Source organism: Brassica rapa, unplaced genomic scaffold (genome assembly GCF_000309985.2).
Source record: "Brassica rapa cultivar Chiifu-401-42 unplaced genomic scaffold, CAAS_Brap_v3.01 Scaffold0635, whole genome shotgun sequence".
In the NCBI taxonomy this organism is placed as follows: domain Eukaryota; kingdom Viridiplantae; phylum Streptophyta; class Magnoliopsida; order Brassicales; family Brassicaceae; genus Brassica; species Brassica rapa.
In genome coordinates, this window is record NW_022610575.1 from 1,350 (window position 1) to 73,438 (window position 72,089).

The 72,089-nt window shown below is 41.1% G+C and overlaps 4 protein-coding genes across 4 annotated transcripts in view; 2 read left to right on the forward strand and 2 right to left on the reverse strand.

The window, feature by feature from the left end:
• Window positions 1-2,727: 2,727 nt before the first annotated feature.
• Window positions 2,728-7,995, reverse strand: LOC117130677 (the record flags this gene model as incomplete). The annotated part of the gene is made up of 6 exons (XM_033283398.1): window positions 5,803-7,995; window positions 5,259-5,505; window positions 4,178-4,811; window positions 3,273-4,045; window positions 2,994-3,119; window positions 2,728-2,936 (listed from the first exon to the last, which is right to left on the reverse strand). Coding segments are annotated over exons 1-6 (3,519 nt in total), but the record flags the coding sequence as incomplete, so codon positions are not given.
• Window positions 7,996-20,113: 12,118 nt separating this feature from the next.
• On the forward strand, window positions 20,114-24,438 carry LOC117130676. The gene is made up of 2 exons (XM_033283397.1): window positions 20,114-23,899; window positions 24,391-24,438. Exons 1-2 carry the CDS (start codon window positions 23,101-23,103, stop codon window positions 24,396-24,398), a joined length of 807 nt encoding a protein of 268 aa, XP_033139288.1. The 5' UTR covers window positions 20,114-23,100; the 3' UTR covers window positions 24,399-24,438.
• Window positions 24,439-43,933: 19,495 nt separating this feature from the next.
• Window positions 43,934-49,575, reverse strand: LOC117130675 (the record flags this gene model as incomplete). The annotated part of the gene is made up of 6 exons (XM_033283396.1): window positions 48,155-49,575; window positions 46,982-48,094; window positions 46,438-46,684; window positions 45,353-45,990; window positions 44,452-45,220; window positions 43,934-44,298 (listed from the first exon to the last, which is right to left on the reverse strand). Coding segments are annotated over exons 1-6 (3,531 nt in total), but the record flags the coding sequence as incomplete, so codon positions are not given.
• A 19,348-nt stretch (window positions 49,576-68,923) lies between these two features.
• Window positions 68,924-72,089, forward strand: part of LOC117130674 — a gene marked incomplete at its 3' end in the record, with an annotated part of 4,639 nt that continues 1,473 nt past the window's right edge. Inside the window, exon 1 of the mRNA XM_033283395.1 lies at window positions 68,924-72,089. This exon is cut by the window's right edge and continues 1,473 nt beyond it. Coding sequence (XP_033139286.1) covers window positions 70,275-72,089 — 1,815 coding nt within the window.

Genomic DNA, 72,089 nt, shown 5'->3' on the forward strand with positions numbered 1-72,089 from the left:
CACTCAAACTCCAGCAAGAATCAGACCACACACACTAGGATCAGCCCTTGATAATTCACCAAGTCTGATCCCAATGTTTTAAGAGAAAGAAAATATGCAATGAACAGAATCTAAACAACTCATTCAGTCATCTTGAACAATATATATATAATGCAATACAAGACCAGGAGACTCTCCTAGACCTTTATCAATGCAACAAGACAATGACAGTAGCTAAACAAATCGCCTAGCATAATACAAACAGAAACAATTAATCTAGGACAGGAACTAGACAATACCATGCTAGACAACTCCTAGAAATAATTTAAGAAACAGAGCAACACACACAATTTAAGTATCATGGGACAGAAACTAGGTTCAACAACTCTAGCAACTTGAACCTGTCCCAAGGATACCAAACACACCACTCAACACAACCAGACATAACTACTCAAGCTCTTATTAAAGGTAGGAGGTTAACTTACTACAAACAAGGAACCTGAGCTGGTTCCTTGAACCTCCAAGGCACACTGTTCACTTGAACTTGACAGATTTGGAGTTTGGGATCTCTACCCCACGCCATTTCCTTGTGTGTGCTTTCCCTTTAGACCACTCATGCTTAAGACCCCTCCTTTCTTCCTGATTACCAGGCGCCACCTTCTGGCACACAGTGAGAGACTCCACTTTGGGAAGAACTTGAAAAACACTTGTACAGACTTGGTTTGGAGCATTGCTTGCCAAACAGCTCCAAAACCTTCTTTCTCCAAGAGATCTCTTCAGGCTGAACAGGAGGAAGGCTGATAGACCTTGGGAAGTCTCTGGACACGCCATGTTTGTAGTCTTCTTCCTCTTGAAGAGATTGAACAGCTGGCTGGACAGAAACTCTCCAATGATTTGAAATAACAATGAGGGTGAGCCTATGCTTGAATTGTGGAAGCTTTGAGTTTCAGATACTAAAGACCTCCTTTATCTTGAGTTCTGGTGAGTCTCTTCCCTCCTGGAAAAGCTTTAGACCAGAGGATACAAGGATGAACAGAAACAGAGATTTTTGAAGAGAAGTATGAACTGTAATAGATTTGCGGAAGCTCTATGGATTCTCAGGAGCTTGGAGCTCTGATACCATGTGAGAATAGACAGATTATGGTGTGTGAGGGTTTGTTTAGAACAGAGAGTGGTCGGATTGAAAGAGAACAGAGTGAAGAGAGTAAGTGAGAATTAAAGAGACTGCAATGGATAATAAGAGAGATTAAGTGAGATTTAAGAGAGTATGAGAGAGATTCTTGTAACCAGAGATCAGGGAGAGTATAAGAGACTTGAGAATGGTGAAGAAGAAAGGGGAAACTCCCCCATTCAGCTTAATTTCGTAATGGTTACAATGGGGTGGCTTTATAGCCAGATTACAAGTTGCAAGTGATTAAACAATTGTTAAAGTACAGATTTACTAAACTAATATTATTGTAGGGTTTCTGATGGAGCCAGGAGGATGCAGCCAAGGGGAATCTCGACCAGAGGGAGTTGAGAGTGACAGGAGAGAGAGATGGGCACAGTCTGGTTGGGTGAAAGTGACAGCAGGTTCATCTCCTTATGCACATGTGACTTTTATCTTAATTAACTCTCCAACTTGCCAGATCTCTCTCCAACGGTCTCATACTTAGTTTAAACTTCAAATATGCTTCAGAAAGCTCAGCTGGACGAGTTCCCCACTTGCCTTGACTTCCAAGACACTCTAGGTTAGGTTTGGTTACTTGCAAGCCAAAACTGTACGGACAGATTCAAATCTGCTTGTTCCGGATTTGCTTGCTCTTGAAGCTTGTCTCTTCATCAACTCCAGCTTCTTACTTCTTCATTCCAACACTTGGAACTACAACAAAGACTAAAGACTTATTCAAATTTGAAAAGAGTTTAAAACATGAAATAAAAACCATAGTTTAAAATAACATAAGGTGGCGCCATGATACATCATCTAAGGTTTATGTAAGTAACTTGTGGCCTCATTAAAAACCTGCCTTTGGAAAACCAATGGGACAAAACAAAGGTTAGGAAAAGAGCACACACAAGCACTTGTAATGAGATCCTAGGACCCTTCTCTGGATGGTTTGGATAGATCCTTGCATAAACGAATCAAAGACTCAAGTTTATCAAGGTTGTGGATCGAATGGTGACACAAGAGGCTGCGGAAAGGCTCCTTGATACTCCTAGGCTTAGATCGGATATGACACACCTTTCTAAAGCCCTTGGGCGTTGGATATTACACACCAACAGACTGGATACTACTCACCAGACACTCTCTTAACTCGTGAAAGCAAGGGAGAAGAAAACACAAAGGTTTAAATGAAAGAAAACTTGATAGATGCTAGGGTTGCCGAGTTACACATATATATAGTGAAAGGCTTGGAACAGGCTCCAAGCATTTCGAAATTAAAGGAACAGGCTCCTCCAATTAATGTAGAAGTAAAGACACAACTTAGATAGAGTTTTCGAAAATGAAAGACATAAATACTTAGAAGTAAAGATAGCATAAGGTTCTTCATGTGGTTTGGTCCGAGAGTATCAACTAGGTGATAAGATAGCAAGACTATGGCCTCGTTAAAAACCTATCATTGCAAAACCCAATGGGACAAAAACAATGATAGGAAAAGAGCACACATAGCTTGCTAGCCTAGATGATACTCAACTTGATGGTAAGATGGCTTGAATGGTGATAAGCGTATCTTGAAGTATCAAGCTTCCTCCAAGACATTCTTCTTGCTCCAAGGACTTCCTGATTAGTCCTCCAATAGCTTCTTTGAGTTTCCTAGCTCTGGCTCGAGTCATGGGACCTTTAGGAATGGATAAGACCTCATCTTCTTTAGCTGGTTCATCTCTAAACTCGCCATCTCTATCTCCATCAGCTGGCTGGTCCATGATCATATCATCCCCTCCCTCTTGAAAAGGATTTGACCTCAAATCAGGTTCATCTGCAATAAAAGGGATCAAGTCAGTAACATTGAAGCTATTACTCACATCATACTTACCTTGGAGATCAATCTTGTAGGCATTGTTGCTGATCTTCTTTGTGATCTCAAAAGGTCCATCAATTCTTGGCATAAGCTTTGACTTCCTCTCATTAGGAAACCTCTCTTTTCTCAAATGAACCCAAACTTTATCACCCTCCTTAAAGACCATCTCACGCCTTCCTTTGTTGGCATGCTTGACATACTGCTTAGTTTTCTCTTCAATGTTGAGCCTAGCTTGCTCGTGGAGTTGTTTCACCATCTCTGCCTTCTTTTTGCCATCCAAACTGACCCTTTCACACTCAGGTAAAGGAATTAAATCCAAAGGAGAGGTGGGATTGAACCCATAAACAATTTCAAAGGGTGAAAACTTAGAAGCAGAATGCACAGCATGATTATATGCAAATTCACAATGTGGCAGATAGTCTTCCCAAGATTTCAGATTCTTTTTAATGAATGCACGCAAGAGTGTTCCTAGAGTTCTATTAACTACTTCAGTCTGTCCATCAGTTTGCGGATGACAAGTAGTGGAGAACAACAACTTAGTGCCTAGCTTAGACCAAAGAGTTTTCCAAAAATAACTAAGAAACTTAGTATCTCTATCAGAAACTATGGTTCTAGGCATGCCATGTAAACGCACAATCTCCTTAAAGAACAGATTAGCTACATGCAATGCATCATCAGTTTTGTGACATGCTATGAAATGTGCCATTTTTGAGAACCTGTCAACAACAACAAAGATAGAATCCTTCCCAGTCCTAGTTCTAGGCAATCCAACAATGAAATCCATAGATATGTCATTCCAAGGATGATAAGGTATAGGGAGAGGAGTATACAAACCGTGAGACTGAACCTTAGACTTGGCTTGTTTGCAAGTTGCACATCTCTCACATAGTTTCTCCACATCTCTTTTCATCCGAGGCCAAAAGAAATGATCCTGCAAAGTTTTAAGAGTCTTTGCAATACCAAAGTGACCCATGAGACTTCCTCCATGAGATTCCCTAACAAACAAGTCTCTCAAAGAACAATTAGGCACACACAGTCTATTATCATAAAAGAGGAATCCATCATGTCTAAAATAATGTCCAACAGCAAATTTCTCACAAGAGTTATAAGCTTCTTTAAAATCTGGATCAGATTCATACATTTCTTTAATCTGCTCGAAACCTAATAGCTTAGCATCAAGAGTGTTCAAGAGAACATACCTTCGAGATAGTGCATCAGCAACTATGTTTTCTTTACCTTGTTTGTACTTGATGACATAAGGAAAGGTTTCTATGAATTCTACCCATCTTGCGTGTCTCTTGCTGAGCTTGTTCTGTCCTTTCAAGTACTTGAGAGACTCATGATCCGTGTGTATCACAAACTCCTTGGGCCACAAGTAATGCTGCCAAGTCTGCAAGGCTCTCACCAAGGCATACAATTCCTTATCATAAGTTGCATAGTTGAGAGTGGCGCCTCCAAGCTTCTCACTGAAATAAGCTATGGGTCTCTTCTCCTGCATAAGAACAGCACCAATTCCAATTCCTGAGGCATCACATTCAATTTCAAACGTTTTATTGAAATCAGGAAGTATAAGAAGAGGGGCATTAGTAAGCTTCTCTTTTAGGCATTGAAAGGCAAGTTCTTGTGCTTCTCCCCATTTGAATCCAACTTCTTTCTTGATCACCTCAGTCAATGGGGCTGCTATGGTGCTAAAGTCTTTCACAAACCGTCGGTAGAAGCCAGCAAGGCCGTGGAAGCTCCTTACTTCACTTATAGTTTTTGGAATTGGCCATTCTTGAATTGCTCTCACTTTCTCCGGATCAACTTTAACCCCATCTGCACCCACAATAAAGCCTAAAAAGACCAAGTGATCCGTTCCAAAAGTACACTTCTTAAGGTTAGCAAAAAGAGATTCCTTTCTAAGCACATCAAGAACAGCTCTAAGATGTTCTATATGATCATTAAAGCTCTTACTGTATACAAGGATGTCATCAAAGTATACCACAACAAATATGCCAATGAATGATCTAAGAACATGATTCATTAATCTCATGAATGTACTAGGTGCATTGGTTAATCCAAATGGCATGACTAACCACTCATATAGACCATGTTTAGTTTTGAATGCAGTTTTCCATTCATCTCCTTCTTTCATCCTAATCTGATGGTATCCACTTTTCAAATCAATCTTAGAAAATATGCAAGAACCATGCAATTCATCAAGCATATCATCTAATCTAGGAATAGGATGGCGATACTTTACAGTGATATTGTTGATGGCTCTGCAGTCAACACACATGCGCCAGCTTCCATCTTTCTTGGGCACAAGTAGCACTGGCACAGCACAAGGACTCATGCTCTCTCGGATATGCCCTTTCTCCATCAGTTCCTCCACTTGCCTTTGTAGTTCTTTGGTCTCCACCGGATTGGTTCTGTATGCTGGCCTATTGGGAAGTGTAGAACCGGGCACAAAATCAATTTGGTGCTCAATCCCTCGCACTGGTGGTAGTCCATTGGGACTATCTTCTGGAAAAACATCTTGATATTCCTGTAAGAGATTGACAAGTTCACTCGGATACTCCGGTGCAATGTTAGTAGTAGTCAAGAGGGATTCCTTATAGATAAACAAAAGGATAGGAAGATTAGAGCAGAGAGATCTTTTAACATCACCAGACTTGGCATAGAAGTTTAGTTGCTTTGTTGATTCAGCGGGAAGATCTATCTCTTTCTTCTTTTGTAGCTGAAGCTGATCAATCTGAACTTCCTTAGGAGTCATAGGCACAAGAACTGTCTTTCTCCCTTTAAACTCAAAGGTGTGCTTGTTGGCATACCCATCATGTATCACACGTCTATCTGATTGCCACGGCCTTCCAAGGAGAATGTGTCCAGCTTCCATAGGCAACACATCACAAAGAATCTCATCTTCATATTTACCAATGGCTAAGGGAACCATAACCTGAGTAGATACTCTCATCTCGCCCTCTTCATTGAGCCATTGGAGTCTATATGGTTTAGGATGCTTTTGGACCCTTAAACCCAACTTTTTAACCATAGTCTCACTCGCAACGTTGACACAACTGCCTCCATCCACAATAAGACTACAGACCTTTCCTTGCACTAGACATCTAGTATAGAAGAGATTCTCTCTTTGCTCCATTTCTTCGGTCTTGCTTTGAAGACTCAAGGTTCTTCTAGCAACTAGCAACCTTCCAGCGACCGGATTGGCAACATACTCCTCTTCTGAACTGTGATCTTCTTCGGCCTCTGTCTCCTCATCAGCAGATTCATACTCTCCATTAGCATGAAGGATCATCACACGTTTATTGGTACACTCATTAGCATAGTGACCACGTCCTTGGCACTTAAAACACTTCACATCTCTTGCACGCGAGCTTGTAGCTTCCACTTTCCCCTTATCTTTGTTGTAGATGCTACTAGACTTGGCTTCTTCTTTTGGCTGTGGCTTGCTCTCCTTTTGATAGCTCGGCTTATCTTCCTTAGAGGTCTGGTATCTATTGGAACCATAGCTGCCACGCGCATGACTTCTTCTCTTAACTTGTTGTTCCACCAAGATAGCTTTGTGTAGCATCTCCTCTATTTCCAAGTAGTGTTGCATCTCCACTCTATCTTGTATCTCACGGTTGAGTCCACCAAGAAATCGTGCCATGGTTGCTTCACTGTCCTCAGATACACAAGCTCTTAGCATAAGCAACTCCATCTCTTGAAAGTATTCCTCTACAGACTTTGATCCTTGTGTGAGTAGTCTCAGCTTTTGATGAAGATCACGGTGATAATGGCTTGGTACAAACCTCTTGCGCATCACAGCTTTCATCTCTGCCCATGTTTCAATGGGAAATTCACCATTGCGCCTCTTGTTTGTAACCAACTGATCCCACCAGCTCAATGCATAGTCATTGAACTCGGTAGCAGCTACTTGAATCTTCTTAGTCTCTGAGTAATGCTGACAGTTGAACACGAGTTCGATCTTCTTCTCCCACTCAAGATAGGCATCTGGATCAGCTTTACCATGGAAAGGAGGGATCTTAAGCTTTAATCCTGATAGCTCATTGCGTCTATGCCTCCGGCCCTCATGATCACGTCGAGATCTTCTACTGCTACGTCTTGAACCGGAGCTATGGCTACTTCTCTCATAGAAGTTATCAGTCTCTTCTGATCCAGCATGCTCACGCTGACCTTGTCTGTTTCTTCTTGGCTCATGTCTTGAACCAGATGCTTGTCCTTGCCCATCATGCGGTCTCTGATCATATTTCTCTTCCAGTAACTTCACCATCGCTTCCATCACTTGTTTGGTGATTGCTTCTTGCAGCAACCTATTCCTTCGCACAAAGGTTTCATCATCTTCCTCAGACCCCATTGCTTCCTGATACACGAAAAACTTGAACCAGTAAGTAGTTCAAAAGAATTCAGAACTCAAGATTCAAATAAGGAAACAAGGTTTTTCAAACAAAGCGGCAAATGAAGATACTTGATCAACACGCGACGATTTGAATTCTATCTTTCGAAATTGAAACACTAACAGATCAGATTCAACGGATGATGAAATGAGGTAATCAAATCCTGATCTATGATCTTAACAACAGATCGAGTCACACAATCACAAGAAACTTTCGGATCAAGTAAAACGATAACGTAATCGACAAGAATGTGAAAAGGTTTTTGTTCAAAACTTGATCGAAATTCTTAGATCTATCAATATGAGATACGAAACAATCAGATCTAGCAATCCTGATAATGAAACAAGCAGATCAAATGAGAATAAACACACAAGAACCGATTGATCAACAAAATATGAATCGACAAAGAGTAGATCTTAAGAAATCGCAAAAGAGAAATCGAAACTCCCCTTCCAGAGTGCTCTGATACCACTTAATGAGATCCTAGGACCCTTCTCTGGATGGTTTGGATAGATCCTTGCATAAACGAATCAAAGACTCAAGTTTATCAAGGTTGTGGATCGAATGGTGACACAAGAGGCTGCGGAAAGGCTCCTTGATACTCCTAGGCTTAGATCGGATATGACACACCTTTCTAAAGCCCTTGGGCGTTGGATATTACACACCAACAGACTGGATACTACTCACCAGACACTCTCTTAACTCGTGAAAGCAAGGGAGAAGAAAACACAAAGGTTTAAATGAAAGAAAACTTGATAGATGCTAGGGTTGCCGAGTTACACATATATATAGTGAAAGGCTTGGAACAGGCTCCAAGCATTTCGAAATTAAAGGAACAGGCTCCTCCAATTAATGTAGAAGTAAAGACACAACTTAGATAGAGTTTTCGAAAATGAAAGACATAAATACTTAGAAGTAAAGATAGCATAAGGTTCTTCATGTGGTTTGGTCCGAGAGTATCAACTAGGTGATAAGATAGCAAGACTATGGCCTCGTTAAAAACCTATCATTGCAAAACCCAATGGGACAAAAACAATGATAGGAAAAGAGCACACATAGCTTGCTAGCCTAGATGATACTCAACTTGATGGTAAGATGGCTTGAATGGTGATAAGCGTATCTTGAAGTATCAAGCTTCCTCCAAGACATTCTTCTTGCTCCAAGGACTTCCTGATTAGTCCTCCAATAGCTTCTTTGAGTTTCCTAGCTCTGGCTCGAGTCATGGGACCTTTAGGAATGGATAAGACCTCATCTTCTTTAGCTGGTTCATCTCTAAACTCGCCATCTCTATCTCCATCAGCTGGCTGGTCCATGATCATATCAACTTGCTTAGATGATGATCAGTTTGGAACAATTGCTTGAATGGTGGTGAGAGTGTCTTGATTGATCAAACGTCCATCAAGGCTGTCTTCTTGCTTCCATGAGATCATAAGTATACTTCCAACAGCTTCTTTGAGTCTTCTAGCTTTGGCACGAGTGATGGGACCTGGTGGAATGACTAAGGCATCCTCTTCTTCACTTGATTTGTCTTTGAGCTCTTCATCTCCATCCTTGTGCTGGTCCATGATCATATCACATAAGCTCTTCCCTTATCCTCTCCACGCGGTAACATCAGTAAAGCCTCAGTAAGACTTCTCCTTTACCTCTTAAGTTAACCGAGTGTAGTAACTTCCCTTAGGTAGTGATCTTGGTCGAGCTACTCTTGTACGGCCTGTACGGCCATGGTACGGCCTGTACGGCCTAGCCTCTCCCAAACTCATTCCTCCAACCCATTACTCTCCTAAGCCTCACTCTCTTATTAGCAATCCATCTCATCATCTAATGCCTTCTTCTCAACAGAGTAGTGGAGAATCACCAGGAAGCTGAATAAATCTCATATGAGTTAGGATGAAGAAGCTATCCCACTTTCAAATCAGGTGATCCCAGTTTTCCTGTTTGGGAATATGACAGCTTCTTTGTCATTCTAATCAAACCAGGATGAATCGCGATGTAAGAAGCTTCATTTTGAAACATAGAGTAGTGGAGAATCACCAGGAAGCTGAATAAATCTCATATGAGTTAGGATGAAGAAGCTATCCCACTTTCAAATCAGGTGATCCCGGTTTTCCTGTTTGGGAATATGACAGCTTCTTTGTCATTCTAATCAAACCAGGATGAATCGCGATGTAAGAAGCTTCATTTTGAAACATAAAGTAGTGGAGAATCACCAGGAAGCTGAATAAATCTCATAGGAGTTAGGATGAAGAAGCTATCCCACTTTCAAATCAGGTGATCCCAGTTTTCCTGTTTGGGAATATGACAGCTTCTTTGTCATTCTAATCAAACCAGGATGAATCGCGATGTAAGAAGCTTGATTTTGATACATAAAGTAGTGGAGAATCATCAGGAAGCTGAATAAATCTCATAGGAGTTAGGATGAAGAAGCTATCCCACTTTCAAATCAGGTGATCCCAGTTTTCCTGTTTGGGAATATGACAGCTTCTTTGTCATTCTAATCAAACCAGGATGAATCGCGATGTAAGAAGCTTGATTTTGAAACATAAAGTAATGGAGAATCACCAAGAAGCCGAATAAATCTCATAGGAGTTAGGATGAAGAAGCTATCCCACTTTCAAATCAGGTGATCCCAGTTTTCCTATTTGGGAATATGACAGCTTCTTTGTCATTCTAATCAAACCAGGATGAATCGCGATGTAAGAAGCTTAATTTTGAAACATAAAGTAGAGGAGAATCACCAGGAAGCCGAATAAATCTCATAGGAGTTAGGATGAAGAAGCTATCCCACTTTCAAATCAGGTGATCCCAGTTTTCCTGTTTGGGAATATGACAGCTTCTTTGTCATTCTAATCAAACCAGGATGAATCGCGATGTAAGAAGCTTCATTTTGAAACATAAAGTAGTGGAGAATCACCAGGAAGCTGAATAAATCTCATAGGAGTTAGGATGAAGAAGCTATCCCACTTTCAAATCAGGTGATCCCAGTTTTCCTGTTTGGGAATATGACAGCTTCTTTGTCATTCTAATCAAACCAGGATGAATCGCGATGTAAGAAGCTTGATTTTGATACATAAAGTAGTGGAGAATCATCAGGAAGCTGAATAAATCTCATAGGATTTAGGATGAAGAAGCTATCCCACTTTCAAATTACGTGATCCCAGTTTTCCTGTTTGGGAATATGACAGCTTCTTTGTCATTCTAATCAAACCAGGATGAATCGCGATGTAAGAAGCTTGATTTTGATACATAAAGTAGTGGAGAATCACCAGGAAGTCGAATAAATCTCATAGGCGTTAAGATGAAGAAGCTATCCCACTTTCAAATCAGGTGATCCCAGTTTTCCTGTTTGGGAATATGACAGCTTCTTTGTCATTCTAATCAAACCAGGATGACTCGCGATGTAAGAAGCTTGATTTTGAAACATAAAGTAGTAGAGAATCACCAGGAAGCTGAATAAATCTCATAGGAGTTAGGATGAAGAAGCTATCCCACTTTCAAATCAGGTGATCCCAGTTTTCTTGTTTGGGAATAAGACAGCTTCTTTGTCATTCTAATCAAACCAGGATGAATCGCGATGTAAGAAGCTTGATTTTGAAACATAAAGTAATGGAGAATCACCAAGAAGCTGAATAAATCTCATAGGAGTTAGGATGAAGAAGCTATCCCACTTTCAAATCAGGTGATCCCAGTTTTCCTGTTTGGGAATATGACAGCTTCTTTGTCATTCTAATCAAACCAGGATGAATCGCGATGTAAGAAGCTTGATTTTGATACATAAAGTAGTGGAGAATCATCAGGAAGCTGAATAAATCTCATAGGAGTTAGGATGAAGAAGCTATCCCACTTTCAAATCAGGTGATCCCAGTTTTCCTGTTTGGGAATATGACAGCTTCTTTGTCATTCTAATCAAACCAGGATGAATCGCGATGTAAGAAGCTTGATTTTGATACATAAAGTAGTGGAGAATCACCAGCAAGTCGAATAAATCTCATAGGAGTTAGGATGAAGAAGCTATCCCACTTTCAAATCAGGTGATCCCAGTTTTCCTGTTTGGGAATATGACAGCTTCTTTGTCATTCTAATCAAACCAAGATGAATCGCGATGTAAGAAGCTTGATTTTGATACATAAAGTAGTGGAGAATCACCAGGAAGTCGAATAAATCTCATAGGAGTTAAGATGAAGAACGTATCCCACTTTCAAATCAGGTGATCCCAGTTTTCCTGTTTGGGAATATGACAGCTTCTTTGTCATTCTAATCAAACCAGGATGAATCGCGATGTAAGAAGCTTGATTTTGATACATAAAGTAGTGGAGAATCACCAGGAAGCTGAATAAATCTCATAGGAGTTAGGATGAAGAAGCTATCCCACTTTCAAATCAGGTGATCCCAGTTTTCTTGTTTGGGAATAAGACAGCTTCTTTGTCATTCTAATCAAACCAGGATGAATCGCGATGTAAGAAGCTTGATTTTGAAACATAAAGTAATGGAGAATCACCAAGAAGCTGAATAAATCTCATAGGAGTTAGGATGAAGAAGCTATCCACTTTCAAATCAGGTGATCCCAGTTTTCCTGTTTGGGAATATGACAGCTTCTTTGTCATTCTAATCAAACCAGGATGAATCACGATGTAAGAAGCTTGATTTTGATACATAAAGTAGTGGAGAATCATCAGGAAGCTGAATAAATCTCATAGGAGTTAGGATGAAGAAGCTATCCCACTTTCAAATCAGGTGATCCCAGTTTTCCTGTTTGGGAATATGACAGCTTCTTTGTCATTCTAATCAAACCAGGATGAATCGCGATGTAAGAAGCTTGATTTTGATACATAAAGTAGTGGAGAATCACCAGGAAGCTGAATAAATCTCATAGGAGTTAGGATGAAGAAGCTATCCCACTTTCAAATCAGGTGATCCCAGTTTTCCTGTTTGGGAATATGACAGTTTCTTTGTCATTCTAATCAAACCAGGATGAATCGCGATGTAAGAAGCTTGATTTTGAAACATAAAGTAATGGAGAATCACCAAGAAGCTGAATAAATCTCATAAGAGTTAGGATGAAGAAGCTATCCCACTTTCAAATCAGGTGATCCCAGTTTTCCTGTTTGGGAATATGACAGCTTCTTTGTCATTCTAATCAAACCAGGATGAATCGCGATGTAAGAAGCTTGATTTTGATACATAAAGTAGTGGAGAATCACCAGGAAGTCGAATAAATCTCATAGGAGTTAGGATGAAGAAGCTATCCCACTTTCAAATCAGGTGATCCCAGTTTTCCTGTTTGGGAATATGACAGCTTCTTTGTCATTCTAATCAAACCAGGATGAATCGCGATGTAAGAAGCTTGATTTTGATACATAAAGTAGTGGAGAATCATCAGGAAGCTGAATAAATCTCATAGGATTAGGATGAAGAAGCTATCCCACTTTCAAATCACGTGATCCCAGTTTTCCTGTTTGGGAATATGACAGCTTCTTTGTCATTCTAATCAAACCAGGATGAATCGCGATGTAAGAAGCTTGATTTTGATACATAAAGTAGTGGAGAATCACCAGGAAGTCGAATAAATCTCATAGGAGTTAGATGAAGAAGCTATCCCACTTTCAAATCAGGTGATCCCAGTTTTCCTGTTTGGGAATATGACAGCTTCTTTGTCATTCTAATCAAACCAGGATGAATCGCGATGTAAGAAGCTTGATTTTGAAACATAAAGTAGTGGAGAATCACCAGGAAGCTGAATAAATCTCATAGGAGTTAGGATGAAGAAGCTATCCCACTTTCAAATCAGGTGATCCCAGTTTTCCTGTTTGGGAATATGACAGTTTCTTTGTCATTCTAATCAAACCAGGATGAATCGCGATGTAAGAAGCTTGATTTTGAAACATAAAGTATTGGAGAATCACCAAGAAGCTGAATAAATCTCATAAGAGTTAGGATGAAGAAGCTATCCCACTTTCAAATCAGGTGATCCCAGTTTTCCTGTTTGGGAATATGACAGCTTCTTTGTCATTCTAATCAAACCAGGATGAATCGCGATGTAAGAAGCTTGATTTTGATACATAAAGTAGTGGAGAATCATCAGGAAGCTGAATAAATCTCATAGGAGTTAGGATGAAGAAGCTATCCCACTTTCAAATCAGGTGATCCCAGTTTTCCTGTTTGGGAATATGACAGTTTCTTTGTCATTCTAATCAAACCAGGATGAATCGCGATGTAAGAAGCTTGATTTTGAAACATAAAGTAATGGAGAATCACCAAGAAGCTGAATAAATCTCATAAGAGTTAGGATGAAGAAGCTATCCCACTTTCAAATCAGGTGATCCCAGTTTTCCTGTTTGGGAATATGACAGCTTCTTTGTCATTCTAATCAAACCAGGATGAATCGCGATGTAAGAAGCTTGATTTTGATACATAAAGTAGTGGAGAATCACCAGCAAGTCGAATAAATCTCATAGGAGTTAGGATGAAGAAGCTATCCCACTTTCAAATCAGGTGATCCCAGTTTTCCTGTTTGGGAATATGACAGCTTCTTTGTCATTCTAATCAAACCAGGATGAATCGCGATGTAAGAAGCTTGATTTTGATACATAAAGTAGTGGAGAATCATCAGGAAGCTGAATAAATCTCATAGGATTTAGGATGAAGAAGCTATCCCACTTTCAAATTACGTGATCCCAGTTTTCCTGTTTGGGAATATGACAGCTTCTTTGTCATTCTAATCAAACCAGGATGAATCGCGATGTAAGAAGCTTGATTTTGATACATAAAGTAGTGGAGAATCACCAGGAAGTCGAATAAATCTCATAGGAGTTAAGATGAAGAAGCTATCCCACTTTCAAATCAGGTGATCCCAGTTTTCCTGTTTGGGAATATGACAGCTTCTTTGTCATTCTAATCAAACCAGGATGACTCGCGATGTAAGAAGCTTGATTTTGAAACATAAAGTAGTAGAGAATCACCAGGAAGCTGAATAAATCTCATAGGAGTTAGGATGAAGAAGCTATCCCACTTTCAAATCAGGTGATCCCAGTTTTCTTGTTTGGGAATATGACAGCTTCTTTGTCATTCTGATCAAACCAGGATGAATCGCGATGTAAGAAGCTTGATTTTGAAACATAAAGTAATGGAGAATCACCAAGAAGCTGAATAAATCTCATAGGAGTTAGGATGAAGAAGCTATCCCACTTTCAAATCAGGTGATCCCAGTTTTCCTGTTTGGGAATATGACAGCTTCTTTGTCATTCTAATCAAACCAGGATGAATCACGATGTATGAAGCTTGATTTTGATACATAAAGTAGTGGAGAATCATCAGGAAGCTGAATAAATCTCATAGGAGTTAGGATGAAGAAGCTATCCCACTTTCAAATCAGGTGATCCCAGTTTTCCTGTTTGGGAATATGACAGCTTCTTTGTCATTCTAATCAAACCAGGATGAATCGCGATGTAAGAAGCTTCATTTTGAAACATAAGTAGTGGAGAATCACCAGGAAGCTGAATAAATCTCATAGAGTTAGGATGAAGAAGCTATCCCACTTTCAAATCAGGTGATCCCAGTTTTCCTGTTTGGGAATATGACAGCTTCTTTGTCATTCTAATCAAACCAGGATGAATCGCGATGTAAGAAGCTTGATTTTGATACATAAAGTAGTGGAGAATCACCAGGAAGCTGAATAAATCTCATAGGAGTTAGGATGAAGAAGCTATCCCACTTTCAAATCAGGTGATCCCAGTTTTCCTGTTTGGGAATATGACAGCTTCTTTGTCATTCTAATCAAACCAGGATGAATCGCGATGTAAGAAGCTTGATTTTGATACATAAAGTAGTGGAGAATCACCAGGAAGTCGAATAAATCTCATAGGAATTAGGATGAAGAAGCTATCCCACTTTCAAATCAGGTGATCCCAGTTTTCCTGTTTGGGAATATGACAGCTTCTTTGTCATTCTAATCAAACCAGGATGAATCGCGATGTAAGAAGCTTGATTTTGATACATAAAGTAGTGGAGAATCACCAGGAAGCTGAATAAATCTCATAGGAGTTAGGATGAAGAAGCTATCCCACTTTCAAATCAGGTGATCCCAGTTTTCCTGTTTGGGAATATGACAGCTTCTTTGTCATTCTAATCAAACCAGGATGAATCGCGATGTAAGAAGCTTGATTTTGATACATAAAGTAGTGGAGAATCACCAGGAAGCTGAATAAATCTCATAGGAGTTAGGATGAAGAAGCTATCCCACTTTCAAATCAGGTGATCCCAGTTTTCCTGTTTGGGAATATGACAGCTTCTTTGTCATTCTAATCAAACCAGGATGAATCGCGATGTAAGAAGCTTCATTTTGAAACATAAAGTAGTGGAGAATCACCAGGAAGCTGAATAAATCTCATAGGAGTTAGGATGAAGAAGCTATCCCACTTTCAAATCAGGTGATCCCAGTTTTCCTGTTTGGGAATATGACAGCTTCTTTGTCATTCTAATCAAACCAGGATGAATCGCGATGTAAGAAGCTTGATTTTGATACATAAAGTAGTGGAGAATCACCAGCAAGTCGAATAAATCTCATAGGAGTTAGGATGAAGAAGCTATCCCACTTTCAAATCAGGTGATCCCAGTTTTCCTGTTTGGGAATATGACAGCTTCTTTGTCATTCTAATCAAACCAGGATGAATCACGATGTATGAAGCTTGATTTTGATACATAAAGTAGTGGAGAATCATCAGGAAGCTGAATAAATCTCATAGGAGTTAGGATGAAGAAGCTATCCCACTTTCAAATCAGGTGATCCCAGTTTTCCTGTTTGGGAATATGACAGCTTCTTTGTCATTCTAATCAAACCAGGATGAATCGCGATGTAAGAAGCTTCATTTTGAAACATAGAGTAGTGGAGAATCACCAGGAAGCTGAATAAATCTCATATGAGTTAGGATGAAGAAGCTATCCCACTTTCTGTTGAAATGAGTTGATCAATATGTGAGAAGATGGCTTAGGGAGTTGAGGATGTGAGAATGTGGAGGCAAAGGGAAGGAAGGTTAGGGATCGACCAGGCCGTACAAGAGGCCGTACCGGCCGTACCGTCAGTACTGTCCGGGTCGATCCATAACTCGACCAAGAGGGAAGTTACCCGGGTGAAATGGTTAAACGGCCAAAGGGGTTTTACCTTAGAAGATATGACCGTTTGGATGGATAGAGTGGCTGCGGCTTATCCTGACAGTCTGGCACAGGCTGTAAAGGCAAAAGGAGTCTCACCAAAAGATGCCATAAGCGTGTGATCCTCCCCATTGGTTTTCATTTGAATTAAAGCAACCTTATCCTTGACCTCACATGCTTAGTGCTTCTGAATACCCTAATGTCTCTCTCTATATATTGTAAACTCTATCTTGATTAATGATTAACACGAGTTCATCATATTCTCTCTCTAGTTCATCATGTTTCTCTTCTACATCTCATAAATCATCTCATCTCACTTTAATCTTTCTCTAAATCTCTCAATACCTGTTCAACTCTCTAAAATCATATGGTATCAGAGCCAGGTTGGCTTTGGTATTGAGATTTATAGTGTTCTTCAGCTTCAGTTCATACTCTTTCATACTTTCTTTTCGGTTCTAACAAAGCAAGATGGAGGGAAACTACAAGGTCATTACAGTTCCTGTTGCGTTGAAGGGTGGTAGTAACTACCTGTTGTGGTCAAGGCTGGTGAAGACAGCCATTGGGAGGCTAGGGCTGTGGAGTCACATCACGGATGATGTGAGATTTTATAAGGATTTACTCAAGGTGTGTGTGAGAAAGTGTTTAGGAGAGTTTATGTGAACAGATTTGAGACTTATGAGTATGGGGAGAGATTTAGAGTATGAAAGAGACTAGGTAACGAGATTAAAGAGACTGAGAGACTTAGAGAATAGATTAGAGACTTAGTATCAAGAACAGACTTTCATAGAACATGAAGGAGAAGGGTTTCCCCCCTTTACTCACTTAACCTGTTTACAACGACCATACTAAGCTTTTATATGAGCTTTACAACTTAGATCATAAACCTAGATCCTAAGGCTGTAAATACAAGATAGAATGGATGGTAAGGATGAGAGAAGACTGGTCTTGATGTTCTGGTTCTTAGCTGGCGACTTGATCCAATGTAAAGGGCTTAGATTGCTTCATTTGAATTGAATGGATAGGATGAGTCAAGGCTGTAAAGGTAAAGCACCTTTACCTTTCCAGCTCATACCAACAGCTCACCTTATCCATTTGAATCTTCCCTTGCCTCCAAGAGTCTCCAACGGTCACATGATTCAAACTAAGTCGCGCCCACACATTGCACAACTTGGGCAAGGCTGATCCGGATGATGGCCGAACTGGATAGGTTGTACGGACGCTGTACGGCCTTGAGGTCCGTACACTCGCCCTATGCCTTCATCTAACTTCCTTCTAAGGTTGACCCTTACAACGCCCTATCTTTGCACCATACTTCCATCTTCTCTCTAACTCCTCCAAAGCCTTCATATGATCAGTATAAGTCTTTCCTAGACTTAACCTCACAAGATAACTACTTCAGAACACTTCTGAAGCTTGATTGAACTCTTCTAGACATCTTCTAGAGCTTGCCCTATTATTGTACAAGCTCCATCTCCTCTTCAGTTCAACACTCCCCCTCAAGCTTGACTTTAGGAGATCCTAAGCCAAGCTTGGAACTCTGAAGAGTCTCCCTCATTAAAAACCTTACAAGGAAAACCCATTGGGACAAAACCTTGCAAGGGAAAAAGAGTAGAGCTCTCCAAAGCCTAGGGATTGGCCAGTGAGCTCTTGTGCCTTAGAACCAATGTGGTTGGACACAAGAAGCTCTGGATCACGGCCTAACAGGTGCAGCAACTCTTCACAGCTTTGCGCACACTTCACACTTCACACTTCAGCTTCACCTCTTCATGGAACCGGTTTGAAGTCTCCCCCTCTCAACTGACTTCATAGCCATCTTAGAGAAGCTAGGACACGACCAGATCATCTTTGAAACACTAGTGAGGCTGATCAACACTTCACACACGGCTTGCCCTCTTCATAGAACTGGTTTGGATCTCCCCCTCTCAACAGACTTCTCAGCCATCTTAGAGAAGCTAGGAACTGACCAGGAACATCTTTAGTGAGGCTCAAGCAATGGTACCTGATACATTATCCCAAAGGTGCATCAGTACCTATCAAAGACAAGAAAATGAATATCCTGCATCACATTTGATGCACACAATCTCACAATTCAATCATAATCATCTTAAGTATCTTTTCAAGCACAAGTAATGAATAAGATGAATGAAAAAGATTGAAAAGAGTTTTAAAAGTCTAAGGGAACTTCCCTTGTGTTTTTGTGAGTTTCCAAACTCGGCCAAAGCATCATCTTCATGGCATCATCAACTTCTTGGAAAGGCAGAATGGATTCATCAGCTTCTCCTCAATCACCCCTCATTGAAGCCGCATTGATGGAGAGCCTTCCTCCTCACTCGCCAAGGCTGCTCTGAACAGCCTCTTGCCTAGACACGCCACTGACTTGGTCCGGTTGATGATCCTTGTAGAAGCTTTTGCAAAAGACTTGTTACTGACCATGGATCATATGCATTAAGACTCCCCCTCAAGCTTAGAACCGAGACCAGAAGGAGCTAAGCTTGTGATGATCCTATGCATCTCCATGGTCTAATAACTATCATCTTTCATGATAGCTTTCTTCTTGTGAGTTTACTCTCTTCCTTAACCAGGAACTAGGGTGTTTGAATCACCATAGAGAGTCTCACAAGACACACCTCTCATTGCATAATGACCCATGCTACACTTCCTGTAGACTAAGGACTAGATATGTCCAATGGTATTATGCAATGGCCATCTCTCATTGCATACTCAATCACACTACACTTCCTGTAGATTATGGACTAACATGTCCTAGTGATGATATGCAATGGCACAAGACCTTTGTCTTTATATTCTTGGTTGTTGGTGAGTTACATGTATCCCATTCCTTGTGTACCTAACACCACCACAACTCAATGCAAGATCAGATCATCCCATTGAGATCAAACCAAGATTATCTATCCTGTTTGATCACCAATGCCACAATAATATATAATACTTGAAACAAGCTAGACAATCAACACAATAAAGCAAAGACAATCAATTCAGTTTTTTTTTTTAAATGCAACAATAACTGAATGCATTAGGTTACATACTCACTATATGAATGAAATAGATTTAACCCAAATGAAACACAAGTCTAGATGATACTTATGCAATCAAGGCGACAAGAGTGATTCAATTCATGCTTATGCTCACTAGTTTTATCAATGCCAATGATCCAAATAGCTTAGACATACTTCTAAATGCTTATAAGACATCACTGATGGATTTAACTATGGCATAGCAACAATCAGAACTGGACTGAGACAAGACAAGTAGATTTCAATCTCTTAACAATGACAATGCAAGTTCTATTTTTTTTTTTTTAAGTTCTCTAAATGCAATACAAGCTTATCAGCACATTTGCAATTTAGGCTCATTTTTAAATGCATTATTACATGAATGCACAATCTTAAAGCTTTAGCTATATGAATGCAACAGGTTCAATCCATGAGCAATATTAAGGCTATGCACAACAGTTTCAATCAAAACCAATGATGCAAACAACTTAGACAATTTCTAATTGATGCAAGACTTTCATTGATGGATTAAACATAGGCAATAGCATCAGATAACAATAGGATTGAACTTAGACACTATGAGATATGCTTATGTATGCAAAATGGCTTATCAATCATGATGCAAGCAGCAGAGACATTCTACTCAATTCTACAACACATTCAGGATGATTCAAGCTATGACAACATCCAAGACAATGCAATAACAGACCATGAGATTCTGGGACTCTAGACATTACTTACTATCAATAAGACAATGCAGCAGCAAAACAATTTCAGTGCAATTAGCCTAGACATTCTACTAGAAGCTATAAATTCTTAATGGCATTAGGGAAAGCACATAGTATAATCAGGAGATAAACCTATCAAGACATATTAAAATAGATGAGATTAGGTTTACTCCCTTGGTTAAAATGATGAGGAGTGGTTCTCAAAGTTACCACTTGAATCCTTACTTCTTCTTCTTCTCTTATTGCAATCACCCTTCTGAAGTCACCACCATGATGGAATGCTTGTGGATGCTTCAGCTACTTCTTCAATCACCTCACAATAGAAGCCGCCTTGATAGAGTAGCCTTCTTCTTCACACAGCCAAGAGTGCTCTGTCTTAGTTTGAGCACCCTCTTGAATAGGCACGCCACTGCCTAGACCCGGTTGGCTTCTTCTTCTGGTACTTGCAATGTTAAGAAGAAGAGCACCAGTGAGTTTTACAACCATCTGTGCTTCTCCCTTTCTTGTAACACCTCTCCATTGTACACACAATGGGCATCATTCTTTCTCTTTCAACTCGGATTTGATGATGACTTAGGAACACCTTTTGTGAACCTGAAACATCACTCAAACTCTAGCCAAGATAAGACACAATTGCATTGGGATCAATCCTTGACTTCATCAAGTTTGATCACCAATGTCTCAAGCTTTATAACATTAGATAGAATCAAGACAATGTCAAGTTCTTATCTATGCAAGCAACCATTCTCTAAATACTAAGCAAGACCTTATCAGATTCAAGTCAAAGTATTTAGGCAATTTTAAACACTCCTTAATATGCAGTTTAGATTTTAATCTAAATGCAATAATACAAGGCAGCACCAAGGCAGTATGCATTAATCCTAATCAGTTTTTAACTCATGAAAGCAAGCATGATTAGATAATATAATCTATCATCCTAACAAGACAAGTTTATTCAGAGCTGTCATTAAGCATTTAACCATTTTCAATAGTATTGATGTCAAATCTTGATTAATATATAATCAAGTTTGATTCCTACTATCACAAGCAATGCAACAGATAGACACAAGGCATTATCAAGTTCTATTCTTTGCAAGCTAACTCTCTAAGTACAAGCAAGATCCTAACAGATTCAAGACAAGTTACTTAGGCACTCTTAAGAGCTTCTTTACTCAGCACTTAGACATGAATCTAATGCTTCAATGTAAGACAGCCAGCGGATTCATTTCATGAAACACAAGCAGGTTTAGACGTCTACTAACTTCCTGACAAGCATCATTAGATCCGGGATTACACAACACATCAATCATCACACCACCTCAACATTTCTATACTCAAGCTTTTAATAAAGAGGGAAAGAGATCCAGCTTACAGCCAAGGAACTTTTGCTAGTTCCTTGAATCTCCATGGTTCATGACCAGATGTTGAGCTCCTGGTGTCATATCACACCCCTTCTTCTTCCATGAACCATCCTCTTGAACCCACCATGGCTGAGACACCTCCTTTCCTCCCTTTCAAGTCGCCAAAACCAGTACCAAGTAGAAAGCTGTCACCTTTCTTCTTGAACCACCACTAAGACTCATGAATCTAGCTCTTGAAGAGTGTTGTCAAACCGCTTCAAGGCTTTGTTCTTCAGGGTCTCCTTTCTTCAGGTCGAGCTTGATAAGTCAGAATAGAGCACATACAGCTTCTAAGGCACCTCGGATGTGTTTATCTTCCTCCTGAAGATGAACAAACGTTGGCTGGACCAAAGAGCTTCTTCTTTGCTTCAAACAGCCATGGAAGTGGGCTTGAGCTTTGCGGAAGTTAGATACCAGGTTCTGATGAACCTGGCTCTGATACCATGAGATTTTATAAGGATTTACTCAAGGTGTGTGTGAGAAAGTGTTTAGGAGAGTTTATGTGAACAGATTTGAGACTTATGAGTATGGGGAGAGATTTAGAGTATGAAAGAGACTAGGTAACGAGATTAAAGAGACTGAGAGACTTAGAGAATAGATTAGAGACTTAGTATCAAGAACAGACTTTCATAGAACATGAAGGAGAAGGGTTTCCCCCCTTTACTCACTTAACCTGTTTACAAACGACCATACTAAGCTTTTATATGAGCTTTACAACTTAGATCATAAACCTAGATCCTAAGGCTGTAAATACAAGATAGAATGGATGGTAAGGATGAGAGAAGACTGGTCTTGATGTTCTGGTTCTTAGCTGGCGACTTGATCCAATGTAAAGGGCTTAGATTGCTTCATTTGAATTGAATGGATAGGATGAGTCAAGGCTGTAAAGGTAAAGCACCTTTACCTTTCCAGCTCATACCAACAGCTCACCTTATCCATTTGAATTTTCCCTTGCCTCCAAGAGTCTCCAACGGTCACATGATTCAAACTAAGTCGCGCCCACACATTGCACAACTTGGGCAAGGCTGATCCGGATGATGGCCGAACTGGATAGGTTGTACGGACGCTGTACGGCCTTGAGGTCCGTACACTCGCCCTATGCCTTCATCTAACTTCCTTCTAAGGTTGACCCTTACAACGCCCTATCTTTGCACCATACTTCCATCTTCTCTCTAACTCCTCCAAAGCCTTCATATGATCAGTATAAGTCTTTCCTAGACTTAACCTCACAAGATAACTACTTCAGAACACTTCTGAAGCTTGATTGAACTCTTCTAGACATCTTCTAGAGCTTGCCCTATTATTGTACAAGCTCCATCTCCTCTTCAGTTCAACATGATGCAACCAAGCCAGTGGCTAAAGACGGAGAAGGAGATGAGGGTGTGGGAGATCAAGTTGCTGCTGCCGAGAAGGCCGAGAAGAAGTGGATTCAAGAAGACTTGATGGTGCTTTCCGTGCTACAAGGGTCCCTTGAAGAGCATCTCTTGGAGACCTACAGCTACTGCGAGACTCCAAAACACCTGTGGGAGGTACTCCAGAAGACATTTGGGAACATTACCAATCTGAACCGGGTGTATGAGATTAAGAAGGCCATCAACACACTGGTACAGGATGGGGAAGAGTTCACCAAGCATTTGGGCAAGTATAGATCCTTGTGGTCTGAGCTTGAATCATTGAGGCCAAGCACCGCGGATCAAGAGCTACTCATGGAGAGGAGGGAGCAGGATCAGGTGTTTGGATTACTGCTGACACTAGATCCCCCATTCAATGATGTGATCAAGCACATGTTGAGGATGCCGAGTCTTCCATCTATGGAGGAAGTGTGTGCGCAGATTCAGAAGGAAGAGGGGTCACTTGGTATGTTTGGAGGGAAAGGAGACATGGCTCTGTCCAACAAGGCTGAAGCAATCCAAGCAAACAAGGCTGCTTACCGTGGAGAGGAAAGGAAGTTCAGTGGAAACTGTGACCATTGCAAGAAGCCGGGACACAAGAGGAGTCAGTGCTGGATCCTACACCCCCATTTGAAGCCGGCCAAGTTCAACAAGGAGAGAGAGGGAAGAGCTCACCTTTCTGCAGAGACAAGTGAAGCTGGCGCATCAGGAGCTGGCTCATCTGGTCTTGCGGGTGAAAGTGAAGGAAGAGCCTTAACCTCTCACCACCAAGGAGCTGTGAAGAACATGGATCATGAGGTGATCAAGAAGTCAGACATTGATGCCTTGATCAAAGCCCTTAAAGAGTCTGGTAACACCCTTGGAAACCCCCTTGGTTATTCCTATACTGCTCATGTGTTGCCTAGAACTTGTGATAACTTGCTAGGACACTTTGATAGGATGGGAAATGAACCTGATAGATATACAACCTTTGCTGCTGATAGGATGTCTAGAAATGAATCCACATTGCTTGATCTCATTGATAAATTGAAACTGGTAAAAGAATCACCTAGGAATCATATTGCTCAAGGAATAAAACCATTGATTATTGATTCAGGTGCTTCACACCATATGATAAGTGATGATAGCCTTATAAAGAACATAGAACCGGCTCATGGACATGTAATGATTGCAAATGGTGATAGAATTCCTATTAGAGGTGTAGGAGACTTGAAACTGTTTAATAAGGATTCTAAAGCTTTGTACATGACTGAGTTTACTTCTAATATATTATCTGTTAAGAGGTGTACCAATGATCTTCAATGCAATGTTATTTTCAGTCCTAATGATGTGAAATTTCAGGATATTGAAAGCAGTAAGTTGATTGGGCAAGGAGTAACCAAAGGAGACCTTTATTTACTTGAAGACCTTTCTATCATTTCTAGTTCTAGTTGCTTGTTGAGTTCCGTTCTAAGTAGAGGTGCATTGTGGCATTCTAGGCTAGGACATCCACATGTTAGAGCCTTAAGCTTAATGTTACCAGGTGTCATGTTTAAAAATAATGAGTGTGAAGCTTGTATTTTGGGAAAACATTGTAAGACTGTGTTCAAGAGATCTACTACTATCTATGATAAATGCTTTGATCTTGTTCATTCTGATGTATGGACTGCTCCATGCTTATCTAGGGACAATTACAAATACTTTGTCACATTCATAGATGAGAAATCCAAATACACCTGGATAACACTAATTAAAACAAAGGATAGGGTTCTAGATGCATTTAGAAACTTTCAATCATATGTTTCTAACCAGTATAATGCCAAGATTAAGATTTTCAGGTCTGATAATGGTGGAGAGTATACTGGCCATGCATTCAAGAACCATCTAGCTCAACATGGGATACTTCACCAAACGAGTTGCCCTTACACACCTCAACAAAATGGAGTGGCTGAGAGGAAGAACAGACATCTTATGGAAGTGGCTAGATCAATGATGTTCCAGATGAGAGTGCCAAAGAGATTCTGGAGTGATGCTGTGATCACGGCTTGCTACCTAATCAATAGGATTCTGATGAGGATATTCAACCAGAGCCGGAACCAGACTTAACTGAACCTGATATCCAGGACATGATCAGCAACATAACCAAATCAGAGACAGTCCAAGAAGTGCCAGTACCAACCGTATTCAAGGGAGCTATCACTAGACAAAGAGCTAAGGTACTTCAACATAAATTTAATGAGAGCATGATACTTGCTTCTGATCTTGGACAGGTTAAACTGGCTGGTGAACCAAGCTTGAAGCAAGATGAACTAAAGGATGCAGAACCGGTTAAGGAGAAACAAGCATCAAGTGAGGATATGTGGCCATTCATCCCGGAGCAATGCCACACCAACCTGATGATCATTACCATGGAAGATCAACTTGCCTAGCAAGTCTCTTGGACGAATCTAGCAACTAGGCCAAGCTCTTTGTGTGTGCTCTTTTTCCCTTACTCTTGGTTTTGTCCCAAATGGGTTTTCCAGAGAAGGTTTTTAACGAGGCCACAACTTGCTTCACACTTATCCCAAGTGCCAAGTTCGATCCAAGGCTAAGAAGCCTCATGACCTTATTTCATGTTTTACATTATAGTTTGTTTCCTTATTTGTACTTTCGTGACCTAAGTGGAGCCTGTTCCCTTAGTCCTATTTATATGTTTTCGCAAGCCCACTTTTGGGGCAGACTTTGAATAATCATAAACTTTTCTTTTAAAGAAAACCCTAGAGCTCTCAAGCTAGAACTCGCCTCCTTCTCTTTGCCTTGTGAGACCAGTACCTCCACGGCCTAGAGGAACCTTGTGTTGTATCACGAGCCTCCCCATCTCTCGTGTGGTGCACTTCATCCCATCATACAGTTCCAGTTCAGATCCCTTGGTTGATTAGATCAGTCCATCCGGATCACCCTTGTGTTAGATCGGCTCCTTCTCTCTTGCTTGGGAACGTACAGCCTTTGATAGCTTAGGCTTGTATCATTTCTGGTATCAGAGCTGAAGTTCCTTCAGCATCAGGTTATATCTATCCTTGTCTCTTCTATTTGCATCCGATTTGTGATTCATTGTTTCTGCTTTCATGAAATCATAAAACCAAATAAAGAGATCGCGTTTCATTGTTGCACTTAGTTGTTTTCTTCACATCTTGCTTGCATCCGATTGTTACATCCTGTTCTGCTTAGTTTTAATCTTCATCAAGTCAAAAAAAAAAAAAAAAAATAAAAACGTGTTGCTAGAATTGCATAATTCGGTTTCCATTTTTTGCAAAGAGTTTTCAAATTGTTTCCTTCCCGGTCGATCACCTTTTCCAAGTCTTTCCAATTCTATTACTACTACAGCTTTTATTAGTGTCTATTGCCTATTCGAATTTATAAAAAAAAACAAAAAAAGGAAATTTGTATCTTTTCTTTCTCGTTTTCTTTCTTATTTACCTATTGAAAAGCTAAGGCATCTCTTGTTTATCTTGCAAGGTACAACTCAACCGCATACATGGGAGAAGCGAGTGAGCAAGCTACCATGATGCAAGTCCTCAACGCTTTGAGAGAAGAGATGAGGGTTATGCGGCAAGACCTTGGGGAAAGGATGACTAGAGTTGAGCAAAGACCTCCTCCTTTGCAACCAGTACGGAACGTTGATAGGTTCTTGAATCCACACAACAGAAGATATGGAGTGCCCGTCCATGACAACCCGGAGACTAGCACCCGGAACCAGCAGACTGATGAAGACACGGGACAGCAGCACGGTCCAATACCAAACCAGAGAGCAGGGTTGCCACCAGATGACTATGGTGAAGAAGAAGAGGAGGAAGGGTTTGCACCTCAACCCCGAGCTCCACGCAGGCAAAACCGGCACCAAGGGTTTGAAGAAGAGGAACTCCTACCTCAACACCGAGCCCCACGCCAACAAAACTATAACCAAGGGCCAGAGCACATCAAGATGAATGCTCCCGGCTATGCGGGGAAGGTTGATCCAGAAGCTTACCTAGACTGGGAGAAAAGGATGGATCACATTTTTGCCTACTATAACCACCCTGGTCCTAAAAGAGTTGCTTTGGCAGTAGCTCAGCTCACGGACAATGCACTTTCCTGGTGGGATAGATTGTGCTCCGATAGGAGAAGGAACGGATTGAGGCAACTAGACTCTTGGCTAGACATGAAAGATGCGATGAAGCAACGGTTTGTGCCACAACACTTTCACAGAGACTTGCAAAGGAAGTTACGGGCACTCAAGCAAGGCAGCAAGTCAGTGGAAGAGTACTATGAAGAGTTTGAGAAATTAAGAAACCGTTTGGACCTTAATGAAGATGAGGAAGCTACCATGGCTCAATTCCTTGATGGTTTACAGGAGAGGATAAGCTGCAAGGTGGAGAGACATGTTTATGCTGACATGAAGGACCTGTTCCATCTAGCTATCCAAGCTGAACAACACATCAAGAAGAAGAGCTCCAAGGTGATGTGATCATGGACCAGTCAGATAAAGAAGACAATGAGACGATAGATGATCCAGCTGATGAAGATGTCCTAGCTATACCAGAAGGTCCTATCACTCGTTCCAAGAGTAAACAAATCAAGCAAGCCATTGGAGGATTACTCATGATAGCCTGGAAGCAAGAAGAAGGTCTTGAAGGAAGCTGGATCAATCAAGACACACTCACCACTATCCAAGCCATTTCTTTTTCTACATGATCATCAAATGAGCAAGTAGCATATGTGTGCTCTTTTTCCCTATCTTTGGTTTTGTCCCACTGGGTTTTCCAAAGATAGGTTTTTAATGAGGCCATATGTTACTTTCACATCTCTCATTTGATGATCCCGGTTTAGCTTATAATGCCTTATAAAACTTATGTCTTTTAAAACCTTATGTCTTTCATTTTTATTTAAACCAAAGGGAGCCTGTTCTCTTTAGGTTTCCGTGAGCTTGTGTGTGTACAAGCCTCACTATATAAACCACATCCGAAAACCCTAGCATCTATCAAGTTATCTTTTCATCAAAACCTTTTCTTTGTTCTCTCTTCTTCTTGTTACCAAGTCGGCGAGTGATCTTGTTGGTGAGTAGTATCCAACAACCTAAGGATCTCTTCTTCGGTGTGTCATATCCGGATTAGGCATCTAGGAGTATCAAGGAGTCCTTTCACAACTCTTTGTGTCACCATTCATTCCACAAACCTTGAAGAACTTGAGTCTCTGATTCGTTCTTGCAAGGATCTATCCCCAACTATCCAGAGAAGCATCCTAGGAGTGTATTATGTGGTATCAGAGCAACTCTGGCTAGGGAAGTTCTTCTTTACTCAATTTTTCGTGTGGATCTGTTCATCTACTTCATAACTTTTGCTAGATCTGTTTATGTTTGATTCAAATCTGATCGATCTCAGCGTTTTTTATAAAGGTTTCTAAAAAGACCATTCATATTCTTGTGGATTACGCTTTCGAGATTTCTAGATCCATAAGTTGTTTGAGTTACTTGAGTCGATCTGATCTTATACTATTGAATCTGTGATTGTTGAAACATAACTTCATCTGTTGAACCGGATCTATCTGTTAAGTGTGGAAAGAGATTGAAATTGAACCTGATCCGTGTTGTTTAAGTTTCCTTTTCGTGTTTGTTTCCTTTTCCGACTCTATTTTAATTTTTTTTCTGTGAACTTCTTACTGGTTGAATCTTGTTGGTTGTCTCAGGTACTATGGCTATTGACGCGGAGGAAGATGAAGGAGTTAGCCTCGAGCATAAAGCTTTGCTTGAAGCTTTGACTCGCCGTATGAGTACGATGATGGAAACAAGATTGGGTACTTTCCGCGAAGAGCTTGATGCGCAATCTTCAGAACCTAGACGAGAACCAAGGCAGAACCGACGCACACAGGCTAGACGTGAGCATGAGGATTCAGAGGAGACTGATAACTACTATGAAAGAAATCGACACAGCTCAGATTCTAGACACAGCAGCCGTAGTGACCGTAGACACAGGCGTGATCACTGGCAACGCAATGAACTCGCGGGAGTAAAGCTGAAAATCCCTCCTTTCCATGGCAAAGCTGATCCAGATGCCTATCTTGAGTGGGAGAAAAAGATTGAGCTGGTTTTTAACTGTCAACACTACACGGAGCTTAAGAAAATTCAAGTGGCTGCTACCGAATTCTACGATTACGCTTTGAGCTGGTGGGATCAATTGGTTACAAACAAGCGGCGCAATGGAGAGTTTCCTATTGAGACATGGGCAGAGATGAAAGCAGCAATGCGCAGGAGGTTTGTGCCAAGCCATTACCATCGTGATCTTCATCAGAGATTGAGAAGGCTCACACAAGGATCGCGATCTGTAGAAGAGTATTTCCAAGAGATGGAATTGTTAATGTTGAGAGCTTGTATATCAGAGGATAGAGAGGCTACTATGGCACGGTTTCTTGGAGGACTTAACCGTGAGATACAAGACAATGTGGAGATGCAGCACTATGTTGAGTTGGAAGAAATGTTGCACAAAGCAATTCTGGTGGAGCAACAGATTAAGAGGAAGCATCATTCACGTGGAAGCTACGGTACCAGCAAGTATCAGCAAGTTAAAGACGAGAAACCAGCATATCAAAAGGAGAACAAGTCTCAGCAGAAAGAAGAAACAAAGCCAGGCAGCATTTTTGCCAAAGACAAAGACAAAGGGAAAGCTGAAGCTACTTCTTCTCGGACCAGAGATGTTAAGTGTTTCAAATGCCAAGGACGTGGGCATTACGCAAACGAGTGCACCAACAAACGAGTTATGATCCTCTTGGAGAATGGAGAATTTGAATCTGAGGATGAGAAGCTTGAGACTGATCAGGAGCATTCCGAGGAAGAATATGAAGAAGAACCAGTGCGAGGGAGATTGTTGGTTGCAAGGAGAACTCTCAGCTTGCAAAATAAAACCGAGGAGCTTGAGCAGAGAGAAAACTTGTTCTACTCACGCTGCATGGTTCAAGGAAAGATATGCAGTCTGATCATTGATGGTGGAAGCTGTGTTAATGTTGCTAGCGAGACAATGGTGAAGAAGCTTGGTTTGAAAACTCAAAAACACCCTAAACCTTACCGGCTGCAGTGGCTTAACGAAGAAGGTGAGATGAGGGTCTCCACACAAGTCTCTATACCTTTGTCCATTGGGAGATATGAAGATGAGATACTCTGTGATGTGATACCAATGGAAGCAAGTCATATTTTACTTGGAAGGCCGTGGCAGTTTGATAGGAGAGTTACACATGATGGCTTTACTAACAAGCACTCTTTTGAGTTCAATGGCAAGAAGACTATTCTGGTGCCTCTCACTCCTAAGGAAGTGCATCAAGATCAGTTGCAGCTTCAGAAGAAGAAAGAAATAGATCTCAAACCCGAGCAACCCAAGCAGCACAACTTTTATGCCAAGATTGGTGACATCAAAAGATCTCTTTACTCTAATCAGCCTATTCTTTTGCTTGTGTTTAAAGAAACTCTCTTGAATCTAACTGATTTTACACCGGAGTATCCGAGTGAGGTGTCAGCTCTTTTACAGGACTTTGAAGATGTGTTTCCTGAAGATAATCCAATCGGTTTGCCTCCTATACGTGGGATTGAGCACCAGATTGATTTTGTGCCAGGATCTACTCTTCCTAACAGGCCAGCATACAGAACTAATCCAGTTGAGACTAAGGAGCTTCAGAGGCAGGTTGATGAACTGATGGAGAAAGGCCATATCCGTGAGAGCATGAGTCCATGTGCCGTACCAGTGCTCCTTGTGCCCAAGAAAGATGGGAGCTGGCGCATGTGTGTTGATTGTAGAGCAATCAACAACATAACAGTGAAGTATCGCCACCCTATTCCTAGATTAGATGATATGCTTGATGAATTACATGGCTCTAGCATTTTTTCTAAGATAGATTTGAAGAGTGGGTATCATCAAATTAGAATGAAAGAAGGAGATGAGTGGAAAACAGCCTTTAAAACTAAGCATGGGTTGTATGAGTGGTTAGTGATGCCTTTTGGCTTAACTAATGCTCCTAGTACTTTTATGAGATTGATGAATCATGTGCTTAGATCTTTTATAGGATTGTTTGTGGTAGTTTACTTTGATGATATCCTTGTCTACTCTAAGAGTTTAGAAGAGCATATAAAACATCTTAGGACTGTTCTTGATGTCTTGAGGAAAGAAAAACTATTTGCTAATCTTAAGAAATGCACTTTCTGTACGGATAACTTGGTCTTTTTAGGCTTTATTGTGAGTGCAGATGGAGTAAAGGTAGATCAAGAGAAGGTGAAAGCAATACAAGAGTGGCCGATTCCTAAAACCATCAGTGAAGTGCGAAGCTTCCATGGATTAGCTGGCTTCTACCGACGGTTTGTGAAAGACTTTAGCACCATAGCAGCTCCATTGACTGAGGTGATCAAGAAAGAAGTTGGATTCAAATGGGGAGAAGCACAAGAACTTGCCTTTCAATGCCTAAAAGAGAAGCTTACTAATGCCCCTCTTCTTATACTTCCTGATTTCAATAAAACTTTTGAAATTGAATGTGATGCTTCAGGAATTGGAATTGGTGCTGTTCTTATGCAGGAAAAGAGACCCATAGCATATTTCAGTGAGAAACTTGGAGGAGCAACTCTCAACTATGCTACTTATGACAAGGAACTCTATGCTTTGGTGAGGGCTTTGCAGACATGGCAGCATTACCTATGGCCCAAGGAGTTTGTCATTCACACTGATCATGAGTCTCTCAAGTACCTTAAAGGCCAGAACAAACTCAGCAAGAGGCACGCCAGATGGGTAGAATTCATTGAAACCTTCCCCTATGTGATCAAGTACAAACAAGGTAAGGAAAATATAGTTGCGGATGCACTATCCAGAAGGTATGTTCTCTTGAATACTCTTGATGCTAAGTTGCTAGGATTTGAACAGCTTAAAGAAATGTATGCAACTGATTCTGACTTTCAAGAGGCTTATAAATCGTGTGAAAAATATGCTGCTGGACATTACTTTAGGCAAGAGGGATTCTTATTCTATGATAATAGATTGTGTGTGCCTAACTGTTCTTTGAGAGATCTATTTGTCAGGGAATCCCATGGAGGAAGCTTAATGGGACATTTTGGTATTGCCAAGACTCTTAAAGTTTTGCAGGATCACTTCTTTTGGCCACACATGAAACGAGATGTTGAGAGAATCTGTGGGAGGTGTGCAACTTGCAAAGCAGCTAAGTCAAAGATTCAACCTCACGGTTTGTATACTCCTTTACCTATTCCTACTCACCCTTGGAATGATATATCTATGGATTTTGTTGTGGGTTTGCCGAGGACTAAGACAGGTAAGGACTCCATCTTTGTAGTTGTTGATAGGTTTTCTAAAATGGCACATTTCATTGCTTGCCATAAAACTGATGATGCAATACATGTTGCTAACCTGTTCTTTAAAGAGATTGTGCGCATTCATGGCATGCCTAGAACCATAGTTTCTGATAGAGATACCAAATTTCTTAGTTATTTTTGGAAGACTCTATGGTCTAAGTTAGGCACTAAGCTCTTGTTCTCTACTACATGTCATCCACAAACTGATGGTCAAACTGAGGTAGTTAATAGAACTCTTGGAACTCTCTTGCGTGCATTCATTAAAAAGAACTTGAAATCATGGGAAGAATACTTGCCACACTGTGAATTTGCTTATAATCATGCTCAGCATTCTGCATCTAAGTATTCTCCTTTTGAAATTGTTTATGGGTTCAATCCCATCTCTCCTTTGGATCTAATGCCTTTACCTGAGTGTGCAAGGGTCAGTATGGATGGGAAAAAGAAGGCAGAGTTGGTGCAACAGATCCACGAGAAAGCTAGAAAGAACATTGTTGAGAAGACAAAGCAGTATGCTAAGAGAGCAAACAAGGGCAAGCGAGAAATGATCTTTGATGTAGGTGATAGAGTTTGGGTGCATTTGCGCAAGGAGAGGTTCCCAAATGAAAGAAAATCTAAGCTGATGCCGCGGATAGACGGTCCTTTTGAGATCACCCAAAGGATCAATAACAATGCCTACAAGCTTGATCTTCAAGGTAAGTATGATATAAGCAACAGTTTCAATGTTACTGACTTGATTCCTTTTGTTGCAGATGAGCTTGATTTGAGGACAAATCCTTTTCAAGAGGGAGGGGATGATGTGATCATGGACCAGTCAGATAAAGAAGACAATGAGACGATAGATGATCCAGCTGATGAAGATGTCCTAGCTATACCAGAAGGTCCTATCACTCGTTCCAAGAGTAAACAAATCAAGCAAGCCATTGGAGGATTACTCATGATAGCCTGGAAGCAAGAAGAAGGTCTTGAAGGAAGCTGGATCAATCAAGACACACTCACCACTATCCAAGCCATTTCTTTTTCTACATGATCATCAAATGAGCAAGTAGCATATGTGTGCTCTTTTTCCCTATCTTTGGTTTTGTCCCACTGGGTTTTCCAAAGATAGGTTTTTAATGAGGCCATATGTTACTTTCACATCTCTCATTTGATGATCCCGGTTTAGCTTATAATGCCTTATAAAACTTATGTCTTTTAAAACCTTATGTCTTTCATTTTTATTTAAACCAAAGGGAGCCTGTTCTCTTTAGGTTTCCGTGAGCTTGTGTGTGTACAAGCCTCACTATATAAACCACATCCGAAAACCCTAGCATCTATCAAGTTATCTTTTCATCAAAACCTTTTCTTTGTTCTCTCTTCTTCTTGTTACCAAGTCGGCGAGTGATCTTGTTGGTGAGTAGTATCCAACAACCTAAGGATCTCTTCTTCGGTGTGTCATATCCGGATTAGGCATCTAGGAGTATCAAGGAGTCCTTTCACAACTCTTTGTGTCACCATTCATTCCACAAACCTTGAAGAACTTGAGTCTCTGATTCGTTCTTGCAAGGATCTATCCCCAACTATCCAGAGAAGCATCCTAGGAGTGTATTACAAGGGCAAGTCTCAAGTTTCTTGGAATTCAAGCAATAGCAACTACAACAAGTCGGTGGACAAAGGAAAAGGGGTTGAAGGAGACAGCCGGCCTAAGCCTCGCACCACCGAACCCACGAAGGACAACAAAACCGAGCCAGCCAAAGCTACCAACCCCCAACGTGCCAGAGACATCACCTGTTTCAAATGTAGAGGCCGAGGGCACATGGCAAGAGAGTGCCCAAACCAGAGGGTTATGCTGCTCACCGATAATGGCTATGAATCTCGTGATGAAGGAGAAGTACCTGAGATTCAAGAAGAGTATGGAGAAGTTGAATATGCTGATGTGGGAGAGAGCTTGATGATCCGACGTGTGCTTAGCGTCTTAGTTCAACCCGCCGAGACAATCCAAAGAGAAAACATATTCCACAGCCGTTGCACCATAAAAGGCAAGGTATGTAACCTTATTATAGATGGTGGGTCTTGTACCAATGCTGCTAGCGCTTACATGGTAGAAAAACTTGGTTTAGAAAAGACAAAGCATCCGCATCCATATAGGCTAAGGTGGTTAGATGATAAGGTTGAGCTTAAAATTAAGGAACAAGTGAGCATTCCATTTAGCATTGGTAAGTATCAAGATGAAGTAGTTTGTGACGTAGTCCCTATGCAAGCTGGACATGTATTGCTAGGAAGACCATGGCAGTGGGATAGAGAAACTAAGCATGATGGTAGAACTAATATGTATACATTCATGCATGATAAGCGTAAGATAAGCTTAGCGCCTCTCACTCCAACACAAGTTCATGAAATTCATTTGCAAATGGTTAAGGAAAAGGAAAAGTCTGTTAAATCAAACTTTCTTATCCGTTCTAGCTGTGTAAGAAAGGCTGCTACTACCAAACACACAATGCTACTAATGATCTTTAAGGAGCTTTTGAGTGCAGGTTCTGATGAGTTAACTCTTCATCCAGAGATTACTAAGCTTCTTGACATGTTCAAAGATGTGTTTCCAGAGGAGATTCCGCACGGTTTACCCCCACTCCGAGGCATTGAGCACCAGATAGATTTTGTGCCAGGAGCTGCCCTGCCAAACAAACCGGCTTATAGGGTGAACCCGGAAGAGACTAAGGAGTTGGAGAGACAAGTGCAGGACCTATTAGACAAAGGATACGTGAGGGAGAGTCTCAGTCCTTGCGCTGTGCCTGTCTTACTTGTACCAAAGAAGGACGGGACATGGAGAATGTGTGTAGACTGCCGAGCCATCAACAACATCACCATCAAGTATAGACACCCCATCCCACGGCTTGATGACATGTTAGATGAGCTAAGCGGAGCCACCATCTTCTCCAAGATTGATCTTAAGAGTGGGTACCATCAGGTAAGAATGAAAGAGGGAGATGAGTGGAAGACAGCTTTTAAAACAAAGCAAGGTCTATATGAATGGTTGGTGATGCCATTTGGACTTAGCAATGCTCCTAGTACTTTCATGCGTCTCATGAACCACATTCTTAGGCCATACATCAGTAAGTTTGTTGTGGTTTATTTCGATGACATTTTAATTTACAGTACTAGTTTACTTGATCATGTGACACATCTTGAGCAAGTACTAGAGACACTTCGACAAGAAGGGCTTTATGCAAACCTCAAGAAGTGCACATTCTGCACTGATAAACTTGTCTTCCTAGGTTTTGTTGTGAGTTCACAGGGCTTACAGGTTGATGAAGAGAAGGTTAAGGCCATTCAAGAGTGGCCGACTCCAACAAACATCAGCCAAGTTAGAAGTTTCCATGGCCTAGCTAGCTTCTACAGGCGGTTTGTCAAGGATTTCAGTAGTATAGCTGCACCCCTTACTGCTGTGGTGAAGAAGAGTATTGGGTTCATTTGGGAAAAAGCTCAACAGGAAGCCTTTCAGACCTTGAAGTATCGCCTGACCCATGCACCAGTACTGGTCTTACCCGACTTCAATAAGACCTTTGAAGTAGAATGTGATGCATCAGGGATTGGGATAGGGGCAGTTCTTATTCAAGAAGGAAAACCCGTGGCTTACTTCAGTGAGAAGCTTGGTGGAGCAGCTCTTAATTATCCGACCTATGATAAAGAGTTGTATGCCTTGGTGAGAGCTTTGGAGACATGGCAGCACTACCTGCTGTCTAAAGAATTCGTGGTACACACTGACCATGAAACCCTTAAACATCTAAGAGGGCAAACCAATCTCAAGAGGAGACATGCTCGCTGGTTAGAGTTTATTGAGACATTTCCCTACATTATCAAGTATAAGAAGGGCAAGGAGAACATTGTAGCAGATGCACTCTCCAGGAGATATGCTTTGATTGCAACCATGGAAGCAAAGGTGTTGGGATTTGAGTTCATCAAAAGTTTGTACGGAGAAGATCCGGATCTTGCTGCTATCTACTCAAGTTGCACCAAAGGACCACAAGGAAAGTTCTACTTGCATGAGGGATTTCTTTTCAAGGGCAGGAGATTATGCATTCCTCAATGCTCCTTGAGAGATCTAATCACTAGAGAGGCTCACGGAGGAGGGCTCATGGGTCACTTTGGAGTAGATAAGACACTTGCTGTGGTCAGGGAACATTTCTATTGGCCGCATCTTAAGAAATCAGTAGAATCTCATTGCGCCAGATGTGTGACTTGCAAGAAGGCTAAGTCTAGAGTCCAGCCTCATGGCCTTTACATGCCACTGCCGATTCCTACAGCTCCTTGGGTAGACATCTCCATGGATTTTGTCCTAGGATTACCAAAAATTCATCACAAGGATTCAATCTTTGTTGTCGTGGACAGATTCTCCAAAATGGCACACTTCATACCTTGTGCCAAGGTGAATGATGCGTCCAAAACTGCTGATCTGTTCTTTAAGGAGGTAGTGCGCTTACATGGGGTGCCAAGGACTATTGTATCTGACCGAGACACCAAGTTCCTCAGCCACTTTTGGAGAACACTATGGAAGAAGTTGGAAACAAAGTTGCTATTCTCTACTACTTGCCATCCCCAAACTGATGGGCAGACTGAAGTTGTCAACAGGACGCTCTCTACGCTGCTTAGGGCAACCATTGGGAAGAACATGAAGAATTGGGTTGATTGTATTCCATTCATCGAATTTGCATACAACCGAGCTCAGCATTCAGCCACTAAGATGTCCCCCTTTGAGGCAGCCTATGGGTTCAACCCGAAAACCCCTTTGGATCTTAAACCATTACCCCCAGCTGAAGTTGTCAGTCTTACCGGGGAAGCTAAAGCTGCTTATGTCAAAGAACTCCATCAGAAGGTTCAAGAGAATTTAGAGAAGAGGACTGAGCAGTACACTAAACATGCCAACAAGGGCCGCAAGGACATTGTATTTGAACCAGGGGAGTGGGTTTGGTTACACATGCGGCAAGAAAGGTTTCCTAACCAGAGAAGTTCCAAGCTGAAGCCAAGAGGGGACGGCCCATTTCAAGTTGTTGAGAGGATCAACAACAATGCCTACCGTCTTGATCTGCCAGGTGAGTTGAATGTGTCTTCTACTTTCAATGTTTCTGATCTATCTCCTTGTTTTGCAGATGAACCAGTTTTGAGGTCAAAACCTTTTGAAGAGGGAGGGAATGATGAGGATATTCAACCAGAGCCGGAACCAGACTTAACTGAACCTGATATCCAGGACATGATCAGCAACATAACCAAATCAGAGACAGTCCAAGAAGTGCCAGTACCAACCGTATTCAAGGGAGCTATCACTAGACAAAGAGCTAAGGTACTTCAACATAAATTTAATGAGAGCATGATACTTGCTTCTGATCTTGGACAGGTTAAACTGGCTGGTGAACCAAGCTTGAAGCAAGATGAACTAAAGGATGCAGAACCGGTTAAGGAGAAACAAGCATCAAGTGAGGATATGTGGCCATTCATCCCGGAGCAATGCCACACCAACCTGATGATCATTACCATGGAAGATCAACTTGCCTAGCAAGTCTCTTGGACGAATCTAGCAACTAGGCCAAGCTCTTTGTGTGTGCTCTTTTTCCCTTACTCTTGGTTTTGTCCCAAATGGGTTTTCCAGAGAAGGTTTTTAACGAGGCCACAACTTGCTTCACACTTATCCCAAGTGCCAAGTTCGATCCAAGGCTAAGAAGCCTCATGACCTTATTTCATGTTTTACATTATAGTTTGTTTCCTTATTTGTACTTTCGTGACCTAAGTGGAGCCTGTTCCCTTAGTCCTATTTATATGTTTTCGCAAGCCCACTTTTGGGGCAGACTTTGAATAATCATAAACTTTTCTTTTAAAGAAAACCCTAGAGCTCTCAAGCTAGAACTCGCCTCCTTCTCTTTGCCTTGTGAGACCAGTACCTCCACGGCCTAGAGGAACCTTGTGTTGTATCACGAGCCTCCCCATCTCTCGTGTGGTGCACTTCATCCCATCATACAGTTCCAGTTCAGATCCCTTGGTTGATTAGATCAGTCCATCCGGATCACCCTTGTGTTAGATCGGCTCCTTCTCTCTTGCTTGGGAACGTACAGCCTTTGATAGCTTAGGCTTGTATCAGATTCCAACCAAGATTCTGGAAGATAAAGCTCCTTATGAAGTTCTCAACAACAGCAAGCCAGTCCTAGATCACCTAAGAGTGTTTGGGTGTGTAAGCTATGTTCTTATCCCGGGAGAGATGAGAAATAAGCTGGAAGCAAAGAGTATCAAAGCTATGATGATAGGATACTCAACCACACAGAAGGGATACAAGTGCTTTGTTCCTGAGTCAAGGAGAGTTCTTGTATCAAGAGATGTCAAGTTCTTTGAAGAGAAGAGCTACTATGAAGATAAAGATTGGAAAGAGCTGGAGGATCTTTCACAACCTTCAGATAGAGCTACAAGCTTGAGACAGATACTAGAAGGTCTTGGAATTGGAATGTCCCAGGAGTCGACAGAGAATCAGTCATCTGAAAGACAAGAAGCTGAAGAACCATCTCACCTTGATCATGAGGGAGGGAATGGAATTGAGCCGGATGAGAATCAAGATTTTGCGGATCATCCTGATCAAGGTGGAGCTGAACCAAGTAATGAAGAGCCTAATGAGCTACCAGAACAAGGAGGAGTGGAAGCTACTGAAGTAGAAGCACCAGAGCAAGCACCAGCTGAGGTACCATTAAGGAGAAGCACACGGCTGAAGAGAGATGCTTCCAACTGGGTAAACACGAGAGTGTACTACAATGCCCAGGCTGTGGAGCATCCTTCCCAGGCTGTGTGTTCATTTGCTTGTTATCCAAAGGAGCATTGCGCATTCATGATGAGCCTAGATGAAAGTAGTATACCAAGATCATATGAAGAAGCAATGCTACATCAAGATTGGAAGGAATCTGTTGGAGATGAAGCAAATGCCATGATAAAGAATGACACTTGGTTTGAAAGTGAGTTGCCAAAAGGAAAGAAGGCAGTAACCAGCAAGTGGATATTCACCATTAAGTATCTACCTGATGGAACCATTGAGAGAAAGAAGACAAGACTGGTGGCTAGAGGATACACTCAAACATATGGGGAAGACTACATTGATACCTTTGCTCCCGTTGCCAAGCTACATACAATAAGAATTGTATTGTCTCTTGCTGTGAACCTTGAGTGGGAGCTTTGGCAAATGGATGTGAAGAATGCCTTTCTTCAAGGAGAGCTAGAGGATGAAGTGTATATGCATCCACCACCAGGCCTAGAGCATCTGGTGAAACCAGGGAATGTATTGAGACTTAAGAAGGCAATCTATGGGTTAAAGCAATCACCTAGAGCATGGTACAACAAGCTGAGCACTACTCTGAATGGGCGTGGGTTCAAGAAGTCAGAGTTGGATCACACCCTCTTCACCCTCACTACACCTTCAGGTATTATCTGTCTACTTGTATATGTTGATGACATTATCATAACAGGTAGTGATAAGGCTGGTATAAAAGCCACAAAGGAGTTTTTGAAATCTGTGTTTGAAATCAAAGACTTAGGGGAAATGAAATACTTCCTTGGAATTGAGTTGTGTAGATCTAAGGAAGGATTGTTCATTTCCCAAAGGAAGTATACACTTGATCTTTTGAAAGATGCAGGTATACAAGGAGACAAGACAGCAAAGATGCCTCTTGAAGATGGATACAAGGTTCCACGTGAGGGGGAGGTTGAAGATAGCAAGGCCTTTCATGATCCAAAGCTGTACAGGAAGCTAGTAGGGAAGCTCATCTACCTTACAATCACACGACCAGACATATGCTTTGCGGTGAACCAAGTGAGCCAGCATATGCAAGTCCAAAGGATCATCACTGGCGCATGGTAGAGAGACTTCTCTTGTATCTGAATGGGACGTCAAGCCTTGGAGTGTGGATGGGATGCAACAAGAGCACTGAAGTGGTGGGATACTGTGATGCGGATTGGGCTGGAGATAGAGCAGACAGGAGATCAACCACCGGCTATTGTACATTCATTGGAGGCAACTTGGTGACTTGGAAGAGTAAGAAGCAGAAGGTGGTGTCTTGTTCAAGCGCTGAAGCTGAGTATAGAGCAATGCTGAAGCTTACCAATGAGTTGGTATGGATCAAAGGAATCTTGAAGCACTTGGAGATAGAGCAGGGAACTCCAATGACTATGCATTGTGATAATCAAGCGGCTATACACATTGCAACCAACTCAGTCTTCCATGAGAGAACCAAGCACATTGAAGTTGATTGTCACAAGGTGAGGCAGATGATTGTCTTGGGAGTTATCTTGCCATGCTACACAAGGAGTGAGGATCAACTTGCGGATGTGTTCACCAAGGCTGCAAGACAAAAGACTATGGAGTCCATTCATACCAGATTGGGGCTCATAGATCTTTCCCCAAGGAGCTGATCCCCTTTGCCATGAGGTCTTCACTCTTTTTCCCTCATCAAGGTTTTGTCCCAATGGGTTTTCCTTGGTGAGGTTTTTAATGAGGAAGATCCCATGGTTGTTCCAAGCTTAACTAAGTTATTAATATGAGTGTTGAAATGAGTTGATCAATATGTGAGAAGATGGCTTAGGGAGTTGAGGATGTGAGAATGTGGAGGCAAAGGGAAGGAAGGTTAGGGATCGACCAGGCCGTACAAGAGGCCGTACCAGCCGTACCGTCCGTACTGTCCGGGTCGATCCATAACTCGACCAAGAGGGAAGTTACCCGGGTGAAATGGTTAAACGGCCAAAGGGGTTTTACCTTAGAAGATATGACCGTTTGGATGGATAGAGTGGCTGCGGCTTATCCTGACAGTCTGGCACAGGCTGTAAAGGCAAAAGGAGTCTCACCAAAAGATGCCATAAGCGTGTGATCCTCCCCATTGGTTTTCATTTGAATTAAAGCAACCTTATCCTTGACCTCACATGCTTAGTGCTTCTGAATACCCTAATGTCTCTCTCTATATATTGTAAACTCTATCTTGATTAATGATTAACACGAGTTCATCATATTCTCTCTCTAGTTCATCATGTTTCTCTTCTACATCTCATAAATCATCTCATCTCACTTTAGTCTTTCTCTAAATCTCTCAATACCTGTTCAACTCTCTAAAATCATACTTTCAAATCAGGTGATCCCAGTTTTCCTGTTTGGGAATATGACAGCTTCTTTGTCATTCTAATCAAACCAGGATGAATCGCGATGTAAGAAGCTTGATTTTGATACATAAAGTAGTGGAGAATCACCAGGAAGCTGAATAAATCTCATAGGAGTTAGGATGAAGAAGCTATCCCACTTTCAAATCAGGTGATCCCAGTTTTCCTGTTTGGGAATATGACAGCTTCTTTGTCATTCTAATCAAACCAGGATGAATCGCGATGTAAGAAGCTTTATTTTGATACATAAAGTAGTGGAGAATCACCAGGAAGTCGAATAAATCTCATAGAAGTTAGGATGAAGAAGCTATCCCACTTTCAAATCAGGTGATCCCAGTTTTCCTGTTTGGGAATATGACAGCTTCTTTGTCATTCTAATCAAACCAGGATGAATCCCGATGTAAGAAGCTTCATTTTGAAACATAGAGTAGTGGAGAATCACCAGGAAGCTGAATAAATCTCATATGAGTTAGGATGAAGAAGCTATCCCACTTTCAAATCAGGTGATCCAAGTTTTCCTGTTTGGGAATATGACAGCTTCTTTGTCATTCTAATCAAACCAGGATGAATCGCGATGTAAGAAGCTTGATTTTGATACATAAAGTAGTGGAGAATCACCAGGAAGCTGAATAAATCTCATAGGAGTTAGGATGAAGAAGCTATCCCACTTTCAAATCAGGTGATCCCAGTTTTCCTGTTTGGGAATATGACAGCTTCTTTGTCATTCTAATCAAACCAGGATGAATCGCGATGTAAGAAGCTTCATTTTGAAACATAAAGTAGTGGAGAATCACCAGGAAGCTGAATAAATCTCATAGGAGTTAGGATGAAGAAGCTATCCCACTTTCAAATCAGGTGATCCCAGTTTTCCTGTTTGGGAATATGACAGCTTCTTTGTCATTCTAATCAAACCAGGATGAATCGCGATGTAAGAAGCTTGATTTTGATACATAAAGTAGTGGAGAATCACCAGCAAGTCGAATAAATCTCATAGGAGTTAGGATGAAGAAGCTATCCCACTTTCAAATCAGGTGATCCCAGTTTTCCTGTTTGGGAATATGACAGCTTCTTTGTCATTCTAATCAAACCAGGATGAATCGCGATGTAAGAAGCTTGATTTTGATACATAAAGTAGTGGAGAATCACCAGGAAGTCGAATAAATCTCATAGGAGTTAAGATGAAGAAGCTATCCCACTTTCAAATCAGGTGATCCCAGTTTTCCTGTTTGGGAATATGACAGCTTCTTTGTCATTCTAATCAAACTAGGATGACTCGCGATGTAAGAAGCTTGATTTTGAAACATAAAGTAGTGGAGAATCACCAGGAAGCTGAATAAATCTCATAGGAGTTAGGATGAAGAAGCTATCCCACTTTCAAATCAGGTGATCCCAGTTTTCTTGTTTGGGAATATGACAGCTTCTTTGTCATTCTAATCAAACCAGGATGAATCGCGATGTAAGAAGCTTGATTTTGAAACATAAAGTAATGGAGAATCACCAAGAAGCTGAATAAATCTCATAGGAGTTAGGATGAAGAAGCTATCCCACTTTCAAATCAGGTGATCCCAGTTTTCCTGTTTGGGAATATGACAGCTTCTTTGTCATTCTAATCAAACCAGGATGAATCACGATGTAAGAAGCTTGATTTTGATACATAAAGTAGTGGAGAATCATCAGGAAGCTGAATAAATCTCATAGGAGTTAGGATGAAGAAGCTATCCCACTTTTAATGAACTCCTAGGATGCTTCTTTGGATTGAATTGGATAGATCCTTGTATAAACGAATCAGAGACTCAAGTTTATCAAGGTGATGGATCGTTTGGTGACACAAAGAGTTGCGGAATGGCTCCTTGATACTCCTAGATGACTAGCTTGGATATTACACACCAAAATAGACACCCTTAGTTGTTGGATATGACACACCAACGAGATTCACTCAAGACTTGATGAGAAGTAAAGAGAGAACAAAGAAATCTGATAGATTTGTAGAAAAGGATTGTGTTTAAAGAGAGAACGCAAACAAACTTATATAGAGAAGTATGGAACAGGCTCCATATTCTCGAGATCATTAAAGGGAACAGGCTCCCTTGGAACTACAACAAAGACTAAAGACTTATTCAAATTCGAAAAGAGTTTTTAAAACATGAAATAAAAACCATAGTTTAAAAATAACCTAAGGTGGAACCGTGATACATCATCTAAGGTTTATGTAAGTAACTTGTGGCCTCATTAAAAACCTTCCTTTGGAAAACCCAATGGGACAAAACCAAAGGCTAGGAAAAGAGCACACACAAGCACTTGCTTAGATGATGATCAGTTTGAAACCATTGCTTGAATGGTGATAAGAGTGTCTTGATTGATCAAACGTCCATCAAGACCGTCTTCTTGCTTCCATGAGATCATAAGTAGACTTCCAACAGCTTCTTTGAGTCTTCTAGCTTTGGCGCGAGTGATGGGACCTGGTGGAATGACTAAGGCATCATCTTCTTCCCTTGATTGGTCTTTGAACTCTTTATCTCCATCCTTGTGCCGGTCCATGATCATATCATCCCCTCCCTCTTGAAAAGGATTTGTCCTCAAATCTGGCTCATCTGCAAAATAAGGAACCAAGTCAGTGATATTAAAACTATTGCTCACATCATACCTTCCTTGGAGATCCAGCTTGTAAGCATTGTTGCCGATTTTCTTTATGATCTCAAATGGTCCATCAATCCTTGGCATGAGCTTGGATTTCCTCTCATTAGGAAATCTTTCTTTCCTTAGGTGAATCCAGACTTGATCACCCACTTCAAAGACTCTTTCACGCCTCCCCTTGTTTGCTTGTTTGGCATATTGCTTAGTCTTCTCTTCTATGTTGCGCCTTGCTTGTTCATGAAGTTGTTGTACCTTCTCTGCCTTCTTCTTGCCATCAAGACTAACTCTTTCACACTCAGGTAAAGGTATTAGATCCAAAGGAGAGATGGGATTGAACCCATAAACAATTTCAAATGGAGAAAACTTAGTAGCAGAATGCACAGCATGATTATATGCAAATTCACAATGAGGCAAACAATCTTCCCATGATTTCAAGTTCTTCTTTATAATTGCACGCAAGAGTGTACCAAGAGTTCTATTAACTACTTCAGTCTGACCATCAGTTTGTGGGTGACAAGTAGTAGAAAATAATAGCTTAGTGCCTAGTTTAGACCAGAGAGTTTTCCAAAAGTAGCTTAGGAACTTAGTATCTCTATCAGATACAATAGTCTTAGGCATGCCATGTAAACGCACAATCTCCTTAAAGAACAAGTTAGCTACATGCAATGCATCATCAGTTTTATGACAAGCAATGAAGTGTGCCATCTTAGAAAATCTATCAACTACCACAAAGATTGAATCTTTACCAGTACGAGTTCTAGGCAATCCAACAATGAAGTCCATAGAGATATCATTCCAAGGATGATAAGGGATGGGTAAAGGCGTGTACAAACCATGGTTTTGGACTTTGGACTTAGCTTGTTTACAAGTTGCACACCTTTCACAGAGTCTTTCCACATCTCTTTTCATCCGCGGCCAGTAGAAGTGATCCTGCAAGGTCTTGAGAGTTTTTGCGACACCAAAATGTCCCATGAGGCTTCCTCCATGAGATTCCCTAACAAATAAATCTCTCAAAGAACAATTAGGCACACAAAGTCTATTATCATAGAAAAGAAATCCATCCTGCCTAAAGTAATGTCCAGCAGCAAATTTCTCACAAGACTTATAAGCATCTTTAAATTCAGGATCATTCTCATACATTACTTTAATCTGCTCAAATCCTAATAGCTTAACATCAAGAGTGTTCAAGAGAACATACCTTCTGGATAGTGCATCAGCAACTATGTTTTCCTTACCTTGTTTATACTTGATGACATAAGGAAATGTCTCAATGAACTCAACCCACCTTGCGTGTCTCTTGCTGAGTTTGTTTTGGCTTTTAAGGTACTTGAGAGACTCATGATCAGTGTGAATGACAAACTCCTTGGGCCATAGGTAATGCTGCCATGTCTGCAAAGCCCTCACCAAAGCGTAGAGTTCCTTGTCATAAGTAGCATAGTTGAGAGTCGCTCCTCCTAGTTTCTCACTGAAATATGCTATGGGTCTCTTCTCCTGCATAAGAACAGCACCAATTCCAATTCCTGAAGCATCACATTCAATTTCAAAAGTTTTATTGAAATCAGGAAGTATAAGAAGAGGGGCATTAGTAAGCTTCTCTTTTAGGCATTGAAAGGCAAGTTCTTGTGCTTCTCCCCATTTGAATCCAACTTCTTTCTTGATCACCTCAGTCAATGGAGCGGCTATGGTGCTAAAATCTTTTACAAACCGTCGGTAGAAGCCAGCTAATCCATGGAAGCTTCGCACTTCACTGATGGTTTTAGGAATCGGCCACTCTTGTATTGCTTTCACCTTCTCTTGATCTACCTTTACTCCATCTGCACTCACAACAAAGCCTAGAAAAACCAAGTGATCCGTTCCAAAAGTACACTTCTTAAGGTTAGCAAAAAGAGATTCCTTTCTAAGCACATCAAGAACAGCTCTAAGATGTCCTATATGATCATTAAAGCTCTTACTGTATACAAGGATGTCATCAAAGTATACCACAACAAATATGCCAATGAATGATCTAAGAACATGATTCATTAATCTCATGAATGTACTAGGTGCATTGGTTAATCCAAATGGCATGACTAACCACTCATAAAGACCATGTTTAGTTTTGAATGCAGTTTTCCATTCATCTCCTTCTTTCATCCTAATCTGATGGTATCCACTTTTCAAATCAATCTTAGAAAATATGCAGGAACCATGCAATTCATCAAGCATATCATCTAATCTAGGAATAGGATGGCGATACTTTACAGTGATGTTGTTGATGGCTCTACAATCAACACACATGCGCCAGCTTCCATCTTTCTTAGGCACAAGAAGCACTGGTACTGCACATGGGCTCATGCTCTCACGGATATGCCCCTTTGCCATCAACTCCTCAACTTGTTTTTGCAGTTCTTTAGTCTCCACGGGATTAGTCCTATAAGCTGGCCTATTTGGAAGTGTAGAACCAGGAACAAAATCAATCTGATGCTCAATCCCTCTAAGAGGTGGAAGACCAATTGGATTATCTTCAGGAAATACATCTTCAAATTCCTGTAAAAGACACTTAATTTCACTCGGATATACCGGTGTTGGGTCAGTAACATTCAAAAGAGACTCTTTAAAGATAAGTAAAAGAATAGATTGATGAGCATTGAGAGTTCTTTTGATTTCACCCGATTTGGCATAGAGACTATGCTGCTTCTTTGATTCAGGTTTGAGGTCTATTTCTTTCTTCTTTTGTAGCTGCAGTTGATCTTGATGAACTTCCTTTGGTGTTAGAGGAACCAGCACAGTCTTCTTTCCTTTGAACTCAAACGTGTGCTTGTTGGTGTAGCCATCATGTATCACTCGTCTATCTGATTGCCATGGCCGACCAAGAAGGATATGTCCAGCTTCCATAGGCAATACATCACAGAGAACCTCATCCTCATACCTTCCAATTGCAATGGGAACCGAAACCTGACTAGAAACCCTCATTTCTCCTTCTTCATTCAACCATTGAAGCCGGTAGGGCTTTGGATGTTTCTGTACTTGGAGGCCAAGCTTCTTTACCATAGTTTCACTAGCTACATTCACACAACTTCCTCCATCAATGATAAGACTACAGACCTTTCCTTGCACAAGGCACCGAGTGTAGAATAGATTCTCTCTCTGTTCTTGCTCTTCAGCTTTACTTTGCAAACTCAAAGTTCTTCTAGCCACCAATAACCTTCCTTTCACGGGTTCTTCTTCATATTCTTCTTCAATAAGCGCCTTACACTCAGACTCTGAAAGCTCATCCTCAGATTCATACTCTCCATTCTCAAGAAGAATCATGATTCTTTTATTGGTGCACTCATTTGCATAATGGCCTCTACCCTGACACTTAAAGCACTTAACATCTCTAGCTCTTGCACTTGAAACCTCGGCCTTTCCTTTATCCTTGCTGTAAAAGGAATTTGGCTTTGAGTCTTCTTTCAGTTGCGGTTTGCTTTCCTTTTGATAGCTAGACTTTTCTTCTTTAGTTCCCTGAAGTCTGGTGTTGTAACGAGAATGAGAATGGCCCTTCCTCTTAACTTGTTGCTCAACTAGTATAGCTTTGTGAAGCATCTCTTCTATCTCCACATAGTGCTGCATCTCAACATTATCTTGTATCTCTCGGTTGAGACCTCCTAAGAACCTAGCCATAGTAGCTTCTTTATCTTCAGAAACACGAGCTCTCAGCATCAACAGCTCCATGTCTTGATAGTATTCTTCAACAGATCGAGATCCTTGGGTGAGTCTTCTTAACTTCTGGTGCAAGTCGCGATGATAGTGATTTGGCACAAATCTTTTACGCATGAGAGCCTTCATCTCGTGCCATGTTTCAACGGGATACTCTTGGTTAAGTCTCCTGGTAGTCACAAGCTGGTCCCACCAACTCAGCGCATAGTCATGGAACTCAGTTGCTGCTATCTGAATCCTTTGGGCATTGGTGTAGTGCTTACAGTTAAACACCAACTCCATCTTCTTTTCCCATTCCAAGTAAGCATCCGGATCAACTTTGCCATGGAAAGGAGGTATCTTCAGCTTTAAACCAGCAAGATCATCTCTGTAAGTTCTCCTTTCATCATGATCTCTTCTATGTCTCCTTCTACTATCTCTAGAAGAGGAACTGCTGTGCGTGGCTCGGTTACGCTCATAGTAGTGGTCTGTTTCTTGTGATTCAGCATGCTCTCTCGGGGTTTCATCACGTCTTTCTCGTCTAGACTCATTGCTATGACCTTGGCCCGTAGCTTGCCTTATCTCTTGCCTTATTTCATCGCGAAGTTCCTTCATACTGCTCTTGATCATATCAGCAACGGTAGTGATCATCGTTTGGTTTAATTGCTCAGTCATCTGATCTCTCAATAACTTGTTCTGTCTCACGAGTTCTGCTTCATCTTCCGACTCTCTCACCATGGTACCTGATTCAGAAAACACTCAAACAAGTAAGATGTTCACAAGAATCAAATCAGAACAATTAGTCGACGCGGAAACAACTTTCAAAAGATTCAAAAGATAGAAAACTTGCAGATCACGGATTAGAGAATTCAAATCGACAAGACTAAGATTAGATCTATCAATTTTGGATTTATGCAGATCAGATTCAAGACAAATAAGAACAGATCTATCACAGAAACAACACAAATCAAGTTATTCAGCAAGTGATTCGACAGATCAAGCGATTCGATTACTTCCTTCACACGGATCGGATGAGTTTGATTCAAAATATGATAAGAACACTTAGATCTAATAGGATTCAACACAGACGATTAGCAATCAGGTGATATGCTACTCAGATGATACGAGAAACAACAACAGATCGCAGATCTATCAATGGTAATCAAAGAAGTTGAAAAGTTTATTTGAAACAGAAGAGAAATCGAAAACTTCCCAATCCAAAGCAGCTCTGATACCACTTAATGAACTCCTAGGATGCTTCTTTGGATTGAATTGGATAGATCCTTGTATAAACGAATCAGAGACTCAAGTTTATCAAGGTGATGGATCGTTTGGTGACACAAAGAGTTGCGGAATGGCTCCTTGATACTCCTAGATGACTAGCTTGGATATTACACACCAAAATAGACACCCTTAGTTGTTGGATATGACACACCAACGAGATTCACTCAAGACTTGATGAGAAGTAAAGAGAGAACAAAGAAATCTGATAGATTTGTAGAAAAGGATTGTGTTTAAAGAGAGAACGCAAACACACTTATATAGAGAAGTATGGAACAGGCTCCATATTCTCGAGATCATTAAAGGGAACAGGCTCCCTTGGAACTACAACAAAGACTAAAGACTTATTCAAATTCGAAAAGAGTTTTTAAAACATGAAATAAAAACCATAGTTTAAAAATAACCTAAGGTGGAACCGTGATACATCATCTAAGGTTTATGTAAGTAACTTGTGGCCTCATTAAAAACCTTCCTTTGGAAAACCCAATGGGACAAAACCAAAGGCTAGGAAAAGAGCACACACAAGCACTTGCTTAGATGATGATCAGTTTGAAACCATTGCTTGAATGGTGATAAGAGTGTCTTGATTGATCAAACGTCCATCAAGACCGTCTTCTTGCTTCCATGAGATCATAAGTAGACTTCCAACAGCTTCTTTGAGTCTTCTAGCTTTGGCGCGAGTGATGGGACCTGGTGGAATGACTAAGGCATCATCTTCTTCCCTTGATTGGTCTTTGAACTCTTTATCTCCATCCTTGTGCCGGTCCATGATCATATCAACTTTCAAATCAGGTGATCCCAGTTTTCCGGTTTGGGAATATGACAGCTTCTTTGTCATTCTAATCAAACCAGGATGAATCGCGATGTAAGAAGCTTCATTTTGAAACATAGAGTAGTGGAGAATCACCAGGAAGCTGAATAAATCTCATATGAGTTAGGATGAAGAAGCTATCCCACTTTCAAATCAGGTGATCCCAGTTTTCCTGTTTGGGAATATGACAGCTTCTTTGTCATTCTAATCAAACCAGGATGAATCGCGATGTAAGAAGCTTGATTTTAATACATAAAGTAGTGGAGAATCACCAGGAAGCTGAATAAATCTCATAGGAGTTAGGATGAAGAAGCTATCCCACTTTCAAATCAGGTGATCCCAGTTTTCCTGTTTGGGAATATGAGAGCTTCTTTGTCATTCTAATCAAACCAGGATGAATCGCGATGTAAGAAGCTTGATTTTGAAACATAAAGTAATGGAGAATCACCAAGAAGCTGAATAAATCTCATAAGAGTTAGGATGAAGAAGCTATCCCACTTTCAAATCAGGTGATCCCAGTTTTCCTGTTTGGGAATATGACAGCTTCTTTGTCATTCTAATCAAACCAGGATGAATCGCGATGTAAGAAGCTTAATTTTGAAACATAAAGTAGAGGAGAATCACCAGGAAGCCGAATAAATCTCATAGGAGTTAGGATGAAGAAGCTATCCCACTTTCAAATCTGGTGATCCCAGTTTTCCTGTTTGGGAATATGACAGCTTCTTTGTCATTCTAATCAAACCAGGATGAATCGCGATGTAAGAAGATTGATTTTGATACATAAAGTAGTGGAGAATCACCAGGAAGTCGAATAAATCTCATAGGAGTTAGGATGAAGAAGTTATCCCACTTTCAAATCAGGTGATCCCAGTTTTCCTGTTTGGGAATATGACAGCTTCTTTGTCATTCTAATGAAACCAGGATGAATCGCGATGAAAGAAGCTTGATTTTGAAACATAAAGTAATGGAGAATCACCAAGAAGCTGAATAAATCTCATAAGAGTTAGGATGAAGAAGCTATCCCACTTTCAAATCAGGTGATCCCAGTTTTCCTGTTTGGGAATATGACAGCTTCTTTGTCATTCTAATCAAACCAGGATGAATCGCGATGTAAGAAGCTTCATTTTGAAACATAAAGTAGTGGAGAATCATCAGGAAGCTGAATAAATCTCATAGGAGTTAGGATGAAGAAGCTATCCCACTTTCAAATCAGGTGATCCCAGTTTTCCTGTTTGGGAATATGACAGCTTCTTTGTCATTCTAATCAAACCAGGATGAATCGCGATGTAAGAAGCTTGATTTTGAAACATAAAGTAATGGAGAATCACCAGAAGCTGAATAAATCTCATAGGAGTTAGGATGAAGAAGCTATCCCACTTTCAAATCAGGTGATCCCAGTTTTCCTGTTTGGGAATATGACAGCTTCTTTGTCATTCTAATCAAACCAGGATGAATCGCGATGTAAGAAGCTTGATTTTGAAACATAAAGTAATGGAGAATCACCAAGAAGCTGAATAAATCTCATAGGAGTTAGGATGAAGAAGCTATCCCACTTTCAAATCAGGTGATCCCAGTTTTCCTGTTTGGGAATATGACAGCTTCTTTGTCATTCTAATCAAACCAGGATGAATCGCGATGTAAGAAGCTTGATTTTGATACATAAAGTAGTGGAGAATCACCAGGAAGCTGAATAAATCTCATAGGAGTTAGGATGAAGAAGCTATCCCACTTTCAAATCAGGTGATCCCAGTTTTCCTGTTTGGGAATATGACAGCTTCTTTGTCATTCTAATCAAACCAGGATGAATCGCGATGTAAGAAGCTTGATTTTGATACATAAAGTAGTGGAGAATCACCAGGAAGCTGAATAAATCTCATAGGAGTTAGGATGAAGAAGCTATCCCACTTTCAAATCAGGTGATCCCAGTTTTCCTGTTTGGGAATATGACAGCTTCTTTGTCATTCTAATCAAACCAGGATGAATCGCGATGTAAGAAGCTTGATTTTGATACATAAAGTAGTGGAGAATCACCAGGAAGCTGAATAAATCTCATAGGAGTTAGGATGAAGAAGCTATCCCACTTTCAAATCAGGTGATCCCAGTTTTCCTGTTTGGGAATATGACAGCTTCTTTGTCATTCTAATCAAACCAGGATGAATCGCGATGTAAGAAGCTTGATTTTGAAACATAAAGTAATGGAGAATCACCAAGAAGCTGAATAAATCTCATAGGAGTTAGGATGAAGAAGCTATCCCACTTTCAAATCAGGTGATCCCAGTTTTCCTGTTTGGGAATATGACAGCTTCTTTGTCATTCTAATCAAACCAGGATGAATCGCGATGTAAGAAGCTTGATTTTGAAACATAAAGTAATGGAGAATCACCAAGAAGCTGAATAAATCTCATAGGAGTTAGGATGAAGAAGCTATCCCACTTTCAAATCAGGTGATCCCAGTTTTCCTGTTTGGGAATATGACAGCTTCTTTGTCATTCTAATCAAACCAGGATGAATCGCGATGTAAGAAGCTTGATTTTGATACATAAAGTAGTGGAGAATCACCAGGAAGCTGAATAAATCTCATAGGAGTTAGGATGAAGAAGCTATCCCACTTTCAACTCAGGTGATCCCAGTTTTCTTGTTTGGGAATATGACAGCTTCTTTGTCATTCTAATCAAACCAGGATGAATCGCGATGTAAGAAGCTTGATTTTGAAACATAAAGTAATGGAGAATCACCAAGAAGCTGAATAAATCTCATAGGAGTTAGGATGAAGAAGCTATCCCACTTTCAAATCAGGTGATCCCAGTTTTCCTGTTTGGGAATATGACAGCTTCTTTGTCATTCTAATCAAACCAGGATGAATCGCGATGTAAGAAGCTTCATTTTGAAACATAGAGTAGTGGAGAATCACCAGGAAGCTGAATAAATCTCATATGAGTTAGGATGAAGAAGCTATCCCACTTTCAAATCAGGTGATCCCAGTTTTCCTGTTTGGGAATATGACAGCTTCTTTGTCATTCTAATCAAACCAGGATGAATCGCGATGTAAGAAGCTTAATTTTGAAACATAAAGTAGAGGAGAATCACCAGGAAGCCGAATAAATCTCATAGGAGTTAGGATGAAGAAGCTATCCCACTTTCAAATCAGGTGATCCCAGTTTTCCTGTTTGGGAATTTATGACTTTTAGGAATATAAAGATTAATCTGAGTTTAGAATAGGATTAAGGAAGAGAATAAGAGATTTACGAAACTGATTAGAGACTAATGAAGAATCATGATGAAATGAGTAAAGAGAAAGATTGTTTAGAACTGTCTAATCTTTATTAAGAGATGAGATTACATATATATAGGTCCATACACTTAGGGTTTTCGAAATCATAAAGCTAAGTAAGCATGTAGAGTCAAAGAGGAGCCTAAGCTTTAATTTGAACCGGCCAATGAGTGTCTTCACACGTTTGGAGCATCTTCTTGATCCAAGACTAGATGCTCTTCCTTTCCAGCTCTTGCCAGCCTGTCCTAGCTGTCAAGCCGCGTCTCCCTTATCCTCTCAACGTTCGGATAAGGTCTTGGCCGAGTGTAACTTAAGCTCAGTACATGGGAGTTACTTGGATAGTTACTTGATCCCTTTTACCTTGTACGGATGATCACTTGTACGGCCTTGTACGGATGATCAACCCATTCCTCCTCTTCACCTCTTTGCTCTCTTTATGTTCTCAACTCCTTTGTGTCTTTACCTCAAATGTCTCAACTCTGATTAACACTCCCCCTCAAGCTTAGCTTTGTGAAAGTCTAAGCTTGGACAGCCATGAGATCTTCCTCATTAAAAACCTTACCAAGGAAAACCCATTGGGATAAAACCTTGATAAGGGAAAAAGAGTAAAGACCTCACAGCCAAAGGGGATCAGCTCCTTCTCTTCCCAAGATCAATGAGGCCCAACCTGATGTGAATGGACTCCATTGTCTTCTGTCTTGCAGCCTTGGTGAACACATCCGCTAACTGATCTTCACTTCTTGTGTAGCATGGCAAGATGACTCCTAAGATGATCATCTGCCTCACCTTGTGACAATCCACTTCAATGTGCTTGGTTCTCTCATGGAACACCGAGTTGGAGGCAATGTGGATGGCAGCTTGGTTATCACAATGCATTGTCATTGGCGTGGCTTGATCAATCTCCAAATGCTTTAAGATGCCCTTGATCCACACCAGCTCGTTGGTCAGCTTCAGCATAGCTCTATACTCAGCTTCTGCACTTGAGCAAGACACCACCTTCTGCTTCTTACTCTTCCAAGTAACCAAGTTGCCTCCAATGAATGTGCAATAGCCTGTGGTTGATCTCCTGTCTGCTCTATCACCAGCCCAATCCGCATCACAATATCCAACCACTTCAGTACTCCCATTGCAACCCATCCATACTCCTTGATCAGGTGAGCCGTTGAGATACATCAAGATCCTCTCCACCATGCGCCAATGATGTTCCTTAGGCACTTGCATGTGTTGACTCACCTGATTCACAGCAAAGCAAATGTCAGGCCTAGTTATGGTAAGGTAAATCAATTTGCCAACTAGCTTTCTATAGAGTTTAGGATCCTGATAAGGTTTGCTGTCTTCAATCTCCCCCTCTCGTGGGACTTTGTAGCCATCCTCCATAGGCATCCTTGCTGTCTTGCCTCCATAAGCACCTGCACCTTTCAAAAGATCAAGTGTATACTTCCTTTGGGACATGAACAAACCTTCCTTGGATCTACATATCTCAATTCCAAGAAAGTATTTCATTTCTCCCAAGTCTTTAATCTCAAACATGGATTTAAGGAACTCCTTGGTTGCTATGATACCTTCCTTATCACTTCCTGTGATAATGATATCATCAACATACACAAGGAGTGCAATCATACCTGAGGAAGTAGTGAGAGTGAAGAGGGTGTGGTCTAGTTCAGACTTCTTGAAGCCTCGTCCATTCAGAGTAGTACTCAGCTTGTTGTACCAAGCTCTTGGTGATTGCTTCAGTCCATAGATAGCTTTCTTCAGTCTCAACACATTCCCTTTCTTCACTAAGTGTTCCAAGCCTGGAGGTGGATGCATATACACTTCATCCTCCAGCTCTCCTTGTAGAAATGCATTCTTCACATCCATTTGCCATAAGCCCCATCCAAGATTCACAGCCAAGCTTAATACAATCCGGATTGTGTGCAGTTTAGCTACTGGTGCAAAGGTCTCAATGTAATCCTCTCCATAAGTTTGAGTGAAACCTCTTGCAACCAGTCTTGACTTCTTCCTCTCAATTGTACCATCAGCCTTATACTTGATTGTGAAGATCCATCTACTAGTCACAGCCTTCTTCCCTTTTGGTAACTCACTCTCATACCATGTATCATTCTTGATCATAGCTCCTGCCTCAGCTCCAACTGACTCCTTCCATTCTTTATCCATGATTGCTTCTTCATAGCTTCTTGGGATGTAGTTCTCATCCAAGTTAACCATGAAGGCACAATGTTCTTCAGGGTATTGAGCAAAGGAACACACAACTTGAGAAGGATGCTCCACAGCTTGGGCATTGTAGTACACTCGCGTGTTTACCCAAGAGGAAGGATCCTTTCTCAGCCTTGTGCTCCTCCTCAATACAGGTTGTTCTTGCTCTTGAACCGGCTCAGCTTGTGTATGCGGTTCTTGTGCTTCACTCTGATGTTCTTCCTCTCCTTGGTCTTGCTCACCTTGATGATGAGAACCTGAGTTGAACTCTCCTTCCTCACTCAAGCCGACTCCTTCTTGGCCATTTTCTTGAGTTTCAGGTTCACTTCCCCCCTCATGATCAAGGTGAGGTGTTTGAGCAGCTCCACTTGGTGCAGTTGAGCTCTCTTCTTGTCTTCCACTTCTTGTGGATTGATCCTGGTTCATCTTGATACCGAGACCTTCCAAAATGATTCTTAAGACTCCAGCCTTATCTGATGTGAGATCCTTCAAATCTTCTTGATTCTTCTCCTCATAGTATCCTCTTTCTTCAATGAACTTCACATCTCTAGATACAAGTACCCTTCTAGCTTCTGGATCATAACACTTATATCCTTTTTGAGTTGTTGAGTAGCCAATGAACATTGCCTTTCTGCTCCTTGCTTCTAGCTTGTTCCTCAACTCTCCTGGTACTAGAACATAGCATAAGCATCCAAACACTCTCATGTATTCCAAGGATGGCTTGCGCTTGTTCAGAACTTCAAATGGTGCTTGATCCTTCAACACCTTTGTAGGCATCCTGTTGATTAGGTAGCACGCAGTGGATACAGCATCACTCCAGAATCTCTTAGGTACATTAGCTTGGAACATCAGTGACCGAGCCACTTCCATCAAGTGCCTGTTCTTTCTCTCAGCTACACCATTCTGTTGTGGTGTGTAGGGACAGCTTGTTTGATGAAGGATTCCATGGTGATCTAGATGACTCTTGAACGCATAGCTTGTGTACTCTCCTCCATTATCTGATCTCAAAATTTTAATCCTAGCATGATAATGGTTAGTCACATAAGCTTGAAAGTTCTTGAATGCATCTATCACCCTATCTTTTGATGGAATGAGTGTTAACCAGGTGTATTTAGATTTTTCATCAATGAATGTGACAAAATACTTATGATTATCTCTAGAAAAACTAGGTGCAGTCCACACATCAGTATGAATCAAATCAAAGCAATTTTCATAAACAGTAGATGTTCTTGGAAACACATTCTTACAATGCTTGCCTAAAATGCAAGCTTCACACTTATTATTTTCAAAAACCACACCTGGTAACATCAAGTTTAAAGCCCTCTCATGGGGATGACCTAGTCTAGCATGCCACAATGCATTTTTATTCAAACTAGAAGCAGAAGTAAATGAGCAGTTATAATTGGAAACAGGATCAAGCTTCTCAAGCATGTATAAGTCTCCCTTTGTAACTCCTTTTCCAATCAATTGGCTGCTCTCAATATCCTGAAACTTCACATCATTAGGACTGAATATAACATTGCAATTCAAATCAGTAGTGCATTTCTTAACTGAAAGTAGGTTTGATGTGAATTCCGGAATGTAAAAAGCTCTAGTGTTCTTATCAAATAGCTTTAAGTTTCCTATTCCCTTAATAGGTATTTTATCCCCATTTGCAATCATCACACATCCATTAGTAGGTTCTATATCTTTAATCAGGTTGGTGTCACTAATCATATGATGAGATGCACCTGAATCTATAATCAATGGTTTGGATGTATTGCTAGCACTATGGCAGATGCTAATCTGTGATCTATATGCATTCACCTAGCATTTCTATCAATGCAATGCTCAATTCCAGTCTTACTATCAATCCTAGCAATCTCAGCCACATTAGGAGTCATTTCTATAGTTCTAGCAATCATAGAAGCACCAAATGAATACCCATGAATGTTACCATTATCCTTGAGCATTTTGATGAGTGCATCCATCTCGGATCTCCTGATGAAGTCTTGATCATTGCCTCGGGGGTTGATAGCTCCAGTGTAGGTCACCAAAGCCTTTCCATCTCCTTCACGGTTCTCCACTTCAGCTCCACGGTTGGATGGCCCTGCTCCGCTTGATCCTTCAGTCATGTGAGCTTTTGCCTCTCTCTCCTTCATGAACTTAGCCGGCTTCAAGTGGGGATGGAGTATCCAGCACTGACTCTTCTTGTGTCCATGCTTCTTGCAGTGATCACAATTCCCATTGAACTTCCTATCCTCATACTTGTTGTAACCAGCTTTGTTAGCTTGTGGAGGCTCTTCCCGGTCAGGTTGCACAGCGTTTGCAAGAGATAAGTCTCCCTTGCCTCCAAACAAACCCATTGAGCCCTGCTCCTTCTGTATCTTAGCACACACCTCTTCAAGGTCAGGCAGCTTCTCAGACCATAGCATGTGCTGGATAAGACCACTGTAGCTTGCATTCAACGTGAGCAGCAACCCAAAGACCTTGTCCTGCTCACGTCTCTCATTTAGAAGCTCTGGATCAACCGTGCTTGGCCTCAGCATCTCCAACTCAGACCAAAGAGACCTGAACCTCCCCAAGTGCTTAGTGAACTCCGTGTCATCTTGAGTTAACCCATTGATTGCCTTCTTGACTTCAAACACTCGGTTCAGGTTAGAAGTGTTTCCATACACTTTCTGTAGAGTATCCCACAGCTCCTTGGCTGTCTCACAGTAGCTATAAGCATCTAGTATAGCCGGCTCCAAAGAGGCATGTAGGACAGACATCACCATCATGTCTTCTTGTTGCCACTTCTCTACAACGCTCTCCTCGGGACTCTCCGTTTCACCCCCCTGAGTAATCACCTTTGGAGCCTCACCAGATGTGATATGCTTCCACAAACCCTTGCTTCCCACAGCAGTTTTCACCATCCTAGACCAGACTAGGTAGTTGGTTCCTTTGAATGTCACCGCGACCTTCATCTTCATGCCACTCTCCATCTTGAACAGCTTGACGTTTAAAACTTGAACAACCGGTTAGATCTTGAACTGAGAACCCACGCTGCTCTCTAGAACACAGATTCACTCTTGAGTCTTCAAATGAACCTCCCACGGACCACCAAGACACACACAAAACACCTTGAGCTTTTGAACTCTCAAGAAACTCTCAAACACACTCACTTGTTCTCTTAAAGTTTCAAACTTGAATCCTTAAGAGAATCACTCACGAACTCAGATTGTAATCAACCTGGCTCTGATACCATATGACTTTTAGGAATATAAAGATTAATCTGAGTTTAGAATAGGATTAAGGAAGAGAATAAGAGATTTACGAAACTGATTAGAGACTAATGAAGAATCATGATGAAATGAGTAAAGAGAAAGATTGTTTAGAACTGTCTAATCTTTATTAAGAGATGAGATTACATATATATAGGTCCATACACTTAGGGTTTTCGAAATCATAAAGCTAAGTAAGCATGTAGAGTCAAAGAGGAGCCTAAGCTTTAATTTGAACCGGCCAATGAGTGTCTTCACACGTTTGGAGCATCTTCTTGATCCAAGACTAGATGCTCTTCCTTTCCAGCTCTTGCCAGCCTGTCCTAGCTGTCAAGCCGCGTCTCCCTTATCCTCTCAACGTTCGGATAAGGTCTTGGCCGAGTGTAACTTAAGCTCAGTACATGGGAGTTACTTGGATAGTTACTTGATCCCTTTTACCTTGTACGGATGATCACTTGTACGGCCTTGTACGGATGATCAACCCATTCCTCCTCTTCACCTCTTTGCTCTCTTTATGTTCTCAACTCCTTTGTGTCTTTACCTCAAATGTCTCAACTCTGATTAACAAATATGACAGCTTCTTTGTCATTCTAATCAAACCAGGATGAATCGCGATGTAAGAAGATTGATTTTGATACATAAAGTAGTGGAGAATCACCAGGAAGTCGAATAAATCTCATAGGAGTTAGGATGAAGAAGTTATCCCACTTTCAAATCAGGTGATCCCAGTTTTCCTGTTTGGGAATATGACAGCTTCTTTGTCATTCTAATCAAACCAGGATGAATCGCGATGTAAGAAGCTTGATTTTGATACATAAAGTAGTGGAGAATCACCAGGAAGCTGAATAAATCTCATAGGAGTTAGGATGAAGAAGCTATCCCACTTTCAAATCAGGTGATCCCAGTTTTCCTGTTTGGGAATATGACAGCTTCTTTGTCATTCTAATCAAACCAGGATGAATCGCGATGTAAGAAGCTTGATTTTGATACATAAAGTAGTGGAGAATCACCAGGAAGCTGAATAAATCTCATAGGAGTTAGGATGAAGAAGCTATCCCACTTTCAAATCAGGTGATCCCAGTTTTCCTGTTTGGGAATATGACAGCTTCTTTGTCATTCTAATCAAACCAGGATGAATCGCGATGTAAGAAGCTTGATTTTGAAACATAAAGTAGTGGAGAATCACCAGGAAGCTGAATAAATCTCATAGGAGTTAGGATGAAGAAGCTATCCCACTTTCAAATCAGGTGATCCCAGTTTTCCTGTTTGGGAATATGACAGCTTCTTTGTCATTCTAATCAAACCAGGATGAATCGCGATGTAAGAAGCTTGATTTTGATACATAAAGTAGTGGAGAATCACCAGGAAGTCGAATAAATCTCATAGGAGTTAGGATGAAGAAGCTATCCCACTTTCAAATCAGGTGATCCCAGTTTTCTTGTTTGGGAATATGACAGCTTCTTTGTCATTCTAATCAAACCAGGATGAATCGCGATGTAAGAAGCTTGATTTTGAAACATAAAGTAATGGAGAATCACCAAGAAGCTGAATAAATCTCATAGGAGTTAGGATGAAGAAGCTATCCCACTTTCAAATCAGGTGATCCCAGTTTTCCTGTTTGGGAATATGACAGCTTCTTTGTCATTCTAATCAAACCAGGATGAATCGCGATGTAAGAAGCTTGATTTTGATACATAAAGTAGTGGAGAATCACCAGGAAGCTGAATAAATCTCATAGGAGTTAGGATGAAGAAGCTATCCCACTTTCAAATCAGGTGATCCCAGTTTTCCTGTTTGGGAATATGACAGCTTCTTTGTCATTCTAATCAAACCAGGATGAATCGCGATGTAAGAAGCTTGATTTTGAACATAAAGTAATGGAGAATCACCAGGAAGCTGAATAAATCTCATAGGAGTTAGGATGAAGAAGCTATCCCACTTTCAAATCAGGTGATCCCAGTTTTCCTGTTTGGGAATATGACAGCTTCTTTGTCATTCTAATCAAACCAGGATGAATCGCGATGTAAGAAGCTTGATTTTGAAACATAAAGTAGTGGAGAATCACCAGGAAGCTGAATAAATCTCATAGGAGTTAGGATGAAGAAGCTATCCCACTTTCAAATCAGGTGATCCCAGTTTTCCTGTTTGGGAATATGACAGCTTCTTTGTCATTCTAATCAAACCAGGATGAATCGCGATGTAAGAAGCTTGATTTTGATACATAAAGTAGTGGAGAATCACCAGGAAGCTGAATAAATCTCATAGGAGTTAGGATGAAGAAGCTATCCCACTTTCAAATCAGGTGATCCCAGTTTTCCTGTTTGGGAATATGACAGCTTCTTTGTCATTCTAATCAAACCAGGATGAATCGCGATGTAAGAAGCTTGATTTTGAAACATAAAGTAGTGGAGAATCACCAGGAAGCTGAATAAATCTCATAGGAGTTAGGATGAAGAAGCTATCCCACTTTCAAATCAGGTGATCCCAGTTTTCCTGTTTGGGAATATGACAGCTTCTTTGTCATTCTAATCAAACCAGGATGAATCGCGATGTAAGAAGCTTGATTTTGATACATAAAGTAGTGGAGAATCACAGGAAGCTGAATAAATCTCATAGGAGTTAGGATGAAGAAGCTATCCCACTTTCAAATCAGGTGATCCCAGTTTTCCTGTTTGGGAATATGACAGCTTCTTTGTCATTCTAATCAAACCAGGATGAATCGCGATGTAAGAAGCTTGATTTTGAAACATAAAGTAATGGAGAATCACCAGAAGCTGAATAAATCTCATAGGAGTTAGGATGAAGAAGCTATCCCACTTTCAAATCAGGTGATCCCAGTTTTCCTGTTTGGGAATATGACAGCTTCTTTGTCATTCTAATCAAACCAGGATGAATCGCGATGTAAGAAGCTTGATTTTGAAACATAAAGTAGTGAAGAATCACCAGGAAGCTGAATAAATCTCATAGGAGTTAGGATGAAGAAGCTATCCCACTTTCAAATCAGGTGATCCCAGTTTTCCTGTTTGGAATATGACAGCTTCTTTGTCATTCTAATCAAACCAGGATGAATCGCGATGTAAGAAGCTTGATTTTGAACATAAAGTAGTGGAGAATCACCAGGAAGCTGAATAAATCTCATAGGAGTTAGGATGAAGAAGCTATCCCACTTTCAAATCAGGTGATCCCAGTTTTCCTGTTTGGGAATATGACAGCTTCTTTGTCATTCTAATCAAACCAGGATGAATCGCGATGTAAGAAGCTTGATTTTGATACATAAAGTAGTGGAGAATCACCAGGAAGCTGAATAAATCTCATAGGAGTTAGGATGAAGAAGCTATCCCACTTTCAAATCAGGTGATCCCAGTTTTCCTGTTTGGGAATATGACAGCTTCTTTGTCATAACCAGGATGAATCGCGATGTAAGAAGCTTGATTTTGATACATAAAGTAGTGGAAATCACCAGGAAGCTGAATAAATCTCATAGGAGTTAGGATGAAGAAGCTATCCCACTTTCAAATCAGGTGATCCCAGTTTTCCTGTTTGGGAATATGACAGCTTCTTTGTCATTCTAATCAAACCAGGATGAATCGCGAAGTAAGATGCTTCATTTTGAAACATAGAGTAGTGGAGAATCACCAGGAAGCTGAATAAATCTCATAGGAGTTAGGATGAAGAAGCTATCCCACTTTCAAATCAGGTGATCCCAGTTTTCCTGTTTGGGAATATGACAGCTTCTTTGTCATTCTAATCAAACCAGGATGAATCGCGATGTAAGTATGAGATCAAGAGATCTTTAGAGTGATTAGAGTAAAGAGAGTGTTTAGGAAGTGATTAAGAGAAGTTTGTGAAAGATTAAGAGACTAGAAAGAGCCGTTTAGTGTCTAAGAGAAAACCATAGTCTAAGAGATTAGAGAGACTCGAACAGACTGATCTTATTAATGAGTGAGGTTACATATTTATATAGAAGGCATTAGGGTTTACAAGAGGAGAAATGAGCACTATTGAAGCATGTAGAGTCAAGGTTGCTTTCCGGATGATTGGATGGTAAGGTTCACACGCTTTGCCTCTTTACAGCCTGTTCCAGCCTGGCACGCTCTTCCCTTATCCACTCAACGGTCTGATCCCTTCTCCTTAAGTCCCCCAAGGTAACACTCCCTTGTTACCGTTTCACTTGGTCGTGTTGGGTAAGTTTTGGTCGAGACCTTTGGTACGGACGGTACGGCCATGTACGGCCTTGTACGGACGTCCGTACCATTCACACCCAAACCCCCTAAGCTTCTCCATCTCTTCTCCTCTTCAACTCCTCTTCTCTCCATACCAATATAATCAACTCAACTCAACACTCCCCCTCAAGCTTAGCTTTGTGAAAGCCTAAGCTTGGATAGCTATGAGATCTTCCTCATTAAAAACCTTACCAAGGAAAACCCATTGGGATAAAACCTTGATAAGGGAAAAAGAGTAAAGACCTCACAGCCAAGGGGATCAGCTCCTTCTCTTCCCAAGATCAATGAGGCCCAACCGTATGTGAATGGACTCCATTGTCTTCTGCCTTGCAGCCTTGGTGAACACATCCGCTAACTGATCTTCACTTCTTGTGTAGCATGGCAAGATGACTCCTAAGATGATCATCTGCCTCACCTTGTGGCAATCAACTTCAATGTGCTTGGTTCTCTCATGGAACACCGAGTTGGAGGCAATGTGGATAGCTGCTTGGTTGTCACAATGCATGGTCATTGGCGTGGCTTGATCAATCTCCAAATGCTTCAAGATGCCTTTGATCCATACTAACTCGTTGGTGAGCTTCAGCATAGCTCTATACTCAGCTTCTGCACTTGAGCATGACACCACCTTCTGCTTCTTACTCTTCCAAGTCACCAAGTTGCCTCCAATGAATGTGCAATAGCCTGTGGTTGATCTCCTGTCTGCTCTATCACCAGCCCAATCCGCATCACAGTATCCCACCACTTCAGTGCTTCCATTGCAGCCCATCCATACTCCTTGATCAGGTGAGCCGTTGAGATACATCAAGATCCTCTCCACCATGCGCCAATGATGTTCCTTAGGTACTTGCATGTGTTGACTCACCTGATTCACAGCAAAACAAATGTCAGGTCTAGTTATAGTGAGATAAATCAATTTGCCAACTAGTTTTCTATAGAGTTTAGGATCCTGATAAGGTTTGCTGTCTTCAATCTCCCCCTCTCGTGGGACTTTGTAGCCATCCTCCATAGGCATCCTTGCTGTCTTGCCTCCATAAGCACCTGCACCTTTCAAAAGATCAAGTGTATACTTCCTTTGGGACATGAACAAACCTTCCTTGGATCTACATATCTCAATTCCAAGGAAGTATTTCATTTCTCCCAAGTCTTTAATCTCAAACATGGATTTAAGAAACTCCTTGGTTGCTATGATACCTTCCTTATCACTCCCTGTGATAATGATATCATCAACATACACAACAAGTGCAATCATACCTGAGGGAGTCGTGAGTGTGAAGAGGGTGTGATCTAGTTCAGACTTCTTGAAGCCTCGGCCATTCAGGGTAGTGCTCAACTTGTTGTACCAAGCTCTTGGTGATTGCTTCAGCCCATAGATGGCTTTCTTCAGCCTCAACACATTTCCACTCTTCACTAAGTGTTCAAGGCCTGGAGGTGGATGCATATACACTTCATCCTCAAGTTCACCTTGTAGAAACGCATTCTTCACATCCATTTGCCATAACCCCCATCCAAGATTCACAGCTAAGCTCAGTACAATCCGGATTGTGTGGAGTTTAGCTACTGGTGCAAAGGTTTCTATGTAATCTTCTCCATAAGTTTGAGTGAAGCCTCTTGCAACTAGCCTTGACTTCTTCCTCTCAACCTTTCCATCCGCTTTGTACTTGATTGTGAATATCCATCTACTAGTCACAGCCTTCTTCCCTTTTGGTAACTCACTCTCATACCATGTATCATTCTTGATCATTGCTCCTGCCTCATCTCCAACTGATTCTTTCCATTCTTTATCTTTCATTGCTTCTTCATAGCTTCTTGGGATGTGATTCTCATCCAAGTTTACCATGAAAGCGCAATGTGCTTCTGGATATTGAGCAAAGGAGCACACGGCTTGAGAAGGATGCTCCACAGCTTGGGCATTGTAGTACACTCTCGTGTTTACCCAACTGGAAGGATCCTTCCTTATCCTTGTACTCCTTCTTAGTGGCTGCACAACCGGTTCTTCTTCCTGTTGTTCTTCTACCACTTCATCTTGAGAAGGTGTTTGTGTCACACCATGATCATGTCCATGACCATCTGAGCCTATGCTCTCTTCTCCTTCATTCTCTACTCCTCCTTCATCTTGGTTGGCCTCTTGCATAGGCTCCTCATGCTCCTCTCCTCCCTCATGATCAAGGTGGGATGGTGAACCAACTTCAGGAGGTGTAGTTGCGTGATTCCTTGGATCCTGGGATGTACTGATTCCAAGACCTTCAAGAATGATCCGCAAGGTGGTGGCCTTGTCTGATGTTAAGTCCTTCAGGTCTTCTTGATTCTTTTCTTCATAGTATCCTCTATCTTCCAAGAACTTCACATCTCTAGATACAAGAACTCTCCTTGCTATAGGATCATAGCATTTGTATCCTTTCTGTGTAGCTGAGTATCCTATGAACACAGCCTTAGTGCTTCTTGCTTCTAGCTTGTTGATCATCTCTCCTGGTTTGAGTACAAAGCATAGGCACCAAAGACTCGCAAATAATCAAGGGCTGGCTTGTACCTGTTCAGAACTTCAAATGGAGCCTCTCATTCAGAACTTTGGTTGGGGTTCTGTTTATCAGGTAACAAGCAGTGGCAACCGCATCACTCCAAAATCTCTTTGGAACATTACTCTGAAACATAAGTGACCTTGCCACTTCCATGAGATGCCTATTCTTCCTCTCAGCCACTCCATTTTGCTGTGGAGTATAAGGACAGCTTGTTTGATGTAGGATCCCATGTTGTGATAGGTGTTGCTTGAATGCATGACTCGTGTACTCCCCTCCATTATCTGATCTCAAAATTTTAATCTTAGCATGATAATGGTTAGTTACATAAGTTTGAAAGTTCCTAAATGCATCAAGTACCCTATCTTTGGTCTGAATTAAGGTTAACCAGGTGTATTTGGATTTTTCATCAATGAATGTGACAAAATACTTATAACTATCTCTAGATAAGCAAGGAGCAGTCCACACATCTGAGTGAATTAGATCAAAGCAATTCTCATAAACGGTAGTAGACTTTTGAAACACAGTTCTACAATGCTTGCCTAAAATACAAGCTTCACAATCCTTATTCTCAAACACAACACCTGGTACCATTAAGTTCAAAGCTTTAACATGAGGGTGTCCTACTCTAGCATGCCACAATGCATTTTTATTCAACAAAGAAGCAGAAGTAAACGAGCAACTATAATCAGGAACAGAAGTGAGTTCTTCAAGCATATAGAGATCTCCCTTAGTCACCCCTTTCCCAATCAATCTGCTGCTCTCAATATCCTGAAACTTCACATCATTAGGACTAAAGATAACATTGCATTGTAAATCATTAGTACATTTCTTCACTGATAATAGGTTTGATGTGAATTCAGGCATGTAAAAAGCTCTAGATTCTTTGTTAAACAACTTAAGCTTTCCTATTCCTCTAATGGGTATCTTATCCCCATTTGCTATCATCACATGCCCACGTGTAGGTTCTATATCCTTAATCAAGTTTTTATCACTTATCATATGATGTGATGCACCAGAATCAACAATCAATGGTTTACTTACTCGTTTAGCATTATGGCATAGATTACTAAGTGATGGATGCATCTTATCAGTTCTAGCAATGTGAGCATGTCTATACCCATCCCTAGCTTCTAACCGTTCTACTAGTTCTCTAATCAAGTGATCATCCTTATATGCAATCATAGAAGCTCCAAAGGAATAACCGTAAGTGTTACCGTTTTCCTTTAGCATTTTGAAGAGGGCATCAAGGTCTGATCTCTTGATGTAGTCATCATTGCTGCGGGAGCTTGAGGCACCTGTGTAAGCCACCAGAGACTTCCCATTCCCATCATTGCCTCCAAGCCCATCCACTTCACTGATCTTGCTGGTGCCAGCTCCACTTGAACCTTCAGTCACATTTGCCCTTCCCTCACGCTCCTTCATGAACTTGGCCGGCTTGAGGTGTGGGTGCAGTATCCAGCATTGGCTCTTCTTATGACCATGCTTCTTGCAATGATCACAGTTGCCATTGAACTTCCTGTCCTCGTACTTCCCGTGAGATGCCTTGTTTGCTTGTGGAGCCTCGGTTGAATCCTCATGAGCTGCTTGATTGGCAAGAGAGAGCTCCCCCTTTCCTCCAAACAAACCCATAGATCCCTGCTCCCTTTGGATTTGTGCACACACCTCCTCAAGGTCCGGAAGCTTGTCTGACCTTAACATGTGCTGGATGAGCTGGGTGTAGGCCGGGTTCAGTGTGAGAAGCAGACCAAAGACCTTGTCTTGCTCGCGCCTCTCATTCAACTGATCTGGATCAGTTGTGCTCGGCCTCAGCATCTCCAGCTCTGACCATAAGGACCTGAACCTCCCCAAGTGCTTAGTGAACTCCATGTCCTCTTGTACAAGACGGTTGATCGCTAGCTTCACTTCAAACACACGGCTGAGGTTGGAAATGTTCCCATACACCTTCTTCAGCGTGTCCCACAGCTCCTTGGCTGATTCACAGTAGCTGTAGGCATCCAAGATAGCTGGGTCCAAGGATGCGTGTAGGACCGTCATCACCAGCATGTCTTCTTGTTGCCATTTCTCCACAGCCGCTTCATTGGAGACCTCTTCTTGATCTCCTCCCTGAGTAATGAGTTTCGGAGCCTCCCCTGTTGTGATGTGCCCCCACAAACCCTTACTTCCCACCGCAGTCTTCACCATCCGAGACCACACAAGGTAGTTGCTACCTTTGAAAGTAACCGCTACCTTCATCCTCATGTTCATCCCATGTTCCATCTTTGCTTGACTTGAAAACTTGTATCTTGGATCTTGTACACACCAACCTTGAGTCTAGAATCACGCAAACCCACAGACTCGTAGCACAGCTTCAACTAGAACGAACCACAGCTTCAACACCTTCAAGACTACTCGCGTGTAGCTTCAAAGACGTTTAGCTTGTAACTCTCTAAAGATCAAACCCCAGATTCAAATGAACCTGGCTCTGATACCATATGAGATCAAGAGATCTTTAGAGTGATTAGAGTAAAGAGAGTGTTTAGGAAGTGATTAAGAGAAGTTTGTGAAAGATTAAGAGACTAGAAAGAGCCGTTTAGTGTCTAAGAGAAAACCATAGTCTAAGAGATTAGAGAGACTCGAACAGACTGATCTTATTAATGAGTGAGGTTACATATTTATATAGAAGGCATTAGGGTTTACAAGAGGAGAAATGAGCACTATTGAAGCATGTAGAGTCAAGGTTGCTTTCCGGATGATTGGATGGTAAGGTTCACACGCTTTGCCTCTTTACAGCCTGTTCCAGCCTGGCACGCTCTTCCCTTATCCACTCAACGGTCTGATCCCTTCTCCTTAAGTCCCCCAAGGTAACACTCCCTTGTTACCGTTTCACTTGGTCGTGTTGGGTAAGTTTTGGTCGAGACCTTTGGTACGGACGGTACGGCCATGTACGGCCTTGTACGGACGTCCGTACCATTCACACCCAAACCCCCTAAGCTTCTCCATCTCTTCTCCTCTTCAACTCCTCTTCTCTCCATACCAATATAATCAACTCAACTCAACAGTAAGAAGCTTGATTTTGATACATAAAGTAGTGTAGAATCACCAGGAAGTCGAATAAATCTCATAGGAGTTAGGATGAAGAAGCTATCCCACTTTCAAATCAGGTGATCCCAGTTTTCCTGTTTGGGAATATGACAGCTTCTTTGTCATTCTAATCAAACCAGGATGAATCGCGATGTAAGAAGCTTGATTTTGATACATAAAGTAGTGGAGAATCACCAGGAAGCTGAATAAATCTCATAGGAGTTAGGATGAAGAAGCTATCCCACTTTCAAATCAGGTGATCCCAGTTTTCCTGTTTGGGAATATGAGAGCTTCTTTGTCATTCTAATCAAACCAGGATGAATCGCGATGTAAGAAGCTTGATTTTGAAACATAAAGTAATAGAGAATCACCAAGAAGCTGAATAAATCTCATAAGAGTTAGGATGAAGAAGCTATCCCACTTTCAAATCAGGTGATCCCAGTTTTCCTGTTTGGGAATATGACAGCTTCTTTGTCATTCTAATCAAACCAGGATGAATCGCGATGTAAGAAGCTTAATTTTGAAACATAAAGTAGAGGAGAATCACCAGGAAGCCGAATAAATCTCATAGGAGTTAGGATGAAGAAGCTATCCCACTTTCAAATCAGGTGATCCCAGTTTTCCTGTTTGGGAATATGATGTGATCATGGACCAGTCAGATAAAGAAGACAATGAGACGATAGATGATCCAGCTGATGAAGATGTCCTAGCTATACCAGAAGGTCCTATCACTCGTTCCAAGAGTAAACAAATCAAGCAAGCCATTGGAGGATTACTCATGATAGCCTGGAAGCAAGAAGAAGGTCTTGAAGGAAGCTGGATCAATCAAGACACACTCACCACTATCCAAGCCATTTCTTTTTCTACATGATCATCAAATGAGCAAGTAGCATATGTGTGCTCTTTTTTCCTGTCTTTGGTTTTGTCCCACTGGGTTTTCCAAAGATAGGTTTTTAATGAGGCCATATGTTACTTTCACATCTCTCATTTGATGATCCCGGTTTAGCTTATAATGCCTTATAAAACTTATGTCTTTTAAAACCTTATGTCTTTCATTTTTATTTAAACCAAAGGGAGCCTGTTCTCTTTAGGTTTCCGTGAGCTTGTGTGTGTACAAGCCTCACTATATAAACCACATCCGAAAACCCTAGTAGCAATCAAGTTATCTTTTCATCAAAACCTTTTCTTTGTTCTCTCTTCTTCTTGTTATCAAGTCGGCGAGTGATCTTGTTGGTGAGTAGTATCCAACAACCTAAGGATCTCTTCTTCGGTGTGTCATATCCGGATTAGGCATCTAGGAGTATCAAGGAGTCCTTTCACAACTCTTTGTGTCACCATTCATTCCACAAACCTTGAAGAACTTGAGTCTCTGATTCGTTCTTGCAAGGATCTATCCCCAACTATCCAGAGAAGCATCCTAGGAGTGTATTATGTGGTATCAGAGCAACTCTGGCTAGGGAAGTTCTTGTTTACTCAATTTTTCGTGTGGATCTGTTCATCTACTTCATAACTTTTGCTAGATCTGTTTATGTTTGATTCAAATCTGATCGATCGCAGCGTTTTTATAAAGGTTTCTAAAAAGACCATTCATATTCTTGTGGATTACGCTTTCGAGATTTCTAGATCCATAAGTTGTTTGAGTTACTTGAGTCGATCTGATCTTATACTATTGAATCTGTGATTGTTGAAACATTTCATCTGTTGAACCGGATCTATCTGTTAAGTGTGGAAAGAGATTGAAATTGAACCTGATCCGTGTTGTTTAAGTTTCCTTTTCGTGTTTGTTTCCTTTTGCGATTCTATTTTAATTTTTCTGTGAACTTCTTACTGGTTGAATCTTTTTGGTTGTCTCAGGTACTATGTCTATTAACGCGGAGGAAGATGAAGGAGTTAGCCTCGAGCATAAAGCTTTGCTTGAAGCTTTGACTCGCCGTATGAGTACGATGATGGAAACAAGATTGGGTACTTTCCGCGAAGAGCTTGATGCGCAATCTTCAGAACCTAGACGTGAACCAAGGCAGAATCGACGCACACAGGCTAGACGTGAGCATGAGGGTTCAGAGGAGACTGATAACTACTATGAAAGAAATCGACACAGCTCAGATTCTAGACACAGCAGCCGTAGTGACCGTAGACACAGACGTGATCACTGGCAACGCAATGAACTCGCGGGAGTAAAGCTGAAAATCCCTCCTTTCCATGGCAAAGCTGATCCAGATGCTTATCTTGAGTGGGAGAAAAAGATTGAGCTGGTTTTTAACTGTCAACACTACACGGAGCTTAAGAAAATTCAAGTGGCTGCTACCGAGTTCTACGATTACGCTTTGAGCTGGTGGGATCAATTGGTTACAAACAAGCGGCGCAATGGAGAGTTTCCTATTGAGACATGGGCAGAGATGAAAGCAGCAATGCGCAGGAGGTTTGTGCCAAGCCATTACCATCGTGATCTTCATCAGAGATTGAGAAGGCTCACACAAGGATCGCGATCTGTAGAAGAGTATTTCCAAGAGATGGAATTGTTAATGTTGAGAGCTTGTATATCAGAGGATAGAGAGGCTACTATGGCACGGTTTCTTGGAGGACTTAACCGTGAGATACAAGACAATGTGGAGATGCAGCACTATGTTGAGTTGGAAGAAATGTTGCATAAAGCAATTCTGGTGGAGCAACAGATTAAGAGGAAGCATCATTCACGTGGAAGCTACGGTACCAGCAAGTATCAGCAAGTTAAAGACGAGAAACCAGCATATCAAAAGGAGAACAAGTCTCAGCAGAAAGAAGAAACAAAGCCAGGCAGCATTTTTGCCAAAGACAAAGACAAAGGGAAAGCTGAAGCTACTTCTTCTCGGACCAGAGATGTTAAGTGTTTCAAATGCCAAGGACGTGGGCATTACGCAAACGAGTGCACCAACAAACGAGTTATGATCCTCTTGGAGAATGGAGAATTTGAATCTGAGGATGAGAAGCTTGAGACTGATCAGGAGCATTCCGAGGAAGAATATGAAGAAGAACCAGTGCGAGGGAGATTGTTGGTTGCAAGGAGAACTCTCAGCTTGCAAAATAAAACCGAGGAGCTTGAGCAGAGAGAAAACTTGTTCTACTCACGCTGCATGGTTCAAGGAAAGATATGCAGTCTGATCATTGATGGTGGAAGCTGTGTTAATGTTGCTAGCGAGACAATGGTGAAGAAGCTTGGTTTGAAAACTCAAAAACACCCTAAACCTTACCGGCTGCAGTGGCTTAACGAAGAAGGTGAGATGAGGGTCTCCACACAAGTCTCTATACCTTTGTCCATTGGGAGATATGAAGATGAGATACTCTGTGATGTGATACCAATGGAAGCAAGTCATATCTTACTTGGAAGGCCGTGGCAGTTTGATAGGAGAGTTACACATGATGGCTTTACTAATAAGCACTCTTTTGAGTTCAATGGCAAGAAGACTATTTTGGTGCCTCTCACTCCTAAGGAAGTGCACCAAGATCAGTTGCAGCTTCAGAAGAAGAAAGAAATAGATCTCAAACCCGAGCAACCCAAGCAGCACAACTTCTATGCCAAGATTGGTGACATCAAAAGATCTCTTTACTCTAATCAGCCTATTCTTTTGCTTGTGTTTAAGGAAACTCTCTTGAATCTAACTAATTTTACACCGGAGTATCCGAGTGAGGTGTCAGCT

What these genes read in the sequence shown, in the direction of transcription:
- LOC117130676 (XM_033283397.1), top strand. Translation starts at nt 23,101, where the DNA reads ATGGTGCTTTCCGTGCTACAAGGGTCCCTTGAAGAGCATCTCTTGGAG.